The following is a 60,948-nucleotide window of genomic DNA, read 5'->3' as shown; positions in this document are numbered from 1 at the left end:
AGTCCCCAAGTCCTCTGGTATATCTGTACCTAGTTCTCATATATATCTCTGGGTGGAGTCAACAGCAAAATTGCCTGCTGCAGTCAGCTAAGGTCTTAATCTGACATCTAATAGTGCACAGTTGATACGATCAGCTGATGGGGATGGGCATCATCAAAATAAGTGTATGATGGGATTGAAAGAGATATTACATGCTTTCTTGAGTTATCCTGATTTGTGAAAACAATTATTATTCTCTTTGTTGAAAGTTTCGACAGTGATTTAGTCAGTTCCTGTTTTGTCAAAATCACTTGCTCATGGTGCAGTGTCATGCTTTTTGTTTATTTTCCAAATAATTCTGAATCATTACAGTAGACAGGATGTTTGCAAAAACTAGCATGCAGCATGTAATTTAAATTTCATATTCAAAATTTACCATTAGCCTTGCTCTTTCTTATGCTACCAGCTTTGCCAGATATACTGTTTAAAATTTACCAAGAGAAAAGTGGGAAAAAAATTGTTGCTTGTACATCATCGTTGTCATCCTCATCATTGTCATTGTCATCATCATCATCATTATCATGATGTTTCAGTTAACAAAAGCATTTGGGTAACTAGAACTAATTTTACACAAAACAAAGCAACAGAGAACATGGCTTTGGGCAATAGTGGTCAAAGCTATGATGTTCTAGAATTTGTATGGGTTGTATTCATAAGGCAGTTTTCAGAACTTAATACAAATTCGTAGATGATGCTAACAACACTATTCATGATGCTGTGACTCTGAAATTCAGAACAAGGTCACTGCAAGCCTTTAATGAGACCATCTGCTTAATACAAGGCTAATTATTTCTCTGTGGAACAGTCTCTGATAAAAATCATCATGCTTTTCTATGGAAAAGAAACAGAGCATGCAAGAGTTGAATTAATATTTAGTAGCCCAGAAATGTCACAGAAACAAAATCAGATAATTTAGGTATGTTTTGTATTGATTTCCGGCCTGCTAGATAACAGCAAACATTTTTGCATGCTATTTTATGTCATTCATTATTTAAATACCTTGATGTATTGTTGTTGGCATAACTATACAAGTAGAAACTCAGGAGTGAGTGCTTTATTTTTTTTCTTAAAAAGAAAAGAAATAGACGTGGGGAAAAATGAGAAGACATACACAACCAGTAGATGATACTTCTTCAAACAAGTTTTCTTCTGACAAAATTGCTGAGGTTTGATACGTTTTCTGCAATCTATGATTCAGAGTTTCTTTCTGTTAAAATCAAGCATAGGAATGGTTTGTGACGCCTGGTAAAATTGATAGCTCTACTATATTTTAAGTTTCTGTAGTTCTGGCTATGTGACTGGGTACCATTGCTAAAAGTCTCTGCCTTTCATCAAGTCTATGTGCCAAGTCATTATTACATGGGTGCATCTTTACTAAGGGGAAAGAGCCAAAAAATACAAATAAAACTTGAGTGAATTAGAAAATGGATGATGAGTTTGGGTTTTTTTTCAGGATCCTCTGCATAAGTCCTCTGATAAATCTGTTTGATAGCAGGTTTCTTATTTTTACATCTTAACCAGTAATTTTGGTGTGCTGATTGAAAAGAGTAGTTATACTAGTTACACTGCAACTTTAGTTTGCATATTCTTCATTTTAAGAAATCAAATGAATGTAAAGATAGGCATTAATTAGCCAAATATTTAATATCATGGACCCACCATTCTTACCTGATAATGAACTGTAACTTATGGAGCTAAGATTAAGACAGAGAAGCAAAGTTTTACGTTGATAAATATCCATAATATGTTGCTACTACATGGTAATTTAAAGCAAAACTTTAGAAATTTGTTTTTTTACTTCTTACTTACAGTCTTATTTCAAGGAGATGAGCTTGTGACTTCTTACATCTGGACTTGCATTTTCAATTGTATTACAGTGTTTGCATTACATTAAAACATTGTGGATACAATAGAAAAATAAATTCTTTTGGGACACTCAGGGAAGTTTTATCTATGCTCATGAGGTTTCTCAAAAAGCAAAACATTTACATAAATGTATTAAGTAGTGACAGGTTTAAAAAACAGTTCTGACATTGTGCAGTGAAATATCTCAGTGAAGAAGTAAGACACACACATTTCTGTTAACCATCAACTTCACTTTCAAAATAGGAAGTTGTGCCAGAAAGCATATTAATTAGACAAGCTTCTAGCAATGCCACAAAAGTCTATTTTTAACTATATTGGGATTTTACACTTCAAATACATCCATTTCTGCTATATTTTCTGGATCTCTATACATGAGACATAATAATTTTATGCCATGTGTGTCAACGTATAGGGCCCTAACTTGCCAGACACTGAATCCATCATCTAAAATGCACATATGCCTCATTATTTACTTACTAATTCATCTGCTGCATGTATTTACCAGATGACTCTGCAAGTCATGGGGCTGTGCATCCCAGAGATTATTCAAAGGCAATGATATGCTGCAAAATAATGCTAGGAGTGACTGTTTTTCCTTTCAAAAATCTACTCAGATCTGCATTGTCTGATATTAGTGATAAAATTTAAGTTTACTCCTTTTATCCTCACAATTTAATACAGTTCAGGTGTGATAGTTACTGGGTGTTAGGTGTTTTTTTTCTCGTTTACATATCACTAAGATTATTGAATTACTTGTCTCTGCTATGAAAATTTGTTGAAGGGAATAGTGTTGAGCTGATATTTCTTAGGCATATTTGCAAGATGAAGAGATTATAGCATCTAAACAATGGCCTACGTTTGCTTAATTAATAGCACATGGAAGAAAGAACTGTGTATTCAAAAGCTAGTTTTTAATATTACTATTGTACTATAAATTGAAAGAAGTTAATATATAGGACCATGTTACAAAAATATATTGCCTCTTCCATTGTCTTCTGGTACTTTTTTGTAAATATGAACCTTCAGCAAGAGGTATGTAAAGTCACTTCCCTGATTCTGGCTTTGTTTTAATGTGGTCTCAACCACCTGGAAGGCCAAAGAACAGCTCTGTGAGCCCTCTTGAGAACTCCACCACCTTTAAAGTGTAGTAGTCGTCTCGTGCCTCAAAATTTTTGGCAACAGGCACAATCAGCCTTTCAGAGGAAGAGAGGTTTCCTTGGAACGAGCTGTTTGCATTGTCATCCATCAGTCCTGACCTACACAAATGCACGTCCAGGTTGTGACTCTGGTTCTGTGTCGTCCATCTCCTCGTGGCTGCTTGGGAAGGGGGTGGCTCTAAGTATTCAGCAATCTCCCAGAGCAAGTCATCAGCTTTACCAGCTTCCAGATGACATTTTTGGGAAAGAGGGCAGTGGAGAGTGAGTCACAGGCTTAATGAAGCAGCCTGCTTGGTCACCTTCCTCTTTGAGATACTTGAAATTAAAAGGGTCACTGGTCCAATGAGTTAAAGTCAAGGGACATCCTTGACAGTAATTGCCCATAATGACACTGCTCTTGTCATCATTACAGTTGTGGGTTCAGTGGAGATCAGGTACAGCAGAGGAGTGAGCAAGAGGGAAATTCATTCTTGTGAAGATGCACAGATGGCCAGGAGTCTGCACTTCTGCAAGTGGAAACCTGAGGCTATGCCCCACACACGACTGTGAGATCTCCATCAGTAGTCCTCACTAAGAAGACACTCCAGCCAGCGTGAGCACAGCTGTGTAATGTTTTACTTCCTCATGAGCTGTAACAACTCTCTCTTTCTCTCACACACACACGCACGCACACACTCACTCCTCCTCTGGCTTTCCTTCAGCCCCATGCCTGCAGGCTCAGCAGCTGGTCACTGTGGCATCGTGTGCCCAGGAGCTGTGAGCAGGGCTGTCCTGCAGGGGGGAAGGCTCTGCCCACACCCCAGGCAGCTCTGTGTGGGTTTGCTCCCAAAGCAGCAGCACATGCTCACGCTGGTGTGTCATTCACCTCCCCTAGATAGTTCCTCCCAGGTAATTTCTTCATAGTTACGTCTCCATAATTATTTCCTTCTCTGCTGTGGTGTAGGGAGGCACACACTGCCCCAGATGCCGTGGGAGGAGTTCTGTGTTACCCACTACTGCTGTGTGCCTGGCACTTGGGAAAAGCCTGGAATGACAGGGAGAGGGAGGGCAGGAAAAGGACCTAAAGGTGTGTTCCTTCAGCACCTCCTGCTTGACAGTTGAGCCCTGCTTTTACCATGGTCAAGTGTCACAGGGGACCAAGTTACAGGGTGAATCAAACTCTATATTTAGGAAGAACAACTGGAAGCTATGACAGGAATTCCCTTTTACACTTCGCCTCTCTGCCGAGTCCCACTCCAGCCTGGAGCAGCACTCAGTGCCGTCCAGGCTGAAAGCATCGGAGCTATTTCAGACACATTAAAAGGGTCACAGGCAATACCTCAGCTGGTAGAAGAAGGTACCTCTTTCAGCATCAAAAGGAGGTGTGCATACTCACTTGACGGTTTGGAACTTTTTTTATATAAGTAAATAAGTTAGCTAATCTTAAGGGGTCAATTAAAATCTTGAAAGACCCTCATGAAAACTCTTTAGCAATTACTGTGAGTTTACTACAATAGTTGTGGGTTTCTGCCTTTTTTAATGTCTCATGCAGTGTATCAGAGTATTCAGAGCAGTTCGCTATTGCTTCATAGTCTGTGGGGATGTAAAGATTTAAAAAGTCACTTAAATACCTCATGACTCATAAGAAGTGTGTATGAGTTTGAGTATTGTACATAGGCAGAGGGTTATTGCTTTCTGTATGTTTATTAGAATTAGTGAAATATTACATTGTGGTTTTGAGGTAGGAGAGGTTTCTTTCACTTAACAGGCAGCTGTAGTGATTACTGTGTGTGCATTGCAGAAAATGTGACCACATTTGCCTAGAGCTTGTAGTAACTTTTTGTGTAACAGGCTGAAAGCTGCAGAGCAGGGATTTCTCTTCTTTCATTGTACTGGCTGGGTCTCACAGTTGTGTAGTTCCTGTCAAAGCCTTTTAATAAGATAATACACTGCAGTTCTGTCTCCAGAGTGCCTGTTGTGCTTGATGCCATGCATGCAGTGGGGGGAGAGGACAGCTTCCAGCTGGGACAGGGGGAGGGCTCTTGCTGTTGTCTGTGTGCTACTGTACATCTCTTGTGTGCATTACAAAAGATGGCATTATGATATCTCATCGTATTTAAAGCAAATTGAATAAATCAGCTTATTATCTTGCTGCAGCCCTGACAGAAATTATTTTTAACAGTGAGACAGAAGATAGGTTCCTTTGTTTTACAAAGTTTTGCTTCAAAACCCTCATTTATTTCGCTGCAGTAGCCCTATATTTCACAAGTAGTCCTGCTCATGAGTACTTTCACTGCAAATCGAGGAAATTTGCAAGGGAAGGCTGCCATAAACCAGCTCCAAATTGAAGTAGCATTGCCATTGCTTTCTAAGTTTGGCTCAGCATGCAGCCCATAAAAGGTAAAAGGTAAGGTGTGGGGAGGCCAAAAGACACCAGGGAATACAGGCTGTGTGTCTGCATTTCTCTGCTGCCTGAGACGTGAAATCCTGCTGTAGAAATGAGGGTGAAGTGGGATTTTTTCAAGTTTGCAGAGCTGATTGGAATACCAGAAATAACTTACTACAATCAGTGCAGCACTCTTGATTCTCTCTCTGAGACACATGGTGAAAGAACAAAGGAATTTATAAAAATTAACTGATCGCTTCTGTAATCTAAGGTTTATTTTCTTGTGATTGATGGTCAGTATTGCTCTGTAAGGAGATTCAGGGGAGGGAGGGAAGGGGAAAGAGCCAGAGATCTATTTTTATTCTGTAGTGTGCTGTTGTCCTGATTTCTCTGGCGGTAATGAGGACAGCACGGTCTGGTAGGAAAATCACCTCCTCCAGAAGCAGTCCTACACAATTGTATCATGCATCCATCTTTAGGAACCAGTGTCTGATTGCAGCAATTTCGAGCACTGACTGCTTGTGAGCCCAGAGCACCTCGCTGAGGAGCACTAATGCTGTGCTTGTTGTAAAGCTGAGGTTCAGGGTAAATCCTTGCCATTTATCTCCAAGTGGCCCAAGAGGTGTGGATGGGTGTTTTTCCAATGAAGAAATGCAAGATGAAGTACATCTTAGCAAGAATTTCTTTGTGACAGTGCTTGGGAAGTAGATCCACTGTGTTTCAAAATTATTTGTCATTTTCCTGTGCTTTTGTTTCCATTTTTCATTCTGATAAGAAAGATGAGAAGTTGATTAAAAAATTAATTAAACTTTCTAACTTATTAAGACTCCTATCTTCCCAGTCAGTTGGGGGATTGTTTTATGTTTATTTTGGAATAGTCACTGATCAACAGAGCAGTTATTTATACTCCTAATAAAGATTTTCAAAACTAAAGGAGACAGAGTGTAGTAAATCCTTTTGTGTTTTTGAAATCTGTTTGTGTTTTGTCATGAAAGTCAGTGGCTGAGATTGCATCCCCTAAAGTGAATTCTGAAGTTTTTTAAACTCTCTCTCATTTTAAGATCGTATCTATAAAACCACAATATAAAACTCATTAAAAGAATGTTGGTTTTATTTTGCACAGTAGGATTTTTTCCTGATTTATTAATTTAGTGGAAGCAATTTAAACCCAAAGCAATTTATGAACATGGCTGTCCTCTGACTGAATGCTGTGTTGGTTTGGACAGCACTTTTTGCAGCTGGGAATGTGACCAGAGGGAGACCTCTAATGGCAGGTCATTTTTACTTTTAATTCTGCTCAGCATTGTACACAGATTTAAAACTGATGTGACAATGTGCAGGAGGAAGACTCCTAGTCAGTCCCAGCAATACAATTTCAGGCTGATATTGCTGATATTCCAAGTTGAAGCCAACATACAACTCATCTATGTGTTGTTTTGAGGACTGCCTCATGTGGCAGTTTTACTCTTTGGGGTACCCAAGTCTTTGACACACTTCAATTTCTCAATGTATTTCTACTTTTCTCTCCTATGTAATTTATTTCTGTTCTCATTACTTCACTTCCTATCTAAGACTAAATACAGTATCAAAAATGTGCTGTAGTTTGGTGTTTATCAGTGACTTCTCTGGTGAATGAATTTTTCAGTTTTTAGAATTACTACCTTTATATTATAATAGTTAAATGACAAGACTTTGATGAAAGTATAGTCCAGTTAAAATCTAACTTCTCAGTGAGAGAATAAAAGGCTGAGATTATGTTTCAAATAATCTGCTAATAATTTTTTTTCTTTCTTTCTTTGGTGTATTTCCCTTTGCTATTGTATATTAATACTGAATCAGTCCATATTTCTCCACCTGCACATAATTATATGAAAAAATATGTTATTTTTGCTCTTATTGCTAAAGCAAGTTGATGAATCTATGTGATGTAAAACTTTGAAGGGAGGCTATTTTGTGCACTAGCAATTGTCAAGGAGAACTTTTCTGTTTGAGCATCTTGATCACTTTAAGTCCATAGGCATTAAAGGTTTGCAAGGATTTATGAGTCAGAAAATGGTTTTGTCTGCATTTATCAATATTTTCTAACAAGTTACATTTTATTTGAGAGAAGGTTTAAACTGTAAGTTCTAATAATTCCCACAATCATACTGTGACAGGGCTATTCATACAATGTTTATCCTCAAAAACTTCCCTTGATTCTTACTCATTTTACAGTTCTGTTAAGGTTTGAGAGATTCTTTAACTCTACTCATTATTGTTTTTAGTGTGAAAGAGATAGCTTCATTTGTGGCTATGAAAGATTAATTGGTGAAGCTCAGGTGTTCTGTCTCCTTCTGATATCAGGAGGAATAACTAAGCAACTTGGAAACTGAGATGGAAACAGGAGCTGGGCAGATGAAATGGATGCCTGTCAAGAGGCAGCAAGGGTTAAGTTCTAGCTTATCTTCCATAGCTATCAGAATGTCAGAGCCTGTAACACTTTCCAATTTTGCTTGCAGGGATAAGCCTCTGTCGTAAAAATGTCAAAACAACCAGCATCACATGTCAAAGCCATTCAGGTAAGAGATAGCATTTATGTTTTTAATAGAATAAAATAGTAAATCTCAAGCTCCATTGCTTGGCAGACTGCATTTTTACTCAGACAAAGCACCACAGGAGTGCTAGCTGGGGTTGTTCTGTTAAAGTGAAAAGCTTGGTAGATCTGAAAGCATTGAAAAAGTGTGACCTGGAGATCATCTTTTGATCTGAGCTGATAAAAAGCTGCAGCAGATAAGTTCATTAATCTCTTGTTTGGTCTTTGCAGTATTAGGTTATGTGCATTGGAGGATCATCTAGGCAAAACATGGTAATGCATCTGCATAACTGTTAAGTAAAAATAATTCCTGCAGCCATTAGATTTTCCAGAAAGCCAATATGTTGGGAGACTCAAAGGCTAAAAAGATAGCATGGGTATTGTGAAGTTTTTCATGTCTGCATTCCTTATGGAGAAAAAACCCTCAACTTCAAATAATTGTTTAAGAAGCATTTTATTTAGAAGCCAAAGGAAAATGAGAGAATCATTGATCTTTTAACTTGAAATTTCTTGTCTGCCACATACCTCTTCAGAGTTACATGCTTATTAGGATGGAGTTGATTGTTGCATATTTGTAAAAGAAACAGCAGGAGAATTATCCCAACATCATCATGAAGTAATGTCATGAAGAATGTGTTTAATTCATGTTATCAATGGTTCTTGTCAAAAGTCAAAAATATCTGCTGAGCTGAGAATCTTACAGAATTCTCATGTATTTTGTGAAATACACTTCCAATGAAGTTCTACTATGAGTTCAAAGTATCTTACATAAGAAACACAAAATGGAATTTCTGGTCTTCCTTGTTGTCTGTTTTCTTGAGATAATCCTAATGCAATGGATTGGTCTATCAAGATTAAATACTCAGGGCTAGGCAGCATACTGAAGATGCAAGGCACTGTGAAAATGCAGATTCTCTTTATCACCATCATCATCATCACCATCAACATCATCATCATCATCATCATCATCATCATCATCATCATCATCATCATCATCATCATCATCAATTCTACCAGCATGCAAACTATTGTACTCTAGTTCTGTTGAAATTAGAAAAAAAATGTCATTTTGCTAGAATTTTGATTTCACTCAATTCCAATTTTCATCCCTCTTTTACAGTGACTATAGAAATGTTTGTAGGATTAATGAAAAAAATAGAGATCTTTTCTATTTAAACTCCATAGGCACATACAATCATTTTTAAGGAATTAATTGGTTTACATTTTTTCCTTAGGCTGCATTTTATTTCTAGGATGACTTCCAACTTCTAAATGTAAATAATGCTCCTAGATTGTTCATTTAAAAAATGCATTAAAATTCAGCACTAAGTTTAATATTTTAAGAAACTTTAATTTTTGCAAAGGGAATCTGAATCATGAGAAAAACTACAGCAAAAATTTAATGTATCTATTAAGCATTGTGTCAAAGGTGGTTCTAGTAGGGAGACTTGCACTTGAATTGATGCTTATTATGCTCTGAGCAGTCTGAGAACTATGACTCAAAATGTCACATTACTTTTATACATTGTGATTCATATATTATGATCCTTTGCTATTGTGTGCTGGTATAATCACACTGCTGTGCCCTGGGGAATGTACATCACGCTGCAGCAATGGGAATGTAAAGGCACCTCACTAACTGAAGTGTTTCATGGTGTTCTGTGTCTGAAATGGTTTTTTTCTGACTGTACTAGAGATAGATAAAATCCTTCACTTCCCAATAGCTACTCAATACAGATGTGTGAGAGTTAAAGGCAGCAACTGGTTCCCAAGAGTAGTTTGGGGCAATAGAGGACCAAAGTGTGTTAATTCCTGGAAACAATTGCTGACCTCCCCTTCTCAGTGTACAAAAGGCTGTGAACAGCTCTGACTGAAAATTGTTCTGTCTTTAAACACCATTGGCTTTCCACAAAGGTAAGGGGTGAGGAGGTTTCTAGGCTTTGTTGTTGTTTGTTTGTTTGTTTGTTTCTGGATTTCATTCAGTTCTCTCTACAGCATTTCTTTCTTTCTTTCTTTCTTTCTTTCTTTCTTTCTTTCTTTCTTTCTTTCTTTCTTTCTTTCTTTCTTTCTTTCTTTCTTTCTTTCTTTCTTCCTTCCTTCCTTCCTTCCTTCCTTCCTTCCTTCCTTCCTTCCTTCCTCCCTCTTTCTCTCTGTCTTTCTCTCTTTCCTTCTCCATTGTTGTCTCGTTCTTTACTTCTTTTTTTTTATTTAATTAAATATGTTCATTCAAGAGTTTCTTTCCAGATTACCCAGTCACCCATCAGGACAGCCAGGAGTGGCTGTGATGCTGTGAAGGACTTACCCATAACAGTCCTCAGCTGATACTCAGCTGCATCAGTTATATCCTAACATTAATGCCCTCTCTCTATTAAACAGAAAGAACACACCAAAAAAATCTCAGTACCAGTTCAATTGAGTCAAACCATCAAGATATTAGTGTGTAATTTTTACAGGTATTTTTCTTTTGGTCTGTTCAGAAGGACCCTGGTTACATCAGTGCACATACCTACCAGTCACTGTAAAAACTGCAATGGCACACAGTATGGTAGGCCTTTCAAACAAAGGGAGAAGCAAACTCAGTAGTTTTCATAATTAGTATGGTTAAACATAACAATCACACCTAGAAAGTCTGTCTAAAACAATTATGATGTAGGATTTCCAGGGTCTGGAACAGAAAATTTCCTATTTAGTATTTTAGTGGATAAAGATTCCGTAAGGTCGTATCTCCATCTCAGCTTAGAGATGACAAAAGCCTTGAAAACAAAATTGTGAACTTGAGCTGATCACAGCGCAAGTCCTTGCAGAGCTATGCTGGTGTACAGAATTTGGCCCACCCATTACACAGCTGCTCATCTGCGAGACTGAGAGAGATTTACAGCTCAGGACTATGGTCAGGAATTGGTTAGAAATGTCACCTTTTCATTTCATACTGGAAATATTTTAATATACAGTATGTGCTATCAGATCCAGAGAGTTTTTGACTGTGTCTTAAAGGATGCTCATTTTACCAAGTTATTGTGTCATGACTTCTTGCCCGAACTCTGACGTGGATGTCCCTGCTGCAGATAAAAAAGTACCAACTGCTCTTGTGTGACACAGATTACTAGCAAAGTGCTGAAGCAGACCAAAGAGTTGTTTCTTGAATTTAATTAGCAGCCTGGGACTTAGTGGTTTGTTTTTGCTTTCTGAACCACTTTTAGTCACAGTTGTTGTGTCAATCACAGTGGCAGTGCAGGGGCTGCAGTGTTCCGTGGGAGGCTGGCTTCTGCTCTGGCTGCCTCCAAGGGAATGTCCAAGCTCAGGAGAGATATCTCCTAAAGTTCCAACTCTGCAAACTTGTATGGCCATGCTAGCTGTAATTTGCAGGGAAGTTTCCCATTCCATAAATAAAGGTGTCTGGAGGTACCAGAACTTGGTGGGGCAGTTACTTAAAATTAGAAATGGCAAAGTTGGGTTTTTTCCAGCCATAAATGAAATAATGGGTTAGGAACTGTGAGGCTGTAAATTCCCTGTTTCCTGGGAACTTACAAAGTGCAGATGAAAAATGTCACAATATCTAAACCAAAGCCCAGTGAAAAAGCTTTATGAAACAAATACCTGGTTATCTGTGACCCTGCAGATATTTGGCAGTCCCACTGAAATTAGAGTATCATCTTGCCTTAATAAGATAATGGGAAACAGGTAAGTAGAATACAGGGAAAAGCATGGATTCTTAATTTGCTCATCATTTGATTACAGCTGTCAGAACAGTTGTCACTGAAAACTGTGGGCTGTTTCCTGTGGCTGCTCAAGTGGGGCACGATCTGCAAGACCATAACTTGAGCAGAAGGGTGGGATTATTTGTCTCCATTTAGTGCAGATCAGGCAGATGGTAAAGGGCAAAAGCAGAGCTCACTGTTAGAAGGTTCTCAGCTTCCTCTCAACATTACCAATTCACCCCTGGTTTTACCAGTGGGAGTCATGGTATTTTGGTGACATTTCCTAGGAGCAGCTTCTCTTCTGAGATCGCAAGATAAGAATAAGTATAAATTGTGCATTTAGTTGATCGTGCCATTTGACTTTTAAAATAATCTTGGCTGGGTCACATTGGGAAATGGATACTTTCAGCTGCTCTTTCTTAACCACTGTTTTGTGCCATTCTATTCCCCAAAATCTTTACTTTTAAGATATCTATTATCAGCCCCAATTATGTTATAGCTACTAAAAGCTAAAAGATGAGATGGATGCAGGTGTGTGGGTGTCATTCTGGAGGGAGTTTGAGAAGCCAGGGGCCAGAGGTCTGCCCAGTGTTGGAGCTGGTTCAAGTATTTGCAGTTCAGGGCAACCGTGGGTAAATTTTATTGGTAAAGTCACATTTTAAATACTTATTACTTAAGCTGACTCAGGGCAGGTTTCCCTTCTAAGATACCTGTGATAAAGTGAGGTGAAAACTGGTGTCATTGGAGAATGGGTGTTGCTGAAGGATTTGCACGATTTACACTTAAATGTTGCTTTTGGCACTCACTTTCTGTTTGACCTTGACCAAACTGGAGCAAACCCAGGTGCCCAAAGACACTTTAGTGTCCACTACTCATTTGTTTAAAGGCCAACAAAATCAGGAAGCGTTAGTCTAAAATGCAGAACTTCAAAAGCTTTCTAGTTTGTTTTTTCACCTTCTCTCTTTAAAATGGAATGAAAGCACTCCTGTTTCCACAGCAGTGGTGTGATGATGCATACATTGAAGGCACAAGTGCTTGGAAACCATGATAGTGCCTATATGCTTGTCCCACTCCTTTTGAATTTTGCCATTTATCAACTGTATCTTTATTTATCGGTCACTATTATATGCATCACAATTTCCTTCTCACAGGCTAATATTAACATCCCAATGGGAGCATTTCGACCTGGTGCAGGCCATCCTCACAAAAGAAAAGAACTTACACCTGAAGAAGTGGAGGAGGTAAGCAAAAAAGGTTTTTTGATTTATTTTTTTTTTTTTCCCCTAAGGAGAATCCCTTCCATAAAGTGGAAAAAAGCCTTTGAAGTGATCTTATAGCTCCACATACCAGTCTTAGGTACCACACTTGAACATGCACTGATCATTCATGGAAATAAATGGCCACTTACTAACACTTCATGAATAAATAATTCTGCTTTTGGTGCCAAGGCACCTGTAGGAATATAAACTGTTTTGAAGGTGTGTAGCTCTGCTTCCCCAGTGGGAAGTGACCTTCTGTCAGGAGAGAGAGCCAGGATTTCACCAGCAGAATTTGTCTAGATGGGAACTGATGAGGTACAGCAGGAAAAGTTACAGCAAGGCTTTGGAAGACTTTGCTGCTACCTGTCACCCTGTGGTGTGATTTATTGTTACAGCTTCACAGTGTGGGCACAGGTTTTCAAACACAATGCTTTTTGGAAGGTTTATCAACAAGAAGAAATTTAATGTGAAGACATTTGCAAGTTAAAAAAGAAGTTCCAAACCCATTTACCTGCCCAGGGGTGAAAATCCTCAATTTTAGACTGAATTCTGTATTTTCATGCTTGTATTTTACAGGATTGTTTAACACTGAGTTTTGAATATAAAATCCAATTTATACCTTAACTAACATTGATCACAAAATTAAACACAGATATCATATTTCAGACTGATATTAAAGCATCTTATTTGCCATTAACTTTGATGATAAATGAGACCCTAACACCCACAGTGGAAGAAAAGACAGTAGATACTCCAAACAAGATTAAAAAGATGGGTGCTCCTGGTTTCCTGGCCACTTTACTTAGTTTGGATTCATAATCCCCTCATGAGAACTCATCCTGCTGAGCCAGAGCTCCCCCTGCTCCTCACAGCCAAGGGCAGGAAAGGCTGTGTAAGAGCCAATTCTTCCTTTTCTATCTTAGACAGATTTTTTTTTCCTAAATTTTGCCATATTTTGATATAAACTGTGCTCTGTTTACAGAGAACTTTCCTGAAGTAATCAAACCTAGGCTGACTTGGCTCTTAGGAAGATTTAAAAAACAAACATACAAAATGACCTTGAGCATATATTGTGGCTTTCTCCCTTGGAAGGAAATTAAAGCATATTCTCTCTGCAGTAATTAAACTGGTGCAGGAGTGCATGTTATTAAGCAGAAACTAATATAACATGTGTAAATTCTAGTAGTGTTTTTCTTTGAGAAATAACATAAATGACTGGTGCTGATAATTACTTTTGTTTGGGTAATTGAGTGTTGCTTTGTTTCTCAGCTAAGTGAATACTCTATATGAGACAGACTTATGGAAGTTCTTGGCCCAGGTTTTGTGGCAATGCTCAACCAAACCAATGGGATTAAACACTACAGAAACAGATCTTGTTCAGGGAATAGAATAAAAATGAACTTGTGATTTCGATTTTCTCACCTTGTTAAGTTTTGCCATAAGTTCTGCCATACAGCTCATGATTTTTCACAGCAGTTTTAGACAAATGCAACTTTTGCTAACAGTGCATAATCACTGCTAACAGTGCATTTCCCACTGTAGTTTAAAGCCTTGACACAGGAGATGAGGGGAATATGAATCTTACTCAAGGGGTGGTGCAGCCAGACAGGAATGTAGATTTTTGAAGGTCAGTGGAGCAGACATGATAACATGAAAGGAAATGGAGGGTGGGAATTACAGAAAATAATTCTTCTTCAGTCAGAGCATTCCCATGCTTGTATTTTTTAACCCTTATATCTAAGCCATTTTTCAGGCCATAGTCTAATCTCACCTGTGTGTTACACATGGAGTGAGTGATATAGAGAGCAGTGAGGTCACAAACAGCAAACACCTGAGGTTGGAAGAGAAAGCTGACAGCAATTTATGGACCACAATGTCTCCAAAATGCTGGCAAAGCTTGCACTGCTTGTCCTACAAAAGGAATGGTATTGCACATGACTTGAAATGGTATTTTTTACACAGTTTCTGCTATGTACTAATAAGTGCTGCAGTGTTCAGGGAGTGCTTGTTTACCCTGATTATTTAGATTACCTAGGAAAACTGTCAAAGGAAACAATACAAGCTCATGACATCTTTGACTACTGATAACAATTTTGTGCATCCTTCCAAATAGCTTCTGTATCAATTTACTTATTCTCCTGCTGTGCTTTGCTGCTGTTTCAGGATGTTAGATCATTAAATCAGATTTCAGGCAGTACATACAGTACCTGGGGCTGAATTACTGGCTGGGATTTGAAATGATCTAGCAAAAACAATAGTACAGTACTACTAGTATTATCTTGTATTAATTAATAGTGTATTGCCTAAAATGTGAGAAAATATAATACAAGTTTACCAAGCCAAGAAATGTAATTATCACTTCCATTTTCTTATATCTGGAGATATTAAGAAAGTCCTTAAAGATCAGATAGGAAGAAAATGTCAGTTTTCTACAATACCTTGTTTCCTGCTTGACATTGTAAAGTCTTTTTCCTGGTTAGCATGCAGTCCATTAGGCAACGGAGAAAAAAAAAGAGGGGTTTACTGGCCAATAATACTTGACAAGTAATGTTGGAATTTTTAAAATTAAGTTAATATAAATATTAAGAATTGACTCTTCACAGTTAATCCACCTTTTCTAAAAGTGTGGCTAATAAATCTAAATCATGATTGAACTCAAAAAAGCCCATCACAAGAGGACATTAACAGAGTAATTACAAGAGGACATTCACAGAGTAATCAAAAATAAAAAAATAATTTATTCATGAAATAATTTATAGTAAAATATAAATTAATCTCTAAATGTACTTGATTCCTCCTGTATTCAAGCTTTATAAAATGTACAACAGGCTGGAACAACAGTAAACTCATTTCTGGAAACCTGTGCCTTCAAAACATTACCCAGTCTAGAGTAGAAATGGTCTAAAATACCTGCTCTGCTCAGCTAGAAGCAATAGAACAGCTGAGGAAGTACCAAGGGCTGAGATACTGTGGTCCATTGGGAAATTAGCTGAGTTGCTCATTATTGTGTAATTGCTGTTATTTAATGGCATTTGTACAATGTCAGCAAAATAGCCATGCAGCACTACCCTAATTCAAACATTAAATGGCAAAACCCCTTTTGGTCTTGCAATTGAGGTTTTGAAAAGTTAAAATTCAACTCATGTTGAACTTTTGAAATCCATAATCTACTATCTTAGCTCTTCTCCAGAGTTGCAGAAGTGCATGAGGATCTTCCTCTCCAAGTGTCTGGCAACTGTGAAACTCTCAAAGGAATTAGATTATAAAAATGATTCTTCTATTTTTTTGTCATCTAAAATATGAAATATTTTAAGTTGCCTTTAATTCTCCATTCAGTTATTTTCTACTAATTGCTCCTTTTCACTGAGCATCTTCTGTTCTTTTGAGAACTTTTTTAGACATTTTAGACAACACCCAGCAAAATAACCTATCTTTTCATGCCTCCACCCCATTTTCCACTGGGATTGCCTTTAGTATAGAAATATACTTTCCTGTTTTTGAAGTAACTGACCCATACTCATGGTCAAGAGATGCTGTTGCAGCAGGAAGGTCACTGGTGTCCTTTTGTGCAGAATGTTCCTGCTTCAACAGAGGAGGAGAAGGAGAAGAAACTGCTCCCAGGAGCTAAGAAACTTCCAGGTCCTGCTGTCAACTTGTCAGAGATCCAGAGCATAAAGAGTGAGCTGAAATATGTCCCCAAGGCTGAACAGTAGCTGAAAGAAGCAGGTGAGTAAAGGAGAGGTTCTCTGCATGGTTCTAGGAGAAGCAGCCTGATCCAGAAACCTCTCTAAGTAAAAAGATGGCTTTTCAATTACTTCAGTGCACCTGGAGTCACACCACATAATCCAAAGAAAGAATATTATAAGTCATAATTGGTATTTTCTGTTATTTCAAACATAGATTATGTTGGAGACTCTATCCAGGGATATATGGCACCCATCAACCAGCCTGGAGTTGTCCATTCAGCATATTAAGAATTCAGTGTATTTGGAATATTGAAGCCACTTTAAAAATAATATATTGCTTCATAAGCACAAGTTCCAGTTTTGCAAAATATAGAACTTGTATTTTTACAATCTAACTACAAATGAATGTTTTACAGTGCAAATAAATTTGTTGCAATGATGGACAAGTAGGTCAGTATTTTTAAAAAGCTCCTTTGGTACATTAGTTATTTGACATTAATTTATTTATGTAATTCAAAATTGACATGCTAATGGTTCCATGCCTTTGGTCACACAAACATGCAATGCTATTTGTGGCACTCAAGGACTTGCTGTAGTCCAGCACAGGAAGGACAAGGACCTATGGGAGAGAATCCAGAGGAGGGTCACAGAGGTGAAGAGAGGGCAGGAGCATCTCTGTGAAAGACAAACTGAGAGAGCCCTGGAGAAGAGGAGGCTCTGGGCAGACCTCACTGTGGATTTTCAGTACTTAAAGAGGGCTTATAGAAAAGATGGGGACAGAATTTCTATAGGTCTTGTTGTCATAGGTCTTGCTTTTAAACTTGAGGACATTAGACTCAGACTAGATATAAGGAAGAAGTTTTTTTTACAGTGAGGGTGATGAAACACTGGACCAGGTTGCCCAGAGAGGTTGTAAATTCTCATCCCCACAAACATTAAAGGTCAGGCTGGTGAGGCTCTGAGGAACCTGGTCTAGTGGAAAATGACTCTGTTTATTGCAGAGAGGTTGGACTAGATGACCTTTAAAGATCCTTTCCAACCCAAACCACTCTATGATTCTATGATCATTTTATTTAAAAGGAAATATCCAGCACTTCAGTGCCACCTTCAGAATGATTTATGTCTTATTTACAAGACATAAATTCTGATGAACATGGCCCATAAGCCTCTGTTGTTCTACATTCTGAACCTTATAGAAATTAATGATCATTTCTGTCCATTAAATTATCCTCTGATTTCCTTTGAAAAGCCTGAGTCAGTAAAGATGTGTCAGACAATTACAATGAAAGCAGATGCACAGAAAAGTTTTAATAAAAAAAAAAAAAACACCCTGGCTACAGTAAGAAAAAGATAATTGTGTCACATAATATTCACCTGAATAGCTAGTTGTGCATACTGACTGATAAATCCTTTTTATCCTGAAGAGAGGCAGAGGAATTAAGTTGAGCAGGGGAAAATCATCTGGAATTAATGGCACAGAAAGATAAATTAAGAACAGAGGAAAACAAATAGCAATGCAAAGGGGTTCTGGGAATGCAGAAGTACTAAGAACCAGGAATCTTAGAAGAAATGGTGTATAATTTGAGTGAATTACCCCAGTGCACACTGCATCATTAACTTATTTTTTATGTACAGCATAAATATGCCATTTGGAAGGAAAGTGTTGAGTCTTTTCTTGCTTTTACCCTGCTGTGTCATAATGTTCCTAATATTTTAAAGATGCAACAGAGTCTTTCTCTTCAGGAAACTTGGAGGGGGGGAATAACATTTTATAAAATGTAACATTTTAGTCATTTCACTAAAGCACTGCCCAGAGAAATATGAATTTTTAATGTGAGGCTTTAAAGAGTTTTTTTCCTGTAAGAGATATTTTGACGTAAATTTAGTGCCATATTTATTCTCAGATGATTGGGGTTTTTTAACATTTAAAATTTATTTAGTAATTATGTTACAAAGAATCTGACAGAAACATTTAGGGCATGCTCAGATGTTCACTCTAAAGTTTTCTAGAGAAGGGTCAGCAAAGTAAAGGCCATCTTGAAAGCAATGAGGTTATTATGAAGTTATTTTTGTCTCTGTCCTTGTTTTGATATATTGGTTATCAGGTTCTGACAGTGGTAGATGTCAGATTTTGGGTGGTGCAGTCACAGGACATCTCTGAGAACTTAGTTTCTACAGGAGTTGCAGGTGCAGTACTCACTGGAGCCTGTGAGCTTGGATGATGTGCAGAACTAAACATGTGCATGAATTCCACGTAAAATTGTGATGTAAATTAATCACATGCCACATCCAGCAGCCTTCAATGATACTAAATCTAAGGACTGTCCCCTATAGGAGGACATTCAGCAGATCTGGTATTTAAGTTGTGGCCTGCAGCCTTGTATAAAAGGTGATATTGTCAGAATGCTGGTTTATGATTGATCATGCAAATCCAGAGAAGATGATCTCAGTCTGCAAGAAATTCACACTCACATCTGCCTGATGCTTTGCTCCATCTATGGGAAGGGGTTAGAGATCATCCTGTGGGTGTGATGGTCTCAAAAGAATGGTGAACTGATGGTCAATAGAATATGCCTGTGCAGTGTGTGTACTGATAGATGAGGGTATTCTTTGGTTTTCAGTTTAAAAATTAATTCTCTCTTACATCACTCCTATAATCTTCTCAGATATCCACTATTGAGGGATTTCCCCTTGATATTATTTTTCTCTTTCTTGTGGTATTTTGTAGGAAATGCCTACCTGAAACAGTTGCAATAACTCCACATATTCTGGATAATTTCCATTATTCTGTGATCCTGAAATATGATACATCAAAAAAATATCAAAAGTAGACTTTAATACTTCACAAATATCAAAGCTTTTACAACCACAGCAGATATTTCCAACCTTACCTCCTCTATTGTCTTATTTCATTGTTAGTTTCAGTAAATTGCAAGTTAACATGATTAATTTTGCTTCAATTTTGATCCATGTTTTCTTGCTCAGTTTATCATGCAAACCCAGCAGCAAAAATAAGAAACCTGCCAAGCAGTAGGTTGGTTCATTATTTGCAAACCCATTCCTCCATAATTTGCACTTTAGAGTAACTTGTATTAAATATCTTTGGTGTTGCTCTTCACCAAATTAGGAAACATGAATAGACTTGCTAAGATCATAGTTGTGAGTATAACAGTTTGTGGGAGGAATATAATTAGGGAGATGTCATGAAGCTGGATCCACTGAAGGTCATTAGGTGCTCCTCAGTTAAGATATTCCTGTAGTCATCCCTTATGGGGATCTGGATCCATCATCTGTAATTAGCTAATTAGCATACTCTACTTTGTTATAAAGATTTTTTTCTTCCACACCTGTAGATGATGTGTTAGATGCAGCTAGTTTTAAAATACAATGAGAGTTATGATTCATTTCCCTTTTCTCCAACTACAATAATTTTTTCTGCTCCCTTCACACCTGGACATTTCTACGTGCACAGGAGTGAAGCATATGCAAAATAAAATAGTAGTAAATAAAATAAATAGTAGTAAAATAAAATATAGTAGACTATAAATATATGTCCTGTTGAATAAATAATGGTGGGGAGCATTTAGTTTGTGACAAATGGAGCCTGCTGTGGCTGAGATTTATTGCAGATTGTTGTGATATCTCATGTGATAACTAGTATGGTGATTGTACTAGAAAATGGCCTGAGCACAAACTGGCATTTCACCTGAGAATAAAGATAATGGCAGCCACTTCTGCAGCTCATGTTCATTCTGTGTCCCTTCCCCTTTTGTGTCCTGAAGTGTGGAGGGCTGTGTAACAAATCTTTTTATGGAGAAGGGCCAGGTTCCCTACATGTGGACTTTGGTTTCAGAGGATCTCAACCTTCAGCTAAAGTGGTCTACTTCTTTCCTCTTGAGGAAGACTTTCTTAGTGGAAGAATTTCTCAAAAGGCAAAAAGGGAAATTTACTGCCTTAAAGTAACATGGACATGGGGCAGCACTCCCAGCACTGTGTTCTGGTTGTGTTTGGAGAAGGAAATTGTCCAGATCCCCATCACAATGCTGATGAGATGGTTTCTCACCATCTGATGCAGTACTTGCAGAAAAATTGTTGTCTTTACCTGGAGCTCTGCTGGGGAGGGTGGTTTGGTTGCAGAGGATAATTCTGTTGTCAGCTTACAGAAGCAAGGGAACTGTATTTGGAAGGCTGAAGAACTAGGAAAAGCTTCCTAGGGCAGCTTAGCCTTTGCTTTATGCAGAGAATTCTGCCCCACATAAAATGAGAAATCTTGTCAGCAGAGCAGCCTCTGAGATTGGCATCACTTAGGGAAAAAAGAGAGGGGAAAAAACCCTAACAGAAGTCCCTTAGAAAATAAAGGTTTTATATCCGTACACACAAGATGTTCCTTGCTGTTGCTATTAATTATTTACATAAAAAATTACCCTGGGCTGCACGTTATCACTTTGCCCACTAAAGATTTAATTACAATTTCTTGCTATGCATTGCTCTTAAGCTGCCCCTCAGTTTACAGCAGCCATCCACCTCTCCTGGTGTCCCTGCTCTGACAACAGTTTAGTGTTTGCATCTTATTCCTGTGCTCATGTGGGTCAGAGGGCTGTGGTTAAACTGCAGTACAGGAACAATCAAAGTTATTGGTCCTTCTCCAGAAACACAACAGTGTAGTGCTGGTAGAGGAACTCTGACATGCTGGGAGCTCTTAAAGAGCACTGCAGCTTTAGAAAAATGTATTCCAGCAGCCAAAGCTTGTGTGAGAGAAGGGAATCCTGCCTCCAGAGGATGCCAAGGCAGGTCAGGAGATAAGATCTCCTGGAGTGGGAACTGTGGGGTGAAGAAGGAGGATGTGCATCAAGAATTTCTGCAGGACCCTCCTGCCAAAGTCAGAGGGGTGGTGGGGGATCCCCTCAGTGTGCATAAGGACTAAAGGCAGGGTCAAAGAGGGCAGAGCTGGGCTCTGCTTAGTGGTGCCCAGTGACTGGACATCCCCCAGCACACTCACTGTGTGGCCTGGGTTAAGTTCAAAGTGCTTCTTGTCTTCTTCCATCTGTGGTCCTGCTGGTTTTCATTCAGAGCTCCCAGACCAGCACCAGTCAAGGACTTAATGGCCAACCATCAATTTTGACAGGTCCCTTCTTCTTGTAAAATTGTCCTAAGAAACTAGGTAGTTGAAGGCTTATAGGATTTTTTAATATAATATTTAAAGTTCTTTTGCTTTGCCTTCCAGGTTTTATCAGTCTACTTAAGATGTGCTTTCAGACTTTAAAACAGAAGAGCTAGAAATTTATTTTAAAAGACAAAAATGGAGTGTCCAGGACATAATTTAGTACCACAGAAGCCTTTGTAATCCTGTTACCTCCTTAAGAAAAAAAAAAAAGAAAATAAAAAGTTATTAATGTTTTTGTTTCCCAGAGTTTCTGTGATCAGAAGAAAAAGTTTAGTTTTCATGGTTTAACCCCAGCCAGCCACCAGGTACCACATAGGCACTTACTCAGTCACCCACCAGTGTTGGGGGAAGAGAACTGGAAGGGTAAAAGAGAAAACTTGTGGGTCAAGATGAAAACAGTTTAATAGGTAAAACAAAAGTCACGCAAGCAAACAAAGCAAAACCAGGAATGAATTCACAGCTTCCCAAGGGCAGGCAGGAGTTCAGCTGCCTCTAGGAGAGCAGGACCCCATTGCACATGCCAGTGACTTGGGAATATGAACACCATCACTGAAAAATCTCCTCTTCCTCCCTCCTCCCCCACTGTATCCTGACCATGATGCCAGTCTGGAGCATCCCTTTCCTCAGCTGGGGTCACCTGTCCCAGCTGTGCCTCCTCCCACACACTCCCAGCCCCTCACCAGTGTGGCAGCAGGAAAAGCAGAAAAGGCCTTGGCTCTGTGTAAACCCTGCTCAGCAATAACAAAAAACATCTCTGTATTATCAACCCTGTTCATCACCACCCCAGCCAGACCAGCCCAGTTTTCTCTGACGTGGCTGCAGCTGTCTGTCCTGAATTGAGTCCCTACCCCCAAACTCAGCTGTGGTAATCCCCAGCACATCAGCCCCTTGCAAGTCAAGCAGAGATTTCCTTCTCATTCTCTAGCTGTGGAAGAGAGGGGGAGAGCAGACTGGAGAGAGTCTGCTTTCTAGAGCCCAAAAAAGCTTGAAGGTATGTGTTAGGAGGGTAATTTTGCCAAGTAAAAACCAGGGCATATTCTTATAAACCACAAATGCTTCTACATAAACTAGTTAGGAAAAGATTATGCTTTGTGGTTTTGAAAACTGACTAATAACTTCAAACCAAACACTGAAGAAAACATTTTGCTTCAAAGCAAACTACAAGAACAGATGCTTGTATATTTAAAAAAAAAAAAAAATATGAAAAAAAGTCTTTTATTTCCAAACTGTATACTCAAGCAGAGCTTTTTTTTATTATTACTGGAAGAGACAAGCACAAAGTAATAACTTGAAGAAGTCTCTCCTAATCTTTAGCCTCTACACACAGACAGGAGAAATGTCTTCATTGAGCTTCTCCCTTTGAAACATTAATGCCCTTAAAGTAACAAAATACCTCCAGTGCTAGCAATGCAGACCCACAAATCTCTGCTCTCTTCTCAAGTGAGAACCATTTCTGGAAGAAAGGTCCAAGAGTTTTGTTTGAAAACTGAAAGTTTTCATAGGTCACTGCTATTTAATAACTGCTTCTCTGTGGTCATTCTGTTGTTTACTTAGTCCTGAACTTTTGTTAGGCTTTTTATAAAATCACCCCTCTCTTTCCATTGGTGCTGTTCGTGAAAGATTTTCATAAAAATAAACTCTACACTAGTTGCCTGAGTGAGATGCAATTCCTGGGGTGACATCCCTCAAAAGAAGCTCAGAAAGGCAGGAGGCCTCCTGAGGATACCAGATGTTGAGGATCAGTGAAGTGGGAAGAAGGAATACTGCCAACAGACTTTTTCTTGCTTATCTCTGCTAGGTGTCCTAGGAGTCAGCCCATGAGCTACAGCATCTAACAACAGGTACCACTGGATGTACTCCTCTTGGAAATCTCAGAGCAGGATATTAGAAATCCCTGAAACTTCACTTATTTGCTGTGTGAACAGGTCCAAGTATTTAGGAGAAGGTGAAAGACACCTTTCCCAAGTCATATGCATATAAATCCATGCAGAACTAGTTGTAACCAGGGATGTGTGGGCATTAGAACCTGGAGAGCAGGGACAGGATCACACTGATCTCTGTTAGAGAGGGATGGGTGAGGTGAGCAATGCTGCTCCTCTGTTCCTGGGAACTGTCCTGAGTGAGGTATGCCTGGAGCAACCAGACACTGTAATGACAGAAATTATCAGAAACACAAAATAATAAGCAATTCCAGTCATTCCCACCTTATACCATTCAAAATGTGTTCAGCAGGTTTTCAAGTGCTACATCAAGTGAAAAGGCTAACTGCTTTGGAATACATGAAGTGTGACTTCCCACGTTAGTAACAGCTCAGATAGTTTTATCAAATCTACATAAATTGTAGCCAATTAAGCTGACAGTATGATCTGAAATATCTCAGCTCTGATGTGATAATCAAACGAATTTTCTTCTAAATTTAGTGCCTCATCATTTTGTTTTATAGTTTTTACTCATTTCATTTGATAGAAGACTACCTAATTATGTTCTAACAGCCTTGTGCTTAAAATCCACACAAATTACTGCATTGCTGTACTTTGTCATCTCTTGCAGACCTGGCTCGATGTGGCATGAGCCTTGTGAGCCCTGTCCAGGAGCCACCTGCAAGTGTCCCAAGCCCTGCTTTGTACTCAGGACTACACCTGCTTCAGCCACCAAATGCTCCTGGTGTGCCTTCTTTTGGGAAATGTAGCTCTCTTAGTGCCAAGGCCACCTCTGTTCCACACTTGTTTGCAAGTTTTTCTTCAGAGAATAACATTTTGTAGTGTTTGAGCTCACTGTGTGTAGGTAGAACATCATGTGTATGTAGAGCTCACCACACCAACATCCATTTATTTCCCCACTCTCAACACTACTGAGGAAACCCCAAGCTTCCAGTGTTATGGGGTTTTGCTGACCCTACCTGCTGCTGTTTAACCTCCTAATTCCTCTTTGATTTGCTAAAGGAGTCTCAAATACACTGTATTTTCATGTGAACAAAGGACACAGAATAAATGAAAATTTTCCTGCAGAAATATGTATTAGTTTTACTCTCAGTGTTGGTCATAATTTATTTTTCAAATTTGATTTGCTGCAGTTGTAGCCAGCTGAAGGGAGACTCAGCTGAACTAACCTTTACTTCAACTTGGGAGCAAGTATAATGCCTGGTTTTTGTCCTGGTTATAGCAGTAGGGCTGTATTTGCTTCTGACTGCAATTGACTGAGGTTCACATACAAGACATGGGCTCCATAAAAGCAGAATAAAGCCTTCAGTCCTGGTGTTTAGAACTTACTCCCCCACCTTGGTAAAGCTGATGTAGCATTGCTTTTAATTTAATAATTCAATGGATAAAAGAAATAAATTGAGTCCTTCAGCTTTTAGCTCTCCTGGGTCTTTGTTCTCAGTTATTGCCTTGGAGCACACCTTGTCTTAAAATTGCTGCTACTCGTCAGTGAATTTGCAGAGCTTTCAGGGCACAGCAGAGCAAATAAAGGCTGTGCCAGGGATGCAGTCAGGGAGGGGAGAGGCTGTCCTGCTTCCCGGGAGCGGCTTTTACGGGATCGGGGAGAACAAAGCGCTGAACAGAGCACTCTGCTGCTCCCCGAGGGAGGGGCGCTGGCAAGAGCCGGGCTGTGCTGCTCCAAGGCTTTGAAACGTGCTGCCTGTATGCAGGAGATGAGACCAACACAAAGTAGGTACTGAAATGGAACAAAAATGCGGGTCCGAAGAGTTGAAACCAAATATTTGAGCTAAAATAGGCAGAATGCAGGGGAAAGAGCACCTTCAGTTTTCCTGTTTACAAATCACACTGCTCCTGAGTGCAGTACCCTTCCCAAAGATTGTTAAAGATGGGATAGAGTGTGTCCTCTGCTAAAATTAACAAAGGATCTCAGACCTCCATTAAATACTTAATGGAGGATCTCAAACCCTTTAATTTTGAATTTTTCAATTTCCTTCTTTTTGTGGTTTTGTCTGAAAATATTTGAATTGATCTGTCTCTTCAGGCTTTGAATGAAAGCATTTATTTTTGAAAAATATGTAATATTTCTCTCTTTTAGTTCTCAAGAAAAGAAAAGCACTCTCTGTGAAGATGAGGCATATTTTCAGTTTTTCAGTCCATTTGGCTGAAAGTAAAGTGAGTCTGGATGGGTATATCACACGTGTACCCTTTTTCTAGTTTAAGCCCTTTGTTAAAAAAGTAACCAATTGTGTAGTACAGCATCTTTTTCTACTTTTTAGATGCTTCTAAAATTTTTATTCTGGAGCAGAATAGATATGCTGTCATATATGTGAATAATTACTCTGGGGCAGATGAATTCTGCAGCTAAGTGTTGTCTGTCTCCAGTTACTGCAGTTTAACACTTTAGCAGACAACACCTGAGCCCTGCTGAGCTGGTGAATGCTTCAAAGTCTGCCACAAACCATGTTTGTGTTCTGTCTTACATGTGTAGAGAGCAAGAACTGGCCAAACTGTGTTTAACCTGGCCAGAGAACACACACAGAACACACTTCACACTGCCATGTCCAAGTGTGAAGTTATCAGCAGTTTGGTTGAAATTAAAAAACCCAGAAGATGGCAATTAGAGTGATCAGCTCCACTTTTTCAATGCCTTTCTTTAACAGACACCACAGAGCTGAGTGGAGCCTGGCTCTCAGAGAAGCTTGTGCTGACCTGGGGCTAAAAACCTCATTTTTGGGCTAAAGATCAACCATCCTACAGCAAAGTCAACTCCTTGGGGCTCCATCTGCAGTGAGATTTTTGGCATCTTAGCCATTTTCATCAAGGCAAGCCCATGGTATGAAAACCATGTGCAGTGGCAGGGGAGTACCTTGAGCCAGTGGAGCATTCCCTCACATCCCTCAGCAGTGCCTGGGATTTCATGAACAGCACCTGGACCAGGTGCAAGCTGTGCAGCTCCAGAGAGCCACCAGGGATGGCAGAGCAGCACAGGGCAGGGCTGAGCTCTGATCTGCCTCACAGACTCCTCACCTCCCTGGTCAGGGCTCCTTGCCATGGAGGGATCCTCTGGCATGATCTAGCAGGGGGAGCAGCAGCCTGGACTGCAGCAAACACCTGCTGGCTGGCTGGTTCATCACCAGAGCAGAGCCTGGGGAGGGCAGGCAGGAGGGCAGAGCAGCTGGAGCCTCTCTGGCACTGCCTCCTGCCCCTTCTGCATCCAAGGGGGGATGTGCTGTTAGAAACCATTGAGACACTTCTGCAAGCAGCATGGTGGAGCTTGTGTGGAAAGCTGTTTAGACATAGCTAACAGAAAAGAATTGAAAACAACCTGATTCTTTCCCCTGGGGCTTCAGCAATGTCTTCAGTAAAGCCAGGAGACATTTCCCATCACCCTGGATAAACAGTGTGAACTGTCTCCTCCAGATATGCTCCAACTTTTTTAAAAGCAAGCAGAGAAATTTGCAAACATGCAGGAGAAGGCATGTGCTGGTGGCCCCTCCCTTCTGCCTTGGCTCAGTGATTATCACACATACACAGCCAGGAAACATGAATAAACCAGGTCAGGTCCTTCTTTGCCTCAAAAGGATTAAAACCCACAGTTCTTGCTTCCCTGGAGTCTGCAGACTACCTTGGCAGGGGGGCCCTTTCTACAGTTCAAGCTAAAGCTGAGCTGCTGTGCAGAAATGAATTAAAATTAATCTGTAGACAAGTCAGCCTGGTGGCAGCTTAGCCATGTGGAGCTCAAGTGGCAGGAAGGAAACTTGCTTCCATGTGCCTTAGGCTGCAGATTGCTGTGTACCATGTCTAAAGGCTAATTTGTGTAGCAACAGTCCCCTCAAGCTGTGATTTGAAAGAAGCCAGGGTGGCTGCTGTGTTTTTGTGCAGTCTGGTGCAATGATGTGGGTGCTGAGAGGACAGTCTCTGGAAACCCACCAAGCTTCTGGGGGCTGCTCAGGTTTGCACAACTCCCTGCTACTCAGATGAGCAGGGTTATTAAAACTCAGCTCATTTTACATGGCACAAGCACAGATTGAGGTTCATGGTTCATAGTTTTGTGGACCAAAATTCTGGATTTAATACCTGCATCCCATTTGCACCTGAAGCATCCAAGTTGCTGGGACTGGCCTCTAGTGGTAAGGAGCTCAACCCCAAGGCCACTCAGTGGGAACTGTGCTCACAAATCACTTAAGTGCATCTCAAAATCACACTCCAGATTTGAATCTTCAAATTGCACATTGCTCACTGCTGAGTGAAAGGGCTCTGTGTCAGATCCAGCTCCTGTGCTGCTGTGAGTGCTCCAGCAGGAGCTGCTGCACATGTTCTGTCAGGAGCCCTTCTGCCAAGCTGAGCAAAAGAAATCTTTTCCACAGAAACTGTAGATCATGGCCATGCAAATTCAAAACCAAAACACAATTGGTCTCTGGTGCCTGTTTTTTAACAGCAGGTGATTCCTCTCAGCTTTTCCTTCTATTTCTCTGTGGAAACATATTTTTTTCTTTTTCAATTTGTTTAGTCAAAAAACAATTTTCTATTTTGAAACATGGTGCTGTGAGAAAGTAATTCTCCCATATGTCTTCCAGTCAATCCTAATGCTCATCTGTCACAGATTGCAAATCAAGTATTAACAGGACAGGCAACACGTTGTAACACTTTCATTTATGTTTTCAAGAAACCTATCTATTCCTTGGCAAAAGATGGGCTTACCTTTGAAACCATAATAAGTTGCAAAATCCTGTAAACACAACATATATGAGTATATATATATACATATATATATATATAACTTGTCCATAGACAGAGACAAACTGCCCCAATACCTGCAGTAGCTTTGAGGAAGCAAGATAATGTGAAGAATTGAGCATATCCTGTATGGACCAGATGTCAGAATACAGTTTTCTAATGCAGTCAGTAACATGTCAAGTTAAATTAACAGCCTGTATATGATGTCTTGGCTTCATGCTTTTCCATCTCTGAGGAGATCCTCTGGGTTAGGTGCAAGAAGCCTGTCAAATTTCCCAAGCTGATTAAGAACTCTCACTTTTCCATGGCAAAGAAGCCATAAAATCTAGGATGAGACTTAAATATCCAGAACCTTCAGAGAATGTGGGTTATGGAAAAACTATGTTGGCTTTTGAGTTGGCAATCATTTTCTTACCACCCTTCCCTTTTCCTCCCATTTGCTGTATTTTTCAATATATTTTGCTTCATACAAAGTGCTAAGAATTTCAGGAAAAGTGTTTGCAAAGTGCACAGAGACCATGGAGCCTGGATTTAAATGTTTTGACAATAACATCTGTGAGTATATTTGCAGAGATGTGACCATTGTCTCAGGCCCTCTCTTTTTATTGCACGTGCCAGAGTTATATTGAAAGAAAGCAGGTGGATGATTAGTACCACAATTAATCACAGTTCTGTGCTGTGATATTATCTGTAGGCACATCAGATGGACACTATATTTATATGGAACAACACTCACTCATACATTATGAATTCTGTGAGAAGAAGCCATATGACCAGGAGAAAGCAGCATTTTTAGAAACTAGCACAGAGAATCAAATATGGGTTATTTGCAGTACAGACTGGGTAAGGTGGCAGAAGAGCCAGGATTCATGATGAATAAGTTGGGTATTGCTGCCCAAATAGAGACAGCTGAGATTTCTATTTTCTTTCTTGGAGAGGAAGTGTCTTCAAGATCACAGGACTTGCTGCTGATGCACTGAGAGCAAAGAAATCTGAGAGAGCTCAGGGACAGGGATTGTTCCAGGTTTGGCAGTGCTTGGCTGGCCCCACCCCAGCAGCCCCAGGCTGCCCATCCCTGTTCCTCTCAGGTGAGAAATAACCTCCCCTGCCTCCAGAGCCAGCAGGGACCACTGAAGGTCACTTCAGCTGCCTGAATCTCTGGGCACATCTTCTCTTTTCTCAGCAGCACACAACAGGGTGTGCTGCTCTCACAGGGCTTCAGTCCAAGTGCCCATGATGTCCCTGAAAAGTCCTGAAAGAGCCAGAATTACAGCAGAGCTAGGCTCCTTTCCTGAGGCTTCCAAGCACACACAGATCCTGGCAAAGCCCTTGCTAGTGCTCAGCTCTAGGAACATCTGAAGTGGATTCTCTTTGTAACTTTAATTGCAGGTTAGTTTTGAGGTGGGAGCACATCAGGCAGCAGCAGGGGAGCATCTGCAGCATGATCCCTCCTCCCCAGGGTGGCAGGTCGAGGGGCAGCAGCCCTCTGTTCAAAAAGGGTCTGTAGAGGTTACACTGCTGCATTTTTCCCTTTAACTCCAATAGCAGGAGCAGGTAGGCTGTGCTGCTGCCTTTCTGTGTTTCCCTGGCTACCACAGAAATGTGGTTGTTTTACTTTCCCCAGTCTCTTCTCAATAGTAATGTAAAGGAACAGTGTGTCCTTCAGCTGCTCCAGCAATCTGAAGTGATAAAAATGCAAAAGACTATTTTCTGACAGTCTTTTGTCTTCTTGTGCTTCTGGGTTTGCCATTAATAAAGACTATTTTTTCCCAAGCAGTGGTTTTCAAATTAATTGTGGTTTTGTCAAGTCTGTTGATATAATGATTTAGTACAGAACATTGCCTAAAGGGTTAATAATGAATCTAGTTTATTTACACTGTGGATTGTTGGTAGGATGTAAATTTGGGATTTTTATATTTTTGTGGGGAGAGGGAAGGGGAAATAACTGTTACAGTGAGATAAACCCCAGTCAAAACATTTCAGTAAATACTGCATAGTGGCAGTAACTCTTCAGGGAAACTAGAGGGCAAGCTTCTAAAGTACTTTGAGCTCTGTAAACCTGCAATTAGGTATCTCCTCAGCTTCCCAAGGAAATGCTAAGTGCCTCACTCCTAGGGGGTTGCATGTTTAATCAGCTAAACGCTCTCAAAATACTGCCCTGGGAGGGCTCAGGAGCCTGCTGCATAAAAATAATAGTCATTGCTGTGTGTCAGCAGTCAGGCAGCTCCTACTGTAAGTCTGCTGATTATTATACCCAATATAGCTGAGCTGTCTTTTGCCTATCCCTCCATTTGTCTCAGATTTTTCTTGTCATGAATTGTGTTTTCTTGTGTGCTGGAAATCACCGTGGGCCAAATAGTGTTTTATTATTATTTATTATCATTTTTATATATTATTATATATTATTATTTTATTTATTATTTATTATTATTGTTATCATTATTGTTATATGTGTGAGTACTGCTTAGCATCTACATGGGGCTTGGCTTCTGACCCATTCAGAAAAATAATTTTTCACTTCCTATGGGTCAGTCTTTGAGTCTGGGGGAAACTGGGTGTACAGCTCATTTTTAGAGCTTGTAGTTGTCCAAACGAATCTGGAAGGGCAGCACTAAAGTGTTTGGCATCACACACCCCAATGAAGGTGCAGATCAATGCAGCAGGAGGCTGAGATGAGGCAGAGGCTGTGGAACCAGTTTGGAAATGCCAAGTTTATGTCATACTGCAGATTTAGATCCTGCCCTCATCTGAACCACAAGGGAGCAGGAATAGTGGGGTTAAACCATGCTATTTACAGTTTAAAAAATAGGATATTTCTCCTCTGATTTGGGAATCTATGTCCCAGTAAATCAGCTTATGAATGTTAGGAGTGTTGATCAGGGATTAGGGCTTTTGAGTCTGTCAGACCTGAAATTGCTGACCCTTGGAAGCCCCCCAGAGTCAAAGAGCAGCACCAGCCTCCTGGGCAGTGCTGGGATAAAGAACTGGCCAGATCATTCATGCTCAGTGTTCCATGTTGCACCAGGAGAATTGCTGAAAGCAAAACGTTTCCATAAAAAGTTATATTTTCAGAGCACAAAACTTTCCCAGTGGAGAAATGTTCCATCAGAAAAATGTTGGACCATTTTGACTCTTGGCATACTCTTAGGTACAAAAACTCATTGCATTTTAAATAAATTTCAGCAGTCTCAGCCCATGCCAACTCTCAAGCAACAAATCAAGCAAACTCGGCCTTTTCTCCAGTAATTATCCAACCTGATAATTCTCCTGTCATTTCACCCTTTTGCTTCACTGAAGGGAGAAAGGGGTGTTTGCAGTACACCAAGATGCTGTTTGCTTCAATTTTCATTGCCCTGGAACTTGAAATTCATAAAAGTCATGATGTAAATATATACATAATTTTAATCCCAAAGTAAGCACATACAAACAACCCCAAAAATCAATTACCTTCAGGATACACATGAACAGACTTTGTTTTATAAAACTTTTTTTTTTTTAACATAGTAATTTCTAAAATCAACATGAAATGTGCCTATTTTTCAGGACAAGCATGAGACAACAGTCTGCCTTGCCAAAGTTTGAACACATGGCTTGTAAGTCTAACCAGTTAACACCCAGTGCTTTAGCCCTTTCTTCTCAACCATTAAAACTGCATGAAAATGGAAAATATTTGCAATAAAAAAAAACAGTAGAAGAGGTAGAATCCTGGATAATATGTGAATTCTTATGGATAATGGAATAAAAATCTTCAGACAATATTAAAGTCTGATGGGAAGTGAAAAATCAGGCAGTATGGAAGCTAAGGGTGAGAATTTATGTGTTTGTCATTGCACATGAATTAACACACTGTACAGTCTGCCTTATATTGTGTTGCCTGAATTTTATGATTCATAACAATTTTCTTCATACCATCTCATAGCTACAAAATTATGCATGGTTACAAAACAAGCACAGCAATGCTGAATCATTTTTTCTATGTACCAGTAAGTCTCTGAAGTAGCCTACCTCACTGTAAGTATAGGGGGAAGAAAACTTGGTATTGATATCTTAATATTTGAATATGAATAACCACTATTAGGCTTCGTGTTCAGTCTTGACTGATTAACTGATGCCTATGTGAGTCATTTATCAACTCAATATTATTTTAATATGTGCTTTTTATCATTGAGTGCCTCAATTTTTTTTTTGAAGAAAAAGCCATTGACTCCACAGAAGTCAGCTGTCAACAGAGATCAGTGGCACTTTAGAAATGCCATTAGTGAGGGACTCCACAGGAGTCAGCAGTGTGCCAAATATTCACTTTCCACAGTCTTTGTCCCTGCAGCTCGACCATCTCCAGTAAAAACAAAATTTCTTAATCTTTTGCTTACCATGTTTTAATTTAAAGAATGCAAGCAGTATTAAACCCTTTTTTGTGTGTGAAAACCATGCAGACACCAAGCAGTGTTGCTCAGCACTGGGCTTGTGCCTCTGGAGAAAATGCCAGCTTATCAGGAGTTTGAAGTGGCAGCCAGCATGACAATAGCAGAAGACATGAGCATTCAGGTGTGAAATCACAGCACCTTTCCAGCAGCAGCATTCTGCTGTGTGATAGGGTGCACTTGGATTTGTGAGAATGCTTCACACATAATTTCGGGTAAAGCTTTAATATTTGATTGGAGAGCCAATACAAATGAAGTGTCAGTGTAAAAGAGGTTCAAGGCCAGTGCCTTCCTCCAGAATCTCTTTTGTGCAAAACAGCTTGAAAATCATTGCTCATAATCTAATTATGCAGCACAGTTGTGCATTTTGGAGTTCATATGGCATGAGCAGCACAATGGGTGATAGCCCATCCCTACAGTGGCTTTTATTGCACTCTTTGAGGGACTACAATAAGACTGCTGAAAGGATTCATCTGGACAGGTCTTTACCCTACCATAAAAATGTCAGTAAAAATAACATCATCTTTCTCCAAACTTCAGCCTCCCCAAATCAAATATTTTTCTAGAAAAACAAAACTGGGTGGCCTGAATTTTCCCAGAAAAGCATAGAGATTTTCAATTTCCTGAGACTGAATCCAAATTTTTAAACTAAATCAGGCAGTTCTGTCAAGAAAGCTTTGATTTATTAGGTTTCCAGCTCTCTGTCCACCCCAAATAACATTTCTAAGTACTTGCAAAGCTGTTCAGCAGCTTCAAGTCCTTGATGCTGTGGGTCTGGTGCAGACACAAACCATTAAGATCATCATGAACTGTGACAATCCAAGCTACTGGAGGATTTGCAAGGCTGGGAGATGCCTCAGCAAACATCCTCATCCTCTCTGTGCTGGGCTGGGGCTGCCACCAGAGCAGCAAGGGCTTGGGAGGTGCAAAGTAGCTTTGGTCCCTGGTGGTGCTGTCCTAGCTGGGACAGGGCTTGGCTTTTTGGAGCTGGAATCTTCTGGTGGGTTCCCTCACCATCCAGCCCAAGGGCTGTGCCCCCACACTCACAAGTCACTTTTGAAGCAATCCAGGAATTCTGTGTTTTAGCTGTACAGTAATTTGCCATGTTTGATGCAGGTTATGGATTTCAGTTCCAGTAATGGTGTTCCTGCCTTTGTGCTTCAGCTGCAGACACCTCTGAGGTATTTTCCCCACGTCATCTCTGTGGTGGGCTCAAGTGCTGACTGCAGGGAGCCTCTGCAGCAAGAGCACTCCCCACCATGTACATTCTCTCCTAGCTGGAAGCTTTGTTTTCAGAGACATGCCCTGGCTGAGAAACCCCAGCCAGGCAATTAACTCTCAGAGGGTGCATTTCCTATTGCATCACCACTCTCAGTACAAGAAAGATGTCCCATTGTTTTAAATGTCACAGCTTTTGTCTTTACTTCCTCTTTTAATATTTTTATTATTTATTTTGGGGTTTTTTGTTTGTTTTTCTATACTGAATATTTTATCAATTATTATTCTATTTGTATTAGGGCTTTGTCTGGTCCCTTCTGTACAGATCTTTGTCTTGTGGGCATCACAATTGTCAGTCCATAATGGCTCCTAGCAACCTCTTTTCTTTTTTCCTGCTATGCCACCAGCCAGGTGCATTGCTACTGGCTATTTTCCACCCTGTGCCTGCAAGCAGCTGAGTGGTTTTGTTTATCATTGGAGAAATCAGTAGGATTTGTTGCACCCCAAAGGAGGTAATAAACACTTTCCAGGATCAGCCATTAGATTTCCTCACTGATGAATTTGCTACTATCATAATTACTGAAGTTTCACTGTCTGCTGTTATGGGGAATGAAGATGAAATACAACTAAACTGTCCAGGAAATCCCTCTCTAATCTCACCATCATAAACATTTTGCTACTTAAGCTCTTTTAGTCATTTGGCTCCATTAACAGCCTGTTTGGGTGTACTTGCTAATATGGTCAGGATGATACCTGACAACAGTGGCCAAGCTCTTGAGTGATGCCTACACTGGAAATCAATTGCTTTTTAATGCAGAGATTGTATAGGTGGATGAGAACCACTTAAATAACCTCAGAGAACAATTTTCCCTATATTGATATATAATTGCAAAGAATAATAATTATAGGCACACACCTGCATGGACTTGGCAGAACTTACCAAAGTGCTAGAAAGGAAAAGCAATTTTTTTTTTTTTCCTTCAGAAGACACTAATTTAAAAGGGAGAAAGTGCTGCAGCATAGTTCTTATTAACAAAGGTAAAAAAAAGCCACTGCAGCTCCTTATCAACAGCTTTAATCACAGCATAGGTACATGCTGCTTAATTTTTCTAGCCATTATGAATCACAAATGACCTCATACAGTCCCAAAGCAGCTGAAGATGGGTATGCAAAATCTTTTTATAGGGGTGAAACTTTAAGTTATGAGAATTTGTAGTGAAAATGTTAATGAAAAGCAGAAAATTGAAATGAAAACTTGAATTTAATTTGAGGTAAGCATCTGTTACAGCCACTGTGCTTTAAAACCTGTACAGTATGGAGAGAAAATGTAAAGGATAGCTCCAGAGAAAGTCATTGCAGAAGGAGTAACAATACCAATAACAGAGAGTAAACCAGAATTTATATAGGATTTTCTTTGTAATAACATTTTAAAATGCTCTGCATAATCAGTCATTTAAAATTCAGTCTCCTTATGAGCTACTCAGATATGATAAACTTCAAGATATGCTTTGCCAGCTTTAAGAAACTGTTGTTTTTATCCTTTTAGGCAATGTATTTATATCAGCATTTGTTGTGAATCCATTAGCTAAAACATCCCATGCTCATTAAGGTTCTACTTCATGTAAATGAGAACTGGCATAATGTTTTAGGCAGCTTTCTGATCTCAGCCAAGAAATGCCCAAACAAAAGTAGAATTATACCTGGTAAGGCTAAAGAGATGTAGGAGTTCAGAACACATTTCCATGCTCTAGAGTTTTAGTGTTTGTAACACACTACAAATGCCAAAACTCTTGAAGTAATGCTAGTCAAGAGGTAGGGATATTTGTTTATTTTTTACTGGAAATGCTGACATCTGAGGGTTTTTTTTTTTTACTTTTGAAACTGCACCTTGGACATGAATTCCACTTAAAAAATAGAAGGCAATATAACAAATGACGAGTATCATGTCTCTATGGACCTTAGGTCTTTCAGAGAACAAACATTTAGAATTCATGTTGAACTGAAAGACTTCTATTTGTCAGCTGCCATTTCAGAACCACTGAGTGAAGTTGTGTCTCTTTTGCAAGTTCCTTTGGTGTCAAAGCTTTGTGTCAGTGCAGGTAACAAGAAATTTTGATAACAGCATAACTCAAGGAATGTTTCCACCTGACTTTTGCTGTCTGAAATAAAAGAGTTTGTTGTGTCTGACCAGACCTGCTGTTGCACTGCACTTGTCTGAGCTCCTCTGTGTGCACTGCAAACAGTGAAAGGGTCAGAACTGTCCCTCCCTCCCCATGTCACACCCTGAACTGAGATGTAAATTAGACAAAGAACATATGTATGTCAAAAGGAGCATATGGCTTCCCATAATTTCTGCATAGTGAAGATAGCAAAGTTTGTTATTAAAAAGATTCTTTTTGCATTTTGGTGGGAAGTATTTTTTGCCTAGCATTCTTTGTCAGATAAATTGAAAGAATAAAAATTCTGACATTTCTCTTTTTGTTTTGAAACTCTGCATGTGTGTGTATGTGCATTTCTATTTCAGCTGCTTTCTCACATATTTTTATTGACTGTAGGTAAAGGGCAAAAAAAAAGGAGTTAAAAAGTAATTAAAAAAAAAGGCATAAATGTTTATCTTTCTAGTATTTGACAGGGACAATGCCCAGAAAATAGAAATGAGAGATGACATAATTTAAAAGACATATGATATATGGTCAGCTATATGAGAGTTGCTGTCATTATTCTGACAGAAATATAACAAATGTGTTGAAATAATTTGTAAAAACCATGCAGGAAAGCACAACTTAATTTAAAGAAGGATCTTTCATTTAGTCAAGCAGATATTGTTGGAAAGGAGTCAAGGGATGAACTCTCTCTCCTTTGCAACTGAAAACATCTCTCTGGCATCCCATGACAGTCTTAATATGTTAACCTGGAGAACATTTGACTTCCTGCTGCTTCCTCTGGCACCTGTGTGGACAGTGATCTCAATATGATATAAATATTAAAGTGGGAGAAGCTGATTGTAGCAGGTGCTGCCCGTCAGAGGGAAGTGAGGGAGAGGAATTAAAGCAGATCCACTGGCACTCCAGGTCACTGCCTCCAAAAGGTCAAAGCTTTTACCAGATGTGTAGGAGAATTAGAGAGTCTAAGGAGATAGTCTGGCTTTATTTCCCCTTGACAATTCACTAGGGCAATGAAAGGAGACATGTCCCTGGATTTACCTTTTGCCCAGGTTTTCCTTCTGTGGAGCAGTGTGTTTGTAATTCTAGGCTAATTCTGCTCCAGACTAACAGACATTCATGACCTCTGTCCCCTTCTTACCTTACTGTAATCGATACCCTTTTCATTCCCAGTGTGCTGTTTGCTGGGAATGGCCAGATGGCTTTCAAATGACATAATGGGAACAAAACTCCTTCCTGGGTCTCCTAATTCCATGAGAAGTCATTACCTTCATTTCCCACTTGCACTTTTGAAGGGGCATTTCTTTACCCTTGTAATCCATTTTTTCTGAATGGTGCAGAATTTTCTTCCAGCAGCCACACCTGTTGTCCGTGTGCCATTCACAAGGTGTGTAATGAACATTTTCAGTAGTTTGGAACCTTTAGAGTGTGGATGGCTTAAATCATGATCCACAGCCTGGCTGAACAGCACTGTGAAGACAAGGGCCAGTTCTCCCACTGAGAGCTCTCTGCTCCCAAATAGAGCTCTCCTTGCTGCCTCTTTGAGGGTTGCATTTATGGCTGAGACAGTGGTGAGTAAGAGATCTATAAATGGGCTCTGGTGAGGAGTAAACATCATGTGGCCCTTCACTCTGGAAGCTTGTTGAGTGGGAGGCATTTACTGAGCCTTGGTGCACTTGCTGTAATCACTGATCTTCTTTGAAGTGCTAATGTCTGTTTTCTCCTGTGTTAAATTGTTTCTTATAAAAGGGGATGACTTAACAGAAATTTGGGGTTAAGTATATAGGGCTGGAAACTATTGAAACAAAGAATTTAGTGCCCAGGTGATTCATTCTTTAATTATATATTAGCATGGAATGTGGCCATTTTATTACACATATGGAGATACAGCCAAAATCTGGATGGATTTCATGTTTCTTCTTTCAGCTACCATGCTCTCTAAGAACAGAAAACACTGACAGCTAGAATTACCAGTGTTTTTTTAAGAATAAATATTTTGTCTGCTTGCTGTTAACTAGTTGGGTGTTTTCAGAGAATAAAAGGGAGATGCAGCATTAAAAATTGTGATTTTGAAAAAGGAAAAAAAATTAGTGAGATTTTGAAATTAATTTCTTTATTTGCATTTATTTTTGGAGTTACATCTTAATTTACATTCAGTTACATACAATAAGTAATTTCTTATATAAAAATAGCTACTGCTTTTATCTGTGGTCAGAAACCTCAAGGATCCAGTCTTTTTTGTTCCAGAAGCTGACTCTGGCATCCAACCGACTGCAATCATAGCCTTGCAGATCTCAGGGAATGGAGAAGGTCTTGAGGGCTGAAAAACCCTCTAATTCCATGATTCAAAGTGTTCCTAAGCATGTGCTTATGTCCACCCTTAATCAGAACAGCATTTAAGCATTTGCTCTCACGAATATTCTTTTTTTTTAATGGCTGAGGGTTGCTCAGTGCAAGGTTGATTGGAGCAGCAAGGGAGTCTGGTGATAACCTGCAGCAGCAGAAAGAATCACCAGAGAACATAACTGAGAGGAATATTAATGTACCACAGGCAACCTGTTTTTGAGTTTACAGGCTCCCATTGATCTCTGGAGGAGTTTGTGCTCTATAAATAGTGTGCCTTTGGGAGCTGGGACAGGGAGAATTGGAGCTGGCCAGTGGGAGGTCTGAGTGGATTAGAGCATCACAGGGAGATAATGGAGGGTCCACTGACTGCAGAGGCAGCTTAGGTAGTAATTATAAACAACCAGAGAGCAGAGAGTGTACCTGAAAGAAAGATAATACAGTTACCAGGTGTTAAAATAGCACTACTTGCAAGCAGCATGCTTTAGACAAAATTTGAGAAAAGTAAGCTTGATTCTCCTCAGCACCTGAGCCCTAAGGAAAGATTTATCATCATGGCAATTTGACTTTTGCTTCTTTTGGATGGCAAGTGGCAGGGCTTCTGGGGTTTTTACTGCTCCTCCTGCTAACTAGCTGCTCTTGTAGGCACATGGTCCCCTAGAAGGCTGGGTCTCCTTTGGTTAGAGCTGCTGGGTCCCAGCTGAGACTGCAAGAACTGGACACAGCAGGTCTTTGGGTGGGTCCACTGCCTGGTGAGAGACCTGTGTCAGGGAAGGAGGGGAGAATGGCTGGATGGGATACAATGCCAGTTTGGACCTTTCAGCCCTGGGATATTAAGGGATATTAATAGTGATTCCAGTGGGAGCTGAAGGTCAAAGGTATGGGAACTGTGAGAAACAAAGAAAGGACAAAGAAGTATTTGAAAAAATGGAGCATATGACCAAAAGTAATCCCATCAGCCAGTTTACTTGTCTTATTAGCAGCACAGTAATATAGTTTATAACACCTTGCTGATTTGGTTTATAAACTCACTGATGGCTCCACAGCCAGGCAAGAGAGACCTTGCACATGGCCATGAATCCACCTTGGGCCTCATGAGTAGAGAACAGCTTCCCCTGGGACCAGCAAAGCCTCTGCCAGATTTACAGACACCTCAGGAAAACATCCAGTCCAGTGCCCTGCTCAGGTCATTGCTCAGGGCCATGTCCAGTCAGGGTTTGAATATCTCCAGGAATGGAATCTCCACAACCTTCCTGGGCAGCCTGGCTAGTGTTTGAACACCCTGATGGTAAAACAAGTTTTCTTTCCTATGTGGATGAAATTCTCTGTATTTCAATTTGTGCCTGTTGTCGTCTCCTTTCCTGTCACTCAGCACAATGAGGAAAGTGTCTCCACCCTTTTTGTACCCAAGGGCTTTGTACCCATCTTCTTGGCTTTATCACAATTCTTGGGGGCCTGATGTGCCCAGCACAGGATGGCTGTCAGGAAGTAAGGAAAGGCTGAGCTAATTAAAGAAGATAAGCATGGAGCTCCCATGCTAGGCAGATGTCTCCTCCAGCCTTAAATCTAAGATGCTGAATCTGCTAGAAAGGTGCAAAAGATATAATGCAATCCTAAAAGCCAGAATGTTAAATTACATCTGTCCATCATGCCACAATCTGCTCAGGGTGTGTTTGGAGGCAGAACTGGCCTCTTTCAGCAGGAGGATCAGAAAACCCTGGTGATGCTGAGGACCACACTGTGCTCAGATTTGTCTGCTGTGCCCTGCACACTCTTTGTCCTGACCCCAGGCTCGAGGCCTCGTGTTCAATTATAGCCAGCAATGTTATTCACACAGCAATTGAAAACAGCCACCCTGTGATACTCAGGAACAGGCACAGTAGATTTTGAAAGAGAGAGGAGAATAATCCTGAGTGCTGAAGCACATGGAGAGCGTGTGTAGGCAGGAGGAAATTATAGGGGACAGGATTACATGTGTGTGTGTGTATCCCAGGGAGCCATCAAATAAGTCCTAAAGCTGGATTTTGTTTTTGAGATCAGAAGATAAATACCTAAAATTACCTGGCTGGAAGGAAATTTCAGCTGGAACAGAACAGGGCACTGCCTTGGTAAGGCAGCTGAGATGGCTGCATCACTTGATGCTACTGGCCAGAGTGTTGGTAGCACTACATGAAGTGCTGTGGCCACTTCACTGTGGGCAGTGACACCCTCTCACTTTCTTTCAAGACAAGTTAATTTACATTTGACTTCTTCATTTAAAGGTTGCCCCCACTTTCAAGCAGTCAGTGTAAGCCATGCAGGATTCTTCTGGAAGCTGAGCAGTCACAGTCTTCTGAATCTCCCTCCACTGTCTGCTCAAATATGCACAGCCTGCATGTGCTCAGGAGCATAAACTCCTTCATGTAACACATCTTGAGATATAGCAGGTTGTCATTTTTTTTTCTGTCCTGTGACTTTTTCTCTGTGTTCTAGCATTTAAGTTCAAGGTTCATGAGTTCAATTAAATTTAATAAAAGTAAACACATTCCTCCACCTCAAATACTTATATCTTAGCTGATTAAAAATATATGCTGAGAAAGTTAGTGTCTTGACCTTCTGAAAGTTAGTTGCAAAGTTAATTCAGGTTTTCAATATTGAGCTTTCTGGAACCACTGATATCAATAGCAGCCATGGTATTTCTTAACTTCAAAGAGAACAGAAATAGGCCCTATGCTGGGCTTCAAATTAGCTGTGACTGTGCAGGAAAGAGTCACTGTAGACAAGTCAAAGGAAATTGCTCATCACGCCCCAGACAGAGACTAAGTGCCCCCTCCCACCTTGCTTTAGATAAATAAATCAGAGGGATTTATGAAAAGAACACAGAAAATACTTTTCTACTCTGTCTAGAATACTGTCCTCAGTGCTGGTCAGTCATGAGAATTAAAGCAGAAATAGGGGAGGAGTGGAGCTGTGACAAAAGCAGTTACAGGAATATATACACTACCAAAAGAAGTGAGGCTGAAAACTCCCCAGACTATTCAGTTTGGGTGGAGTCTCACCAGTGAAGACTCTAATGGGCAGGATAGAAAAGGCAAGAGAAGAGGATACCCAAAGCAGTTTAAAAAAATTAAAATGCACAGACGTGTGTATTTATCAGCAAGTAGTATTCAATGGTAAAATTAAATACCATTCTGTTTTTTATGAATTGCATCCCTCCAGGCTGCAGCCTGGCCACAGTGCTGAGGCACAGCAGGATCAGCCTCCTGTGGCTGCTGGAGCAGGGCTGGGCTTTCCTGGGGCTGCAGGGGCTGGACCTGCCCAGCTCCCCCCTGCTGGGGATGAGAGGGGCATGGGCTGGGCCAGGCTTTGCCCTGCACCAGGGGCAGAACTCAAGGCTTTGAAGACCTCAAGTCTTGACAGAATAATGAATTTTCATCAGACAGAGATCTGGAGACTAGGTGGGAAAAGCTGGTGGATCACAAAGATTTGCATTCCCTGAACCTGGCTGTAAACAAGTGCATTTAATGAAGGAAAAATTGCAGGTGTGGGGAGTTCCTCCCTCTCACAGCTTTTCTGCATGGTCTGAAAATACCCATGAGTGCACTGGTAATGATTAACTGCTGGTCTTGTGTTTGTTGCACAGGTCTGACAAGTGAAACTGAACGGATTCCAAAGAATGGAGAAAATTTCAGATATTTTATATATTTGTATGAAGACTATGAACTTTCCAACTCTTCAATACCCCATAGGAAGTATCTTCTTTGTACATTTATATCAATGCTTTCTTCTTGCCCATTTTGTTTAACATAGGGAAGTAGTGCTGAAATAAAACAGGAAAAAACAACTAGCAATGAATATCTGGATGTACAGGAATGATTTTGACCTGAGAATGGGGAATACTGTAATTTGAAGTTTGAGCAAAGTAAAAAAAAACCTTTAAAAATACATCATTATTTTCAATTAATTTAGTTTGTTTATTTTTGAAAAATGTCAATGTGTACAAGAGAGTTTTTAAATGGCTTCACAAAATGCAGAATAAATTAGGAATATAACATCTTATGTCCTGTTGTGAGTTCCTAGCTATAGAAGAGGAATTATGTATAATGTGTAATAAAGGACATGAAAATAATAAAAGCAATGGTCTTTCTGGTGAGTTGAGCTAAATTATTCTTTTGTTGTAGAGACAAAGTGTTTGTTTTCCTCCAGAATCTAAATTGCACTTCTGTTGATATTTATGCATCACCTTTATACAATGAATATACAAGATGGGAGGTTGCAGGCAGAAAACCTGCAACCTTTATTCCAATGAACAGTCATCCAGCCTTGATGGAACATGTTCATGAATACAGCTGGAAGGATCATTATCTTCAAAAGTGCAAATCAAAAGGGAACACTGGGATGGGATGCTGGGCTAAAATAATGTATGATCACAGCACCTCTCACATGGAGGGATTAGAGCTTGGGGCTTGTTATATGGACTGTACATAACAGAAGGCTGTTTGATGCATTCCTATTTTTGGAAATGAGATCTTGTTAGAGAAATTTAATACATTGTGTCTCCTTGGTCTCTTTTATGTTACTTACTGTAAAGGGATATGAGGAGCTGTTTTTAATAATATTCTTCTAATGCTGATTGAAACTATTCTACATACTCTAAAACTCTCTGCCTGACTCTTGTTTATTCAAATAAAATAAAGATAATTATTCTGGTTAGAAAACAGATTTCAAGTTGAATATTACTTACAATGACATCCATTTAATTCTTGTTTGCTCCATCACATAATACAAGAGCAAACTGAAATTATTTTTTAATTTTAAGTTTCCATATATTTGCATTACTATGTACAGGAAATTAGAAAGGAGCTGTATTCTCTGCAGCTCAATTAAAATGACATTCTTGCATTTTTTACTTTGAATATGCAATATCAACATTGCTTACTATCCTGCTTCATCCTTATATGCTCTGATTTCCCTTAATGCATTTCTTGGAGCTGAACATCCCTGAAGGACAGGTTGAAATGGAAATGTCAAGAGATGGAATGAATCAGGAGCACCTTTCATTTACCCCCAATGAGGTTAACATGTCTGTTCAATTGAAAATGAACAATTTTCCCCAACAGTGCATTATCAGACACTGATATTGGATTGCATTGTTCCTACCAGTCTGGAAATGATAAAAAGAGAAAACACATAATGCCTAGATCCAAAAGCATGCTGAAGGTGAGATGAATCAGGGCCTTGGCTTTTGCTTTCTTTACTCACTAAACAGTACTAATTCCAGAGAACTGGGGAAAGGCAAAGCCTCATTTCCCCCTCCTTTTATAGTTAGGAAACTTCACAGTGGAAATTCCAGGGGATGGAGAGAGCTGGGGCCACATCCCAGTCTTCACACCTGAATGTGTGGGTGAAAGAAAAAAATCCCATCCCTGACAGAAAAATAAGGTTCTTTTGCCAGATTTCGAATTCCTGCTTCCAGATGGAGGGGTAGGTACCACCAGGGGCCACTGAAACATTTTCAGAGTGGAGAGGAACCAGTCAGAGGAAAAGAATACCTTTTCAGAGCTTTGTTTTTATTTTAAATGAAAATTCTTTCACTTCCTTGAGACTGGCAGCTAATGGGGAGTGGGGATCAGTGAGAACTCTGAATTGAGTCTTAGGAGTACAAGAAATCCCTAATAAAACATGAAATTAGCAACCAAGTACTAGGAAAAAAAGAGGCTGTGAAGACTGTGTGTCTCAGCTAGCAAACAGTTTACAGCTGGTCTGAACCACCTTGTGCTAGTGAGGTTGTTTTTCATCTAAGCCATATGAAAGGATCTGACTGTAGGGCACACACAGGCCAGTGAAAGATGCCCCAAGCAACTCTCAGTCTGGTATGGGAAATTCTATCCCCCAGATGTTAGATGTAGGGGAAGGCTGAGGTCTTACAAAGAATGAGCACAGACATACATAATAACAGATCATGCTAAAATCATTTCCTGTGGTCACAAGGGAGTCTTTGTGTGTATGAGCCAAAGTCACTGACAGATGTGTATCAGCACCTCCCCAGTGACCACCCTAGAGAGGAGCCAGAGGAAGCAGCACCAAAGCAAACAGCTGGATTTCAGTGGATTTTAGAGTGAGCCCTGTGCCCTGCTCCCTGCACAGTGCTGGGTGAGAGTAAATCCAAGGGACAGCGCTGCCCCTGTGCCACCAAGCACTGGGCATGGAAGGTGGGGACACCTTCCCTTGTTAACTCCCTACCTGCTCTGCTCTGTAAGGTTTTGGTTTTTTGTCCTAATGCCAGAAAGAGATTTTTTTAATCTAAGAGAAACTGCTCAGCAATGTTGTGACAACATGTTCTGTTAGATAAAACCAGAAATAAGTATCATGCAGTGCCCACAGAAAAAGGTTTAGTCTAATGAGACAGCAAGACCCCAACACATTTGGGAAAAGAGTTTTAATCACTGGCCAGTGAACAAAATTACACTCTAAGATTTTTCTGATTATCTGCACAGAAAAATCCAAACACATTTAGCTTAGAGGTAAAGATAAAGATAGAGGTAAAATAAGAATAAATACTGTTACCTAAAAATTTTGGGGAGTTTGTATGTATCCCCATTGGTTACTTTGGTTTAATCACTTCCAGTTAAAAGATCATATGGCTTCTGCATTTCTGAGGCAAATAGTGTTATTTGTCTTAAAACTCTGCAGGCTTGGATTTATGCATTAATTTGAATTACAGAACTAACCTGGTGGTTTTGTCTTTTCTGTGATGGTGTAAGCTCTTAGTAAAAGCAAGTAGCTAAAAAAAAGCAGTAAAAGCAAGGCCCCACTGTACTGCTTTACAAACTGTATCAGTAAAACATCTGCAGTTACATGCAATTGTGTTTATGGATGTGAGTGGCCCAAATCCCCAAATCAAGGCTGGAGGCACAGTTCACTGAGTTCAATGGCATCTCAGCAGGACCATGCTTAGTGTACTCACAAGGGTGATAAAGAAGGTCCTTTTATTTATCTCTTGTTTTATGCAGTCTGTAAATTATTTATGAGAAGACATTAAAAAATCTGGAACTTTGGCCATTTTTTTGTAATAAAAAATTGATGTTGAGAGAAGAGAATCACAGGAGATGATCCAAGGAAAATAGTTGTATCTTTTCTTTAGCTTTAGGGGAAAAATATTGAAACAATTTTCTTTTGCACTTGTGACTAAGTCCCAGTTTCTCTAATGTGTGCATATTTAATTTGAATGAGCTTTTGCAGATTAAATAATGTGTTTGGAAGAAAGATCCTAATTTTGGTATATGAGCTGCCTAGTATTATTGGTGCATGAATAAATACAAAGAAAACTTCCCCTAAAGCCAGTTTTTTAGTCCTCAAAAAATACTGCAGCCCCAAGATAAAATATTCTGTAGAGACAAAATAACTGAGGGTTGGTCATAAGATCAGTCAAACCTGGTAAAATCCAGTTTTCCCGTGTCTTCCAAAGAAGTTTAAAGCCATTTATAAAATAAGCACACCTATCCATACATTATATTTACTTCCCATTGCATTACTTTGCAGTAATCTATGAGGTGGGTGCTTTCAAAGGCATCCAGAAGACTGACTGCAAGTGCAAGTGAAGTGAGAGTGCTCTGCCATGGATTTCTTAAGCACTGGTGGAAGCTAAATCTTGTCTGGTAACTAATTAAATTAGATTCTGTCTGCATGCCATTCTGTGAAGAGTGATTTAATCCTTTTCTGTATATTTAGTGAAACTAAAGTGGGATTAAATTTGTCTTTCTTATGATGCTGCATCCATAGTGAATGTTTTTACAGGTACTGCAATAGTTTGTTGAGAGTAATCTTCATCTGATACAGTGATTCTTCATTTCCATCTAATACTTTCCTAGCTGAGCAATTGCAGGGTTCAGTGGCCCATAACACATCCCCCTTCCAACAGGAGACTGACAATGCAGGCTCTGGCATGAGCAGAGTGCAGAAGTCAGCCTGCAGCTGAGCTGAACAATGGAATGATGCAGTGCATATCTCCTGTCCTTAGCACACAGCTCTTGACCATGTGAGGCAGGTTTGGACCCAAGGACAGGATTCACACTTTTTTTTTGGGCATGAGGAGGATCCATATGAGTAGATGTCATGGGCTGGATGAGTAGATGTCACTGGCCAGCTGCCAGGCACCCACCAAAGCTGCTCACTCACTCTCCTCTGCAGCTGGACAGAGGAGAGAAAATATAATGGAGGGTTTATGAGTTGAGGTAAGGACTGGGAGAGATCACTCATCAAATACCATCAAGGGCAAAACAGGTTCAACTTAGAGATATGAAGAGAATTTATTGCTAGCAAAATCACAGTGTGATAATGAGAAGTAAAGGAAATCCTTAAAAACACCTTCCCCCACCTGTGGATGTCCATGGCTGCAGGTGGATTTTTAGATCCCTCTGGATGCCCATGGGTGCAGGTGGATTTCTACATCCCCGTGGATGTCCATGGGTGCAGGTGGATTTCTACATCCCCATGGATGTCCATGGCTGCAGGGGCACAGCTGCCTCACCATGGGCTGTACCAGGGGCTGTGAGAGACTCTCAGCTCCAGCACTTGGAGCATCTCCTGCCCCTCCTTCTGCACTGACCTTGTAATCTGCAGAGTTGTCCCTCTCACTCCACTCTTCTCTGGCCAAAAATTACAACTGTGCCACCGTTTTTGTTTTGATTTCTTCCTAAATGTGCTATCACAGAGGTGTTACCAATAGTCTCTAATTTGTCCAGCCTTGACCATTGACCCATTCATCTTTGGAGCCTCCAGGGACTGGCTCTGCTGGACATGGTGGAAGCTTTCAGCAGCTTCTCAGAGGAGCCATCTGTGTCCCCCCTGCTACCAAAAGCCAGGCGATGCCAACCCAATAGAGTAAATAACTCATCATGTGCAGGAGAATGGTGCCAGTGGGATGAACTCATAGGAAATGAGATGTGGAAGGTGGGGCTGAGAGGCAGAAGACAGCCTAGGTGTAGGTTTCTGCTTTGAGAAACAGGTTGGGGACAAGAGTGATTTCAGGTCTCCCATAAAGCAGATGAAATATTCTTATAAGCATTGGGGAGAAATTTCACAATCTCACAAATATCTGAACCTTTATCTCATGGGGGTTTCAGCTTTCCAGCTGTCTGCTGGAAATGCACCACAGCAGAGAGGAAAGAGCCCAGGAGGCTCCTGAAATATGCAGAAGATGAGCTGACACAGCTGTGAGTGAGATACCCAGGGGAGGTGCCCTGATGGATCTGGGAGAGAGAACTCGTGGGTGATGTGATGGTTGGAGGGTGTCTCAGGCAAAGCCAGCCTCAAACAATAAACGTTTTTGATTCTTGGAGAAGGACCAGCAGAACTGTCACCTTGACCTTCCAGAGGAATCTGGTCACTAGTGGTAACCAAGGGCTCAGTTTTGGGCCTGTTTAATATCTTTATCAGTCATTTTACAGGTGACACCAAGCTAGGTGGAGTGTTGATCTGCTGGAGGGGAGAAGGGCTCTGCAGAGGGATGTGGGCAGGTTGGATTGATGGGCCAAGGCCAGTTTTATGAGGCTCAGTAATGGGAGTTGCCACTTCTTTCACCTGGGTCACAAGCCAAGGCAACTTGGGGAAAAGGATGGAAAGCCATGCATGTAAAAGGGTCAGTCTGGGGGTGTTGGGCAGCTGGAAATGAGCCAGCATTCACCCAGGTGGCCAAGAAGCCAAAGGCACCTGGCCTGTGTCAGCAATAGAGTGGCAGCAGGACCAGGGCAGGATTGTCCCCTGTCACTACCAGACAGACATTGAGGGGCTGGAGCAAGCCCAGAGAAGGGCACTGGGCACTGTTTAGTGGTGGGCATAGCAGGGCTGGGTTAAAGGCTGGACTTGGTCATCCTGTCTTTTCCAAACTAAACAACAGTTTAGAATCTAGAATCTGTGATACTAAAATCCCTGCTGCCATACCACTTCCCAAATTTCAAACAGATAGCTCAGCAGGTTCACCTGGGCAGGTCCAGCAGGTTGGTGGAAGATTTGTGCTGGACTGAACCATGAGAGAGAAATGCTTAGAGGAGGCCAAAGACCTGAGGAAAAATTGTAAGGCCCTTTGGATTGCTATTGTTACTGAACTTAGGAAAACCATGTTTGTCCTTGCTTCCCCCAACAGTCCTTGTGTGTGCTGGGGTGCTGCTTTGGAGATGCTGGGGAGCAATGGAAGAAAAGCAGGGTTTGAACAAATAGGGATCTACTTCTCTGTGTTGCTGGTTGCTTTCACTGTTGCTGACAAATCTGTCCCTGGCCTGGTGACCTAGAATTATACAGGTCAGGAGAACATCCAGATTTGTGTTTTCCTACAGAAACTAGGTAAAAAGCACACATTTTAAATGTCTTATGGCACAGAGGGATAGCAAACACACACAAAATCAAATGGAACAAGTGAAGTCCTCGCCCTGTGGAGCACACAGTGTCCCCCCCCTCTCTCCATGGCAGACACGTCACTGGAGCTGGGCTGTGCTCCACCAGCCCTCTGCCCTTCACAGTGCTCAGCACTGCTCCACACTCCCTGCATGCTCACCCATGGGCTCATCCTCTGTTTTTGTTGCTGAAGGTTGTCCAGGGTCAGTGAAGGCCTCCAAGGCCACTTTCTATGGCCAGTTTAGGTCTCTAGATAATCTCCTGGGAGGTCACCCACCTCTGCTAAATGTCATGCACGCATGTGATCTGAAGGCCTTCACAGTCTGTCCTCATGCCTGAATGACATCCCAGTGACTCAGCCACTAACACCTGTGAATGAGGCCATCCCCTAATTCCCTGCTATGGCTGTTTCTCCAATAAAATGTTACTGAGCATCCCCACCCTGAGAGGGGGCAGTGTGAGGGGTAAGACTGCAGAGATTGGGAAAATGACACTGGACGGCACCACATAGTTGAGAAAATTCATTTGACATCAAAGTCATATAGTCATGGCTCAAATGGGACATGTGGTTCTTCCCCAGCCCCTGAGAGGGGAGGAATGCTCTGCCTGTGACACACACCCAGCAAGGCTTTGTTCTGACCTGAACCCAAAGGTGCAGTCAGTGCAGGTGCAAGTGAAGCTCTGCTGCTGTGCACATGGATTTATCTCCAGCCTCCACCTGGAGAAGAGCCCCAGCACACCATGAGGTTCACAAAGACTGGGGTAGGAGCACCAAACCCCTCCCTGCTGGGATGGGGTCGGGCCAGGGAGGCTCCTCTCCTTCCTTCCTCTTCCTCAGCAATCCCCAGGCTCTGCTGGCTGGTCTCTCCTGGGATTGCCCCCTCCAGCCTGCTTGGTCTGCCCTGCTCTCCTTCAGGGAGCCCCTCACACCCAGGATTTCTAGTCATTCCCCACTAAACTGGGACTATCTCACTCCTCTGAGCTTCTCTGTGTGTGGCTGTTTTCCCCTGTGAGGTCATTCTGTCCTGCTGGAGCAGCAGGAGCCAGAACTGGGGAAGTGATTTTGCATTGCAGAAAACACAATGTTTGTCAATGTGGAGGCATAATTCCTCCAGAATTTGTCTTGTTGTATCCCAGAAGTCTCACATTGTCTGGCAAACCTTTACCAAGAGCAGCTTCCAGTTCTTCAAGGGGGTCTCTCTTCTGCACAACTTTCAACTTGCTGTGGTACAGCATTAATCAGGCAGAAGAATATGGTTTAGTCTTGCTTATTGGTTTTTTTGGCTTAGTGATATTTTGCACACCTTGCTCCTTCTCTTCAAGAAAAGAGAGAAGAAAGTGACATCCAGAAATGCAAATTACTAATATCCAGAACAAAAACCTTAAAAAAAGAGAAAATTACCTGTTTTATTTATCTTTATGTCATGTAGGAGAAAAGACAAGAAAAACCAGTTCTGACATCAGTGGTGGTGAAGTTAATTTCCACACGACTGCATTCAGTTGTCAAAAATGCATTTTTTATGGATCTATCTCAGCAGAAGTTCTCAAGTCATGACATCCCTGGGAAGCAGTTTTATAAAGAGCAGTGATGTTGGGCATTGACCTTCAGTGGCTCATCCTGTGAAGAGAGGCAGTGCTTTCAGGCACCTTGCATGCCCTTTGTCCTGAACATTTTCAGCTTACTGACATGCTCAGTAAATTTTGCAAACAGCAATTATGATGCCTCCAAAGCATCACACACCAGCATGAATCCCAGGATTTCTCCTATTTAAAGCTTTTGTTTTTCAGTGAAGCACCTCTATTTAGAAAATCACTGGTGTGAATCACCAAGGCCTGAGGACTTAGTGACTGAACACTTATAGAAGCAGAAGGTCCTTAAGTACAGCCCACAGAGGGACTCAAAATGCCATCCAACCCATCTCCTTGCCTCCAGACTGATTTGTAAGGAATATATTCTTTACAGCATCCTTTAAAGATGGTGCCATGCATGGTGGCCATCTCACAACTTCCCTAGGCAACTTGTCCTGGCCTTTTATTATCTTTACTGCTGGAAGCTGTTTCCTAATTTAAAGCTGTTATTGGCCTGCATATATATAACATATAGCTGTGATATTGCATGTTATGCCTCTGCAGGAAACTTACAACACTCAGTAGAGCAACCAGATTGGAAAATGATGACAACCATATCAGTTTCCACCCCAGAGGTGAGAAAGCAAACCCTGTATTTCCCAAGACATGACTGACCTACATGCAAGGGGGAACCTTGGTCTCTTGTGATTTTTCTAGGTCAGATGACAAAAACAATGAGCCTTAAAGGAAAGTGAGCTGGTTCTTGCTGAACCCAAGCAAGAAGGATTGCACTCAGAAGAACCAGTGGCTCCCAGTCCTGGACTAGAGAACACACCAAAACCAAAACAAGGAATAAAAGGAAGAGGATAGATGACTAGAAGTTTAAAAGTCAAACTCCAAACCACTTCACCATGCAGAAGGTGTAGCTTAGAACACATTTTATTAATTCCACAAGCGAGGAGCCCAAATGAGCACACAGTGATTGGTGCAATTAGAAATTATGCTGTTCAAAAAGTAAAGAGTCAGCATAAAAAGAGCCAAGGCACAAAGCTGGATTATAGCTTCCCCAGAAATTCTCCTGGTTGGAATTTTTGGATGAAAGGTAGGTATAAGAAATACTGATAGAGCTCATTTAATGTCTGAATAATCTTAGGAAGTTGAGATTAGTAGCTGAGTTGAAGCTTTTCTAGAGCTATTTGTTTCCACAAATAGTTGTGGAAATAGTGTTTCCACAAATAGTGTGGGATGTCAAGGGACTAAAGTTGTTGTGGAAAACCTGAACCTTTTTTTATGTTTAATACAAATTTTCACCACTAATAACAATCACAAGAAAATCCTTTTCTCTTCCCTCCATCCACATTTTTTAAATGAGAAAGTGATTCCAGTTTCCTGGCATACCATTAGCATCCAACACATCAAACCCATCCAAAAGGATAAGCAGAGTGAAGACATCTATTTTCATCACTGAACACATAAGCTTTTAAAAATAACATGCTGAAATGGGCCAAGGGGAGCAGAACTTTACCCCTCCATGCTTGCACATAGGTCCTATAGTGCTGCCTGCTTTTATGGCAGTGCAGGTGCCACAGGAAGCCAAGGTTAAATAGTTTAAGGCTGAATAGCCTGGCTCCCCCTGGAGCTAGCATTTGTGACCTTTAGAAGAGTGTGCCAACCAGAAGCTGGTAAATATTTGTCTCTAAGAGAAACCCAAACAATTAAGAGCCAAAAAGATTTATTGACTGCAGTGACTTAGAGCAGTGGCCTCATGGAGGGCAGTTTCCAGCCCTTTCTGAGTGTTTCAAAAGTGCCCATGGCACACAGCTCTGTCCTGAACAACCTGGGCAATTTGGTGTCACCTGAGGGCAGAATCCCTGCATTTTAGGAAGAAGGACATTGTCATGAGGAGCAATGACCACTAGGATTGTTTAGCTGCCTGACAGGACCTTGGCCTCTAAATGCTCTTTCTGCCTTTGAAAATGACCTAATACTTTTGTTTCTGATGTTTTAGCTATACCTATTTATCCTCTTGTTTGTCTTTTTGAGAATTTCAGTAGATGGGAAACCACAAATGGCCTATAGGAACTGAAATTCTCTGCAGTACTTTTTTTTCTGGATTTATGGCAATCTGTTGCAATTCCAGAAGCTGTAGAAATGCAGTATTTTCTCCAGTAACTTTCCTGAAAATGTGAGGAAGATCTGGAGAATGCCTGATCTGACTAGCAGGGGGGAAAAAAATCAACCTTTCTGTCATTTAATTAAACATTTTCATGAGTTGGAGCAGTAGGAAACAACATTGCTCCTGGAGTAACCCAGGTGAGATCAGCAGGAGCACCGACCCAGCACTGGTGTCTGAGCATCAGTGAAGGCTGCAGAATGGGACATCCTAGCAGAGATTTGTGCTGCCCTTCCCCATCCTTGCTTACCAGGACCTGCTCACTCTGTACAAACCACAGATAATCTCCAGACAGCAAGAGTTAACCCATTAGAAATGAAGTGCTGCAGGTAGAAGCTCACCAGACTCTCTTCTATAGCAGATAAGGGGCTCAGTTGTAAAGGGTGTGATCTTTAAAATTACCTTTATTCTAACAGGACCATTGGGAGTTGATTATGCCCTGCATATCAGGTGAGAAAGTCAGCATATAAGGTTGAAAAATAAAGCTGAGACAACCTCCCAAGCTTCTCTGTGCTAAAAAAGTTGTTTCTGCTTGTTCCAGAGTTGATGGCAAAATTTCTACTGGCTTTGAAGGACACAAAACCTGTCTCCATTTCCATGTAACACTGTAAACTTTGAACTGAAAAATACTTTTTTGACCACAAAATTCATTTGAAGAAAATTGCAAAATATAGCTCACTGCAGAAGATCTATTAGACTTGTAACAACAATTTTATATCATCAAAGGCAAATAAACCTGCTTGGGGAAAAACAGACAGGTGATTTGTATGGTGACTGCTTTCATATTCTGTTTATAATTTCAACTTACAGCCTCTAAACCACAGTCAGGAGTAGCAGAAATATCAGGGTGTGCAATTTGTTTGCACAGACTGTTTATTTTACATGTGCAGATGGTGTGTGTCAAAAGTGAGTGGATTTGGCTATTTCAAGGTAGGTCCTGAACTTGAGTCTTTCTTTACAGATTGTGTAATCTTCAAACCTTGGAAATTATGTTAGGGTGCTGATGTTGGAAAGTATGGAAGAATTTACTTAATACAAACAATTTTTTAGAAGTTTGGACTTAAATGGTGTAATGAAGTGCTATTCCAGCAGTGCACAGTATCTGACTGCATAATGATGGGCTGAAAGTCTGCCTCTAGTCTATTTTGTGAAGGTAATATTTTGAAATTTTTTTGATGTTTTTTTGGTTTTGCTTTTGGTTTGGTTTGGTTTTTTTTTAATTTTTTTTTTTTTTTTTTTTTTTTTTTGCCAGGGCTGTAGGCATATTCATATGTTACTGTGAGCTAAATGAAGGTGCAGGCAGATAGATTATCTACTGCTTTACATATATAAGCCTAATTACCTTTTGACATCAGGTTTCTTCTGGCCATATTTCTCATTTTCACAGTGCAAATTCAGGGAATTTTCTTTGTGGTAACTTGCTTGTTGGACCATAGTTCAGCAAAGAGGAAGACTGGAAGAGGATGAGAGGTGGGGAAACCACAGTTGCACCCTTTCAAAATGGTCACTTGGCTTAAACTACTGTGTTGCTGTCCTTGAATGACCTCCAGAGAACATTAATTATGCAATTACTGGTAATTTTTAAAAAATTGAGGCATGCACATTTATTTTTATTCTCTTCCTCCTTTCAATGCCAGGATATTGAATTGACACACTTGTGTGGAAGTTCCATTTAACCAGATTTCTCACTGAACCTCAGCTCTCGTCAGCTCAGCTCTCATCCTGCCCTTGGACATGACTCTGTTGGGATCAGAGGAGGCTCCTTGACAGCAGCACTGCTTTCTCACATGGAGGAGGAAGGTGCAACTGCACTGGCTTTTTGTGGGTGAGGACTACATTTTCTGGCAGAACCTGGCATCCTGCTGGACTGTACTCCCCACTGTCAGCCCCAAGCACAGTCTCTGCTGCAGGAGGAGTTTGCCAGCCCAGCCCAGGGCTGTGCTGCCTGTGCTCCTGAGGAGGGTGTGTGCCTGCCCCAGGTCACTGTGGTGCCCTGGGGGCTGCCCAGGGGCACCAAGGGCTGCTGCTTACAGTGTCAGACAAGCCCATGGTGCTGCTGAGAGACACCACCTGCCCTGGAGAGATGGGCCAAAGGACAGGCTAGTCTGAGTGTTGGGAAGGTGTTTTGACATTTCAAATTTGTGTTTCCCCACAAAGAGTTTCATGTCCATGTGTCCTCTTCACCTGCTTTTCCTTCACTTGTCTACAGTTTCCTTTCTTGAGGGAGACAGAAGAACTAACACAGAGCAATGATTTTCCCTCTTCAGGCAAAGTGCAAAGGTCCCCTGAAAACTCTGCTTTGTGCCAGGAAGATGCTGCTGCCCTGTCCTGCCAGGTGGGGCTCAGGGCATGTGTGGTCACTCCCTTCAAGAGTCACTTCTGTCAATCCTTATCCTAGACAGATGAGACCAAAATAAACTTGCTGAATATAGAACAGCCTTTCAAGCTGTTTTGGGCATGCTATGTGTTTTTCTGTGCAGCAAACCTTTGCACTTCCATGATGGAGTCAATAGTTGCATGGTTCCTGTCATAAGAACTCTAAATTAAAATTAATAAAAGTGATCTCATAGCACATTAGTTCTTGGAGATGTCTTGGGGATGAGGGGTTTGGCTCACTGCTATCCACAGTTTATCTTCATGGCATCCAGATCATACCAGGGAAAGAGGGGAGATAACTGAAATCCTGCATGGTCTGCTAGGACTCTGGCCTGGGGAAGAAAATTTGGCATACACAATTTCTGTAACTACCCTAGGAGTGGAATTTAGAGACAGTGTCTGGTGTGGAGGGAGCTGTCTCTCTCCCTCTTTGGGGAGCAGGGCCACCAGAACCTTATGCCACTATGGACATTTGATCAGAGAGGTTTGCTAGTCACACACCAGTCAGTGACTCAGGAAGATTAGAGGGGTGAATGACAGATTCCATCAATGCCTTTGTCACACTCCAGTATGGCTTTATTCAGTCAGGAATCATTGAGGAAAAAAAGCCCTCAGATACCTGGTGGTTTGTCATCCATCCTTCATCCTTTGGCATGTGCCATTAATTCCAGCTGCTCTTCACCCATGGTGCTCTCGACTCTCAAACCTGAGAGCTTGTGAGTGAAAAAGGATCAGCAAGTGCAGGTGCAATCCTTCCAGTCCCAAGGATAAGCCTGAGACTTACACAGCATGGAGGGAGCAAGTCCAAGTCACTGGGTGATGTGGTGGTGCTGCTGAAGTGACCACAGCAATGACAGTAGTGCACAGACTCTAGCAGCACCTGTAGTGATCAGCTGAGTGTAGACACCAGGATCTCATTATCTTCATCTCTGTGGTGTTCCAACACAGGAAAATGTCAGTTTTCTCCTCTGTGGTGTCAGAGCACTGGTTGCTCCTTCATTTCTATCCCTATGAAAACTCATCCCCCCCTCTAATTACAAGTAAATGCATTCAAAGACCACTGAACTGTGGGAGGCCAGTCCCCATTTCCTTGCCCCTCTCTTAGCCTGAGGGGTGTCTCCCAGCCCCAGGGGCTTTGGGCTGGCCACAGGTACCCCATGGGACCAGGTGAGGTGCAGGGGGCTGTGTGCAGGGGCAGCTCTGGAGCTGCTGGTGCCTGTGCCCAGCCAGGGCAGGAGGGAGAGCCCAGCTCTCCTGCCAGCAGTGCCAATACAGCCCACTGTACCCAAGAAAATTAAGGTTGGGAGCCCAGTTCAACCAGCCCCAAGGTCTTTGGGAGGCAGAAATGCCACAGGAGGGTCAAAAATGTTCCTTTTACAGCAGGGGGGTTTCCATACTTGCAGAAGGGACCCATGAGCAGAGCAGCTTCAGCTAGAAGTGTCCATACCCGTGCAAAGGCAGCAGTCAGAGATGTCTGAGCATCCCTGAGCTGGATGCAGAGGGAAGATGCCCCTGGGCAGGGTTGCAGGTCCCTCTCTGCCCCAACAGCACTGCTGGCCCAGGGGTGAAAGCCAGGGCTCAGGGCAGAGCATCTCTGGTGCCACCTGGCCACCACAGGAACAGATGAACCCCAAGCAGCCTCCACCCTCAGCTGTGAGATGCTGTGAAAGCTGTTAGTGCATCTGCTCTGAAATGGGCTCATTAAAATACACATTCTCCTTCATTATCCTGTGGCTGCAGTGCCTGACTCATCCCACTGCAGTTGCTCTGGAATGGGAACCCAAGTTAAACATTTTCCAGTTTGTTTTTTATTCACCAGGGATGCTCATGTCTAACCCACTGAGGTGGCAATTGAAGCTGGAACAACATCTGTCTTCATGGGAGGCAAACAAAACCTGAAAAAACAGGGAGAGGAAGTTAATGAGGCACTGTCTGATTGAAAGCCTGTTATTTCATGCTCCTTTCACAGTCTGACACAGGATGGTTTCTTGCACAGTGCAGCTGGTGCTGCAGTAGCCCAGCTGGGACATGGCCACTCCCAGCCCAGTGTGCCAGTGGTATTTCCTCCTTTGCTCCTCTTTTCCCCAGAACCACAGAAGAGCTCCCACAAACATGGTTTGGCAGCCATGGTCAGCAGGAAGCTTTGGCTGGGCCCTGCTCTGACTCCTGACCATGTTGAACCTCTCTTCTCCCCAGAGGCAGATGGAGCCTTGCACTCACAGTTTTTGCTGCCAGCCCTGACCCAGACCCTGTGAGGTGGCCCAGGGAGGGACTCAGGTGCTGGGGGTTTGCAGAGCCTCTCTGGCAGGCTGGGCAGGCACTGCCTTGTGCTCCCTCCTGCTGTCCCTGTGGGCACCAGTGCTCAGAGCCACAGCAACCCCAGCCTGAATGGAAACCTCCAGCCTGAGCCCACCCCAAGCTGGGAACCTTCTCTTTGCTTTTATACACAGACATGATCTCACAGACACTGCTTTTAGCTGCAAGAAAATTCCTCCCTCTGTTTTGCTCTTATGGACTGCTTTCCTGGGCTAAACATCCTTTGCTTTAAATAGATGTGCTGACCCAAATACTACTGTGAATGATTATTCAAGGATGAAGAACAGACTGTAGCCCAAAGATTTTTACAAGACAACTTAAATCAATATGATCTTTCTGATTAGCACTTCTAGGAAACCTGTATGGCTGTACTCATTACTTGGCTCATTTTGCTTTTGTTTGTTCATGTGGTACATTATCAAGCATCTGAAATATTTACTCTGTTGTCCTCTGGAATGCACTGATTTCTTTTGGAACAAAATGTAGCCTGGTAATCCTCTGCTGTGGATTTTTATAATGAGTATTTTACATTAAGCCACTTGCTAGTAATGAGCCTAATATCACTTGTACAATTCTTTATAATTTTTACTCTTAAAAAATAATTGACAAAATTTAAAATAATAATTCCATTGTTTATTAACCAATGGCCTATTTGCAATATTAAACTGAATATGGCATCTCAACTTGGGCCATTTTTCACTTTTGTATAGGAAAAAAAACCTCAGCATATGTGGAAGCCAACATTTTTCACAGCACACATCTGAATGGTTTTTTTTAGTTTCAGACTGCCTACTGTAGTAGAGCAATCACTTCAACAGAAATTATGCTGAAAGCCTGAAATCTAAATCTAATTTAAAGTCTAAATGAGGCACATGATTAGAAATGTATTATCTATTCCCAACAAATCAGCATCATTGAAACACTAATATTTCCCTAATTTTAAGCACCATCTAGTGAGTCAAACATTAGATCTGCTCTTCCAAATTGCACCCGAGGAAAATGAGATCCTGGTTTGACTGCATCCCACTTAGTGCTGTTTAGTCACTGTCTGTTCTCTTCCTAATGGACATGAAACATTCTTCCAAAGGTGCTGGAGACCTGAGCTGCTGCATGAAGACAATTTGTTTGTTTGGCTGAGCAGGCTCCCTAGTTAGACAAGGCTAACTGCCTGGAAGTGAAGCAGGGAAAAACCTCATTTTGATAATGACAATTTTTTTTTTTTTTCACTCCAGAGCAAGGGACTGGAAAGGATGTGGTTTTATTTCAATTATAAGCCAAAGAAAAAAAAGATCTCCAAGCTTTATAAGGATCATGATTCTTACTACTTCTATTAGCTGGCTTGCCATGAAGATGAAGTAGGTCTGAGAGGGAAGAGCACAGCAAATCTGCAGACAATTATAGGACCTGTTCACCTGGCTCTGGTGTTACATCAGTCCAGGTAAACCAGACCAGCAACTGACCTGGATAAGCATCCACCCACAGATGGAATTCCTTTGGAAAGCAAGTGATGCACAACCAGTTGAGTTCACATGGAATCACTCTGGGACGTTCAGACTGAGCCTGGTTTGACCTCTCAGAAATGACAGGAATTTCAGGAATTGCAGTGGCTGGAGCTGTGCTGGTGCTGTACACGTGCCAGCCAAGCTGGTGCAGCACAGGGCAGTGCCTGGCCTGGGAATACACACTGCCCTTGACTGGGAGTGCATCACTTGGGAGCCAGGAGTGCCATGTGGGGGTCAGGAACATTCCTTGGCTGCTGCTGGCAACACTCTCAGCTGTACATCTGCACACTGACCTCCCTCTGGTCCACCTGGATTGGGGGAAGTGGGATTTATTGATGTGCTCACACTCAGCAGTGCCCTGGGCTGGGCCCTGGCTCCAGGGCAGCCCAGCCCAGCTCTGGGCTCAGGATCTCTCCTGGTGCTGAGCCCCAGCCCAGGACTCAGCCCTGCTGTGCATGTCACACAGTGAGGGAGGCTGACCTGGCCTGCTCACAGAGAGCCCTCTCTGCTGCTCTGCTCTTGGGTTATCCCCATTTCTCTGTGCATCAGCTCCTGGCAGTGCAGAGCAGCTGTGGCAGCACAGCTGAGGCTGCAGGAGCACGAGCACTGCAGGTGAGGTGATGCCAGGAGTTCATGTGCCAGGACTGCTGCAGGAACTGTCCCCAGACCAGCCCTGTGTGGCAGGCACAGCTCCTGTGCTCTCCTGCCTCACACCCCAGGCTCCCAGGGAAATTGGGATGGACATGCCCACCTACTGTTTCTATCTGCACCTCATGGTACAGAGTGGGGTACCTGATGGGGTTAAACTGGGAAAGCAGGGGCTCCAGGATGGGAGCACTGGACTCATGACTGCCCAGGGGTCACAGGTATCTGGCCTTTGGTCTCTACTTCCAAAACAGGAGAAGTATCAAAAATGAACTCGGAATAAACTGCATAGCTTCACTAACAGCTGAAATACCTGAGGGTTGTCCCAACTTGGACACAGGCAAAACCACTGGGAAAAAGACAAGTATCCCTTTCCTCCTGCACCCCTACTGCCCATACATGTCATGCTGCCAGCAAAGGGAAAGATCTTTTAGCAAGATCCTGATTTATGGTCTATAATGTCATGGTAGAAAGTGGATTCAAGCAGGAAATCAATATTCAGAGCTACACAGCAACAAAAAAATGATGTTTCTGGAGTCCCTCCTCACAAACAGAGCAGAGCAGGTGTAGGTATCAGTCTGTTTAGCAAGACAGTTCAAGCTCACTGGAACAGTCACACAGCATGCAGAGTCCATATTAGGATCCAGTCAGCTCCAAACACTGCTCAGCTACAGGGGTAAGCCAGAATTTCATGACATCACATTAATAAATATAAACAAACACAGTAAAAAGGCTTTACCTTGGGCTTAAGCAAAAAGTGAATTTTTCCAGTCCTGTGGAATCCTTCTCTGCTCCCAAGTCTGCTGGCTCACAGTGCAGCAAAATGATCAGGCATTTATTAACCCTGGCAAGGTCTGCAAGTCCTGAGGGTTTGATTTGAAGGAAAGGTGTCGGGAGGAGATTCCTGAACACCTGCACACAGAGTTATGCAGGGGAAAAAAAAGAAGAAATAATAGCAAGCTTTAAGAGGTCAGAATGTGTAGCCTGCCAGGGCTGCTATTCCTGGTAGAAATTAGACCTTGAAGTGCCCAGGTGAAAATCAGGGATAATCCCTGTATAAGTGCTTCTAATTGGGACAAACTGAAAGTGAGAAAGTTGAGCAAGACAGCTCTGGGGGCTCAGAGTTTGCTCCCAGCTGGTAACTGAGAGCACAATTATGCAAAGCCTCCTCTATAAACAGAATTTGGTTTATTATGGCTGAACTGGGGGAATCTATTTCTGTCGCCACTTTGTGTGAATGTGTCACCCTTGTGATTTCCAGCCAGGTCATCCCAGTCAGCTGCTCTGGCTGTGGCTGGCATGGGAGCTCCTCTGTCCCCTGGCGGGCGAGGGGCGAGGGGATGAGCCTGTGGCTATTCTGGGAGCTGGG

The 60,948-nt window shown here is 41.4% G+C and overlaps 1 protein-coding gene across 2 annotated transcripts; it reads left to right on the top strand.

The window, feature by feature from the left end:
- The first annotated feature begins 4,297 nt into the window (after positions 1–4,297).
- On the top strand, positions 4,298–42,759 carry SMPX (small muscle protein X-linked). 2 transcript variants are annotated; one of them, XM_056488275.1, is made up of 5 exons: positions 4,298–4,423; positions 7,926–7,985; positions 12,849–12,938; positions 16,529–16,682; positions 42,250–42,759. In XM_056488275.1, exons 2-4 carry the CDS (start codon positions 7,947–7,949, stop codon positions 16,667–16,669), a joined length of 270 nt encoding a protein of 89 aa, XP_056344250.1. In that variant the 5' UTR covers positions 4,298–4,423; positions 7,926–7,946; the 3' UTR covers positions 16,670–16,682; positions 42,250–42,759. The 2 variants fall into 2 exon arrangements, with proteins under 2 accessions (XP_056344250.1, XP_056344260.1); XM_056488285.1 differs by lacking the exon at positions 42,250–42,759 and adding an exon at positions 24,357–25,161.
- Positions 42,760–60,948: the final 18,189 nt, after the last annotated feature.

The sequence above is a fragment of the Oenanthe melanoleuca genome, chromosome 1, assembly GCF_029582105.1.
Source record: "Oenanthe melanoleuca isolate GR-GAL-2019-014 chromosome 1, OMel1.0, whole genome shotgun sequence".
In the NCBI taxonomy this organism is placed as follows: domain Eukaryota; kingdom Metazoa; phylum Chordata; class Aves; order Passeriformes; family Muscicapidae; genus Oenanthe; species Oenanthe melanoleuca.
This window is presented reverse-complemented; position numbering and strand designations above follow the sequence as displayed.

Bases quoted from the DNA above. Each gene is read 5' to 3' on its own strand.
- SMPX (XM_056488275.1), top strand. From the start codon at position 7,947: ATGTCAAAACAACCAGCATCACATGTCAAAGCCATTCAG. The intron at 7,986-12,848 runs GTAAGAGATAGC...TCCTTCTCACAG, and splicing joins CACATGTCAAAGCCATTCAG to GCTAATATTAACATCCCAAT. The intron at 12,939-16,528 runs GTAAGCAAAAAA...CCTTTTGTGCAG, and splicing joins CACCTGAAGAAGTGGAGGAG to AATGTTCCTGCTTCAACAGA.